The sequence below is a fragment of the Pseudonaja textilis genome, chromosome 3 (assembly GCF_049901715.1).
Source record: "Pseudonaja textilis isolate UNSWEBS1 chromosome 3, rPseTex1.2, whole genome shotgun sequence".
Taxonomy (NCBI): domain Eukaryota; kingdom Metazoa; phylum Chordata; class Lepidosauria; order Squamata; family Elapidae; genus Pseudonaja; species Pseudonaja textilis.
The window spans coordinates 117050698-117102389 of record NC_141992.1 but is presented as its reverse complement, the minus strand read 5'-3'; the positions used below and the strand labels follow the sequence as shown (position 1 = coordinate 117102389).

The window sequence follows — 51692 nt, the reverse complement described above, 5'->3', positions numbered from 1 at the left end:
ATGAATATTGCTATAAATTCTGATCAATAAAAGATTATTGTACCTGAAAAGATGAAGTCATTACAACTGTTAAAAAATTAAAAGGCGTGATTATAATTCTGATCAACTTGCATTTTAGAAAAATCTGAATAAAATATGTAGCCAAATTCCAGAAGAAAATTGTCAGAGCCAGACCAGTGACCTGTCTTCTCTTTTAATATCCTTCTTTTCTGGAAAGCTTCTCTGCAAGTTTTTTGGAAAGCTATTAAGATCTAGCTATAGCAGAAGGAATGATTTGTCTCTGATCTCTCTGCCATGAAGACTGTGATTAATGATCTGTGCTTTGATGCTGTCAGATTATGTCCTTGCCTTGTTTTGTTTTGTTTTTAATCTTGTTATTGAGTATGGAGGGTAAGCTGCTCAGGGTTGAATGGAATTGGAACACCCTATATGTGTTACTAAGAAAATGAAATTTGAACTGGTAGAATAATTCAAAAAGAGAGTGTATGCAGTCATCAGCCAAACAGGTGCTAATGTTTTGTACCAGAAGACTCAGGCTGCCGTATACTGCCTAATCAGAAATATTTTTAAAAAAATCCACATTCTTCAATGGGAGTCCCAAACAGCTGATATGGGTTCCTTCCATGTGTTCCAAGTCTTGAGCTGTTCTCAGCACTGACTGCCTTTTAGCGGCTCTGCTAAATCCAACAGATGTCTTGACACGGAAATTAGAACCGAGATTTGGACTAAACTGAAACTTTGAGAGATCAGGACAAAGTAACACAACAGCCCCAAACAAAACTCAAGAAATAATATACTCCATAATGAAAGCATAATTTATTGTTTTATCAATATATAATATGCTGACACAAATTATACCCTTCAACATTACTACTGAACTTCATCCCCGAGTGAATACAGTGGTACATTTCAGGCACATTTGTAATTTAATTTGCAATAATTAAATTGCAAATGCACGTACCTGCTTATTGGAGTAGATTGATTTGGAGGAAGATGACTTTGTGATTTTATATAGAAGTATGTTATATTGGCTCTGAAGAAAATACACCTTTTATGTCAGAGCTCATCTGAGAACCATTTTGCTACTGGCATCTAAAATCTCATCTACCAATTACAAAATAATCAGTTTTATAACTTTGTTCATCTCCTTATAGCATGCCCTTAAAAATTAATGTATCTTGCTTGCTTGTTATATGAGTCGTACTTTTAGCTGGCACAGAATTGACAAAGGAGTGCAAGCAGGCACTTTGTGATAGCCTTGCATACATGGAACAAGCATGTATTAACTATGGCTGTAATCCTGTCAGGAAATAATCCTCTCTGAACCCAGTGGATTTTATTGCTGAGCTGGGACTGATTGGATTGCACTGTAAAGTATTTTCAGTTCAATGTAGTGAAAACTTTTTTCTGACAGATATTGCCCTTATTTTTTTTGTTATTAACCCTAAGGGGTATTTACATTGAAAACTGAATTTTTTAACTGGGAAAAGGGATTGGTACAGGTTGTGCAGTTTGAGGAATGAGATATTTATCATTCTAGTTCTTAAAGCTGATTCTTTAACATGCCAGTAAATGTAAGTGCAGTGCAATTACCTTATAGCTTCCATGACTGCTAGGTGACAGCACCTGGCTGACTGTATGATTTAAAAGGGCTAAACAGGCCTGATAATATTAAGATGGGAGACTACCAAGAAATCCTTGGAAAGTAAAATCTTGCAGACAAAAACACATCTGTTTGCCAGAAAAGCACATAAAGTCATCCACAGTCAAATTGAAGAATAATCTGAGATTATTCTTAATAATGAGATTTTAAATGTTTTGCAATGTAACCAGAAGAGGTGATTATGTATTAAATATATCTTTTAAAAGTATAAAGAAAATACATGTTTTTATTCCGTCTCTTTAGTAATAAATGCAATTGTTACAATTATTTTGAGCTCAAGTCTATAATAGAAGTTGATCAAATTTTAAACTGAATATATATGAAAAGTAATTGAGGTGGTTTTTATAGAAATGGAGCAAGTTACTATAAAATAAACTGAATTTTTATTAACTTTTAAAAAGATATTTTTCAGATTAGCAACAAAGCAATAAAACACCTTTCACCAATAGGCAACAGAGGTGTCCTTTGCTTGCCTTATTTCTAGTTCTCAAAATTAAAACATAAATTCTGTGAGGTTTTTGTTTTACCAAATTCCCCTGAGATTTTATATTCATTAAAAATGTTTCGGACTGGCATATTTTCTACAGGCAAGCAACAAGCTGAACCTCTGTATGTAGGAGAAAAAAAAAACTTTAAATCTCTCATATATCCTGAATAAGAAACTTATGTTGTCGATTCCTTCTTTTCTAATTCTCTAGATACTCCCTTGAAAACCTACCCTTTTTCTTAATTATTGCTTTGTGGTTATTAAGGATATTTCTTAAACTTCCTGTGCCTTTCCCTACTATTAATTAAACATATTTCTAAGCATAAAACATGCTTGTTGTATTGCCGATCTTTCTACTGAATCTCCCACTGCTACCAAATAATGTTGTCCTGATCTGAAACTGCACCATTCATTATGGGCAAGATTTTTGATTCTCCTCTCCTGGCTGCTCCCACTTCAGTACTACACCCATCATGTAGGATTATATCCATCAATCAGAGCACAGCAGCATGAACACGGTGGATCTGTTTAAGCAATTCTGCTTGAGGTCCACAGACTGATATATCTGCTCTTTCTCTCACTTCCCATTTGGCCATGTTCCAACGTAAAACTGAAGGGAAGACACCAGGACAAAAATACCCCCGCCCCCCAAAGGAAGGAGGTAGATAAACCTTACCATGTGTGTACAACCAACCAGGTTGTGTGGAGAAGAATGGAAAGTGAGCAGCTGCTGGGCAACCACTTATTTGTGGTGTGAAAGTGAGGAGGGGCCTAACAATATGATATCCATGGCAAATAGGACAAAAGCTAATTTAGCACCACTCATTTTGTAAACTCTGCAGAGCTACATCTAAAAAATCAGATTCCCTTTGATGCTACTTCAGATTACAATCATATGAAATTGTGCAAAGCCTCTTCTTACTTTCCCCAGATAAAATAGTAGAGATCTGTTCTCTCTACCTCGTTGGAAGCATGGAAAGAAGTTGATTTTAAAAAACAGGGGAGGGCGAAAGCAAGAATACGAAAAGAATTCTGCTAAGAAATGCTAATAGGGAGTGCAAATCCTCAGAAAGCAATTGCTGCATTAAAAGCTGGCAAGTGACCAGAGAAGAGAGGCCCTGCTCCATGCTCTGAAACAACTCCGTGATTACTCCACAAGAGGTTATTTGACCTCACCTCTCAAATTATGAATAAGAAAGCAGCACAGATTGTATGTACCTTGAAACAAGGGGAGAGAGTATTGGCTTAGGGGGGGGGGGGAGTCTACTTTTGTATCAATACACCTTGTGAGAACTTAAGACCGGGGCAGGATGAGGATTTTATCCTGTATCCCAGGGAGAAGACTGATATTTGGGACATGGTACTTCAGTGCTACCATAAACTAAATTTGAGGACATGGCTTCTCTATTTGGGGTTTAATCCTATTGCCCTTTACTTTGGGGAAGATAATTGTTAAAATTGTAGAAAAAAATCTTTTCCATATGTTAACCTTGTTCATACAGTTGCCTTGGAGTTCTTAAGTCTCTTAAAACAGTGGTCCCCAACCTTTTTTGTACCAGGGACCAGTTTCACACAGAAACACTTTTTCAAGGATGAGGGGGGGGAGGGGGAGGAGTCCGAGTTTGGTGGTTTGCTTGCAGACGTTTCATTACCTGACTAGATAACATCTGATGTTGTTACCTAGTCAGGTAATAAAACGTCTGCCGGCAAACCACCAAGTTCAGGGAGGCTCAGGACAAGTCCCTGCAGGATGGCTGAGAAGCCCTGCCTTTCAGCCCTGCCTCCCTCAGCCTCATCCCTCAGGCGTCTGCCTCGTTCCTCTCTCAGTCGCTCTCTCGCTCCTCCACCAGCCCAGGAAGAAACTGCTTCAAAGAAGCCGGCAGGGTGGCTTTTCCTGTCGGCACAGCTCCTCTGAAGCGCCCGTTCACCCCCACCCCGCCGCCCGTGGTTCAATCCAGGGCTCCGTCCTGCCTGCCTGCCTGCCTTCGTTTCTGGTTGTTTGGGAGCAGCTTCGGCTGAGTAAAAGAGGCGAATAGTTATTATTCTCAGCCAAAGTTACCCCGAAACAACCAGAAACGAAGGCAGGCAGGCGGCAGGCAGAATGGAGCACTGGATTGAACTGCGGGCAGCGGGGTGGGGGTGAACGGGCACTTGGAGGAGCTGCGCCGACAGGAAAAGCCACCCTGCCGGCTTCTTTGAAGCAGTTTCTTCCTGGGCTGGTGGAGGAGCGAGAGAGTGACTGAGAGAGGAACGAGGCGGGAGGAAACCGAAGCCGCTGAGCCGGAGAGCAGGACAGGCTTTGGTTGCTTCCTCCCTCCCCTTCTTTCATTTGTGTCCTTGATCCCTGATCCCAGCAGCATTCACCGAAGGCGAAGAAAGCCGCCATTTTTATTTTATTTTTATTTTCTTTGCGGCCCGGTACCAAATGATCCACGGACCGGTACTGATCCACGGCCCGGTGGTTGGGGACCCCTGTCTTAAAACAAATGTGATCTTCAGTTTCACCTTCCTTTTATTAAATTTATATAATATGCCCTGTCAATTCATTTATTGGTACCAAAAGCAATTTGGCTTAAGTTCTTTTTTTCTGAAGAGATGGTAAGGTGGGTTTTTGTAAATCTTCGGCTTTTTTCTTTTCTTCTTCAGCCTTCTTCCTTTGTTCCTTCAGCTCCTTATATCTCCATTTGGGAATCTCCAAGTAGGTCCCATCACTGGCATTACTTTTCCGTCGCACTTCCTCTGGCTGGAAAGTAGGCCGAGGTGCCTTACTTATACGGACTCTGGGGATGAAAAGTCCAGGGCGAACACTGCTTCTTCTTAACAAATGCAGTGGTAACAGGCTGGCTTTCCTTTGAACCACAACGTTGACCTGGGGCACATTCAAATGGAAAGGCTGCAGGCTGGCCCTCCGTTCCTTCCTTTTGGAGACTAGTATAATTCTGGAATTCTGAAACAACTTCTTATAGCTGTTAAAATGTTCCCCACTCTCCAAAGTTTGAAGTTCTTTAGCTCTTTGTTTCCTAAGAATTTCTTGCACAGCTGGCCTACGTTTTCCTACAGCAGGAGGACTTTCAGGACATACAGTTCTGCAAGCTATGGCAACGAAGGAGCTTCTTAAACTTGTTGTTGTTCTAACCATGTGATCAAGGACCCCATCTTCTTCAGGACCATGGAAAGTTCTGAAATCTACAATGGATCTCAAAGTTGCTGAGATCTTCTGCAAGCAAGTTTTTGAATCTGCAGCCTTAGCAAGAAGTTCCTTCAACTTTGGCCATTCAAGCAAATATTGATCACAAAATTGCTCAGCACATGGCTTATCCATAAGTCTCTGTATAAGATATGCAGATTCTATTCTTCCCGTGAAACATGCCCATTCTAGAGGAGTAAATCCACGACCTGGATCTGTTGCATTAATATTTGCTCCTTCAAAGAAATAAGAGAGAGAGAGAAATTAACGTCATGCTGTATGTGTTTTGAACTGAGAGGTTGTAAAAGTTGTAGTTCGTGATTGCTATTGTTAGTTATCATGGTTGATAGTCTGATAATAAGGTTTGAGCTATGCTAAAGTTTGAAGTACAGTACTGATATAATGCTCTGCATAACATTGCATTAATATTGTAGTCTTATGAAGATTAGCATAATCAAAGTAGAATGAAACAATCACTGATTAAAATTAATTTTCTTAAGGAATTCAAATTACATTGACTGATTACCTCATCCGCATACACCAACCATTCTCTTACAACAAAAACATAGAAGTACACACATGCACTCCTACAGAAATATAAATTCTATGCATTAATTAGATAGATGATAGATAGATAGATAGATAGATAGATAGATAGATAGATAGATAGATAGATAGATAGATATCAATTTAGAAGTCTTAGAATTTTATGAAATGCACCCAAATAAAACAATAGCACTGATGTTCCTAGATGCACAGAAGGCCTTTGATAATTTGAATTGGAGATTTCTTATTAATCAACTGATCGGTATGAAATTTGGCGAAAACTTTCTGGGACTCATCAAGACAGTCTACAGGTGAAACTTGAAAAATTAGAATATCGTGCAAAAGTTCATTTATTTCAGTAAGACAGCTTAAAAGGTAAAACTAATATATGAGATAGACTCATTACATGCAAAGCAAGATAGTTCAAGCCGTGATTTGTCATAATTGTGATGATTATGGCTTACAGCTCATGAAAACTCCAAGTCCACAATCTCAGAAAATTAGAATATTACATGCAATCAATAAAACAAGGATTGTACATAGAACAATATCAGACCTCTGAAAAGTATAAACAGGCATATGTACTCAGTACCTGGTTTGGGCCCCTTTTGCAGCATTTACTGCCTCAATGGGGCGTGGCATGGAAGCTATCAGCCTGTGGCACTGCTGAGGTGTTATGGAAGACCAGGATACTTCAATAGCGGCCTTCAGCTCTTCTGCATTGTTCAGTCTCATGTCTCTCATCTTTCTCTTGGCAATGCCCCATAGATTCTCTATGGGGCTCAGGTCAGGCGAGTTGGCTGGCCAATCAAGCACTGTAATCCCATGGTCATTGAACCAAGTTTTGGCACTTTTGGCAGTGTGGGCAGGTGCCAAGTCCTGCTGGAAAATGAAGTCAGCATCCCAATAAAGCTCGTCTGCGGAAGGAAGCATGAAGTGCTCCAAAATCTGGTAGACGGCTGCATTGATCCTGGATTTAATGAAGCACAGTGGACCAACACCAGCAGATGACATGGCTCCCCAAATCAACACAGACTGTGGAAACTTCACACTGGACTTCAAGCATCTTGCAGTGTGTGCCCCTCCATTCTTCCTCCAGACTCTGGCTCCTTGGTTTCCAAATGAGATGCAAAAGTTCCTCTCATCAGAAAAGAGGACTTGGACCACTGAGCAACAGACCAATTCTGTTTTTCTTTAGCCCAGGTAAGACGCTTCTGACATTGTTTGTTGTTCAGGAGCAGCTTGACAAGAGGAATACGACATTTGAAGCCCATGTCCAGGATCTGTCTGTGTGTGGTGGCTCTTGGTGCACTGACTCCAGCCTCAGTCCACTCCTTGCGAAAGTCCCCAACACTTTTGAATGGCCTTTTTCTGACACTCCTCTCCAGGCTGCAGTCATTCCTGCTGCTTGTGCACCTTTTTCTTCCACACTTTTCCCTTCCACATAACTTTCTATTAATGTGCTTTGATACAGCACTTTGAGAACATCCAACTTCTTTTGCAATTACCTTTTGAGGTTTTCCCTCCTTACAGAGGGTGTCAATGATGGTTTTCTGCACAACTGTCAGGTCAGCAGTCTTTCCCATGATTGGGATTCCTACTGAACCAGACTGAGAGACCATTTAGAGGCTCAGGAACCCTTTGCAGGTGTTACGGATTAATTAGCTGATTAGAGTGGGACACTTTGAGCCTAGAATATTGAACCTTTTCACAATATTCTATATTTTCTGAGATTGTGGATTTGGGGTTTTCATGAGCTGTAAGCCATAATCATCACAATTATGCCAAATCACGGCTTGAACTATCTTGTTTTGAATGTAATGAGTCTATCTCATATATTAGTTTTACCTTTTAAGTTGCATTACCGAGATAAATGAACTTTTGCACGATATTCTAATTTTTTGAGTTTCACCTGTATAAGACACAAACAGCAAAAATAATAGTGAATGGAGAAATTATGGATAGTATAAAGATAAATAAGGGGGTGAGGCAAGGGTGTCCCCTGGCCCCATTGCTGTACATACTAGCAGAAGAGATATTATTAACAGAAATACGACAAACCGAGATATCAAAGGACTAAACATTTAAAAAGAAGAGAATAAACTCCAAGCCTTTGCCAATGATATGGCATTCATAATGGAGGACCCAAAAGAAGCAAGTACCCTGTTTCTCCAACAATACGGCCTCCCCCAATAGGAAGTCCCAGCATGTTTTATAGGCATGAAATGAAATTAAGCCCCTCCCCCCAAATGAAGGCCTATATTAAAACATGCGAAATGTGGGGGAATGGTGGGAGGGCTTGCCGTTAGGAAATACTTATCGCACACCCAGATATGGTGCTGCCTGCGTGCCCCACCAACGCCGAGGTCAACATCCAAGCCGTCGCCGCCCGCCCAAAGATGCAAGGGGGGGAATTAAGTCACCCCCAAAAAGACGGCCTAGCCATTTTTTCGGGGCTCAAAAAAAAATAAGACCCAGCCTTATTATATGAGAAACACGGTACCATACTAATGAATGAAATAGAAGAATTTGGAAAGGTGGCTGGGCTGAAAATTAATAGAGAAAAAACAAATAAATAATGAAAAACTGCAGAAAAAAAAACAAAAGGAAAAATTAGCAAGCAAATTAGGCATGCAGGTAGTAAACAAAACAAGATATCTCACGATCTGGTTGACAGCTAAGTGTTCCTCAATCAAAAGGGATGACTATGGTAAATTGACAACTCAAATATCAAAAGATTTAGACAATTGGGCCAGAGTTCACCTTTCCCTATTAGGGTGGATAGCAATAATTAAGATGAATGTCCTACCAAAGTTGCTATTCCTGTTCCAGATGGTGCCAGTCAAGTTGGGGGGAACATTTTTCAAAGATCTAAAACACATTTCTAAATTTATATGGCAGAAGAAAAAAGCCAGAATAAAATACAAACTATTACAAGATACTAGAAAGAAAGGAGGCTTTGGTCTCCCAGAGTTCAAATTGTACTACCAGGTGGCAGTAGCCACATGACTTAAAGATTGGATCAATTTGACAAACATAAGGATTCTAACATTAGAGAGTTTTGACCTACAACTTGGCTGGCATGCATTTATCTGGGACAGGAAGAGTAAACACCACTCATACTTTCAAAGACTCTGGGTGAGAGATGTTTTGCTTAATACATGGAGAAAAATAAAAAGGAATCATTATGTAAAGGTGCCACTAGGGTTATCAACAATAGAAGCAGTAATACATCCCAATGTTTTGGACTGTACTAAAATCATAAATTACAGAGATTTGTTAAATGAAAAAGGAGCATTAAAAACTAGGAATCAACTACAACTTCAGGGAATTGAGATAGGATAGTGGCCTCACCTACAGATACAAGCACACTACAACAAGGACAAAGAACAATTCAGCTTCTATACAACCCAACAAGAGCTAGATAAGATATGGCAAGGAGAAGAAAAAAAATGATTAGTAAAACCTACAAGTATCTATTACACTATAAAATGAAGGAGGAAACCATCAAAGAATGCATGATAACTTGGGCTAAAAATGTGGGCCACAATATCAACTTGGACCAGTGGGAACATCTTTGGCAGACAAGCTATAGGTTAACAATGTGGGTCTCTTATAGAGAGAATTTATATAAAATGTTTCATCGCTGGCACCACCGACGAAGTTAGCCAAAATGTTCTCTAATATGACACACCACATGCACGAAAATTTTGGCAAAAAATTAGAATTTGGATAGAGGATATAACAAAACAGAAAGTAAAATTCAAACCGGAAATTTTTTTACTAGGCATGTTAGAACCAAATATTGAAAAGAAGCACCAATACCTGATCTTGCATATTATAACTGCAGCTAGAATAAGTTTTGCTTAGAATTGGAAATTGACTACGACCCCTACAGAAAACATGATAATAAATAAAATGTGCCAAGATGGATAGACTAACTAAACTGCTAAAAGATAATAAGACAGTGAATATTACAAAACATGGGATATCTGGTATGACTGGCTGAAGAAAAGGTGATGTCTGATGACCCAGTAACATTTTGAATATGGGTGACGTGTAAACAAATGTAAATAAATTATATGTATGCATATGTAGAGTTTAAAAGTACGAAGTAATTATTATGACAACGTATAACACGTTATCAGAAGGAAAATACAAGTATATCTATTGCTCAAACAATGCTGTTAAATGTATATATATATTTTTAATTTTATAAATATTGAATAAAAAAGAAAGAAAGAAAGAAAGAAAGAAAGAAAGAAAGAAAGAAAGAAAGAAAGAAAGAAATCTCTCCTAATCAATGGATAATGTCCAGGCTGACCTGGAAAGGGATTCATGCTTTCCACTAGCAGTTTCTACAGTCATTGCTCATTCTTTTCACCAGCTTATTCCAGTCCTCTCAGTGAATGTAAAAAATACCTGCTCTCAATATAAGGTTGAAAGAGAAAGAAAGATTTACTGTCTTGCCTTTCTCATGGTTGTTACTCCAATATAAAATATAGAGATGTGCAAAATGTTTTTAGTATTCCAAGCATGAAAGAAAATGTGTTTTTCAGGAGGTTGATTCCAGATTGGAACAGAACTCTAGGAATGAGTAAATATTCCATACATAGACTGTCCTGCACAGATTACATCAGGGATGTCAAACTCGATTTCATTGAGGGCCATATCAGGGTTGGTTTGACCTCAGAGGGCAGGGGGGCATGGCCATGGTGGGCTTGACATGGGACTTATGTTGGGGGCACCTGTAGTGGCCAAGTGTTAATGCAGGACTTCCCTGAAACCCTCCCTCACTCTTATAATCTCCTTCTTTCCTTCCTTTTCTTTTTCCTTCCCTCTTCATTCTCCTTTCTTCTTCCTTCCCCTTGTTCCTTATTTGTTCTTCCTTGCTCTCTCCCTATCTTCTTTTTCTTTGTCTTTCCTCTTTCTGTTTCTCCTTTCCTGTCCTTTCTTGCATGCTCAAATGCAAAAGGGGAAACATTTCTCCTGTTGTTTTGTTTTTAGTTTGTTTTGCTAGCCCTCTGCCAGTGAAAACAGATCTCGGGGGGGCATGCACAGCCCCCGCGCTTCGTTTTTGCTGGCAGAGGGTTGCAGGAGGCCATTGTGGCTGAAAACAGAGCAGAGGGACGCGTGAGGGCTCCACAAGCCCTGTTTTCGCTGGCAAAGGCACTGCAGGCTGGTCCTTTGCTGTTTCCAGGCCGGCCCCATGGGCCGGATCTAAGCACCCTCAAGACTGAATCCAGCACCCAGGCCTTGAGTTTGACACCCCTCGGTTAGACAATATTGGAGTTCATCGTTGGAACAAAATGTACATGTCTTTTCTATGAATGGACCTGGAGCTTGCAGAGACGTTTTGGGATACCTCTCCTTCTATTCCCTTTACATATATTTTTTCTTGATAGCATTTTAGATGGCACTGCATGACGCCATGCTAATGGCCTTAGATGTATCCCGTTTTTCTTTCCTGAAGGAATTGTTTATAGTCTAGACTCCAGTATCACTTTCACAGGATTTTTCATCCTCCTTGGATACTTTTCTCCTTCACAGTAGTCAAGTAATTGTATCCTAGCTAATTCTTCGTTGACTTAATCAGAATTTGCTCTTTTGAAGTCTAATATAAGTAATCCTAAATTAATCACAGCAATGGAGATAGCCAATTTGGTCACTAAGCAACTTAGTCACAAAATGACTCAGTTATTAAGTGATGATTAAACACTCGTGATCATCACACATGATCACAACTTATATTACTTCTGGCTTCTCCAATGCCTTTGCTTGTTGGAAGCTAGCTATGAAGATCACAAATGACAATCACATGACCATGAGAAGCTGCAATTGTCATAAATGCATATCAGTTATGAATTTCCCAAATCATGATTACATGACCATAAGATGCTACAACCACCATAAATTTGAAAACTGAAAAAATATTTTTTTCAGTACCATCATATTTTGAATGGTCGCTAAACAGGACAATCATTGACTGAGGACTGCCTGTACATAGATCAGATTCTTTTCAGTTTTTTCACTTCTAGCTTTCATGAACTCAAGGCTAACAATTTCTTTTCTTTGTTTAGGAGGTGCTGTTGGCTTTTTTGATAACAGAGTCTAACCAAAATGGATTTTTCAGTGGCTGACAGTAAAATTGAGTTTTATTTTAAAGGAATTTAATGTTTTTAAAATCTCTCACCAAAATGTATTTTATTTCTTAAAATTGCTGCCATGAAACTAACAATTTATTTACAGTATAACACATTGCTTTTGAATTCATTGTAAAGTACAATAATATATTTGGTAAAAAATTGTCAGGAGGAAACACTTTTTGCAGTGAAGACAGCATTTAAAAAAACAGCATAGTATTTAAATGAATACCATCTGCGAGACCTGCTTGCACACATTTTCCTCCATTATAAACTCTGCATTGTTGTTAGAGACCAAAATAGAGAATGATCAAGAGAATGAAAATGTTAAAGCTACAATGAATCCCATTAAAAGGGGGAGAAAAAAAAAAGAATTTGTGATCTTTCTTCATTCAAAGCACAATGCAATGGGAAAGAAAACAAACTCAACAATCTCCAAAATTCACTTTGAAAAACCTAGATACATAACCAAAGGACAAACAGAAGGGATACTTGCTATAACAGATGGTAAGTCTATGAATTTAGGTTAATCTCATGAATGATTAAGAGATTCATTTAAGACAGTATCAGACTATAATAAGAACAAGTGAAAGATAGATCTAAAACTACACCAAAGCAGAGAAGCAACTGGCTTATGTAATGACTTTCCCATCACTGTTTCTTGCCTTTGTGAATGTCAGCAAATAATTATATAAAAATATAATTTCAAATATTGTGGCACTTCCAAATGTGATGAAAAGATTTCCTAATTTTTGTTTATTTTTTTTATTTTTTAAGGTCAATTTAGTAATAAAGTTGATTCCCTATAGAACTGCTTCAAGTTCTACAAGAACCTGTAAGCAAAATGCTCTCGCCATTTTATTATTCTGCAAATGCGTGAAACATTTTAGAAAGTGTAAAACAAGTTGGCATTCCTGCCCCTCCCTTTACCCACAGAGGACTAAGATAGATCATTACTTTCCTATACTGTTTTTCAACATTGTTGTGAATATTATAATTACAGGTAGTCCTTGACTTACAAACACAATTGGGACTGGAAATTCAGTCACTAAGCAATGCGGTTGATAAGCAATTCATCATGTAACTGGATTTTATAACCATTTTTACCGTGGTTGTGTTAAGCAAATTACCATGGTTATTAAGCGAATAATGTGGTCATTAAGTGAATCCAGTTTCCCCAACTGATTTTGCTTATCAGAATACTAGTGGGGAACCTTGCAAATCATGTTTATGTGAGTGCAAAATGTAAGCTGGTTGCAAAGCACCTGCATTGCAATCAAGTGACTGCAAGGGTGTTGCAAGAGTCAAAATGTTGAGGAGAGGATGTAGGTCACTTTTTTATGAGGCTGTCATAACTTTCAACGGTTGTTAAATGAATGATTGTAAGTTGAGGATTACTTATAGCTGGGCTAGTACAGTAATGATGGGAAAAGTGGATAGTTTGCATGATAACACAGATGACCAAAGGCATATAGTTATATGCAGGCAACTGCCCCGTGCTCTTCAGTGTCTATGAATTTAACAATTGAGTCGAATAGCAGAAAAACAGAAGTTCATGTTCCATGTGCATAAAAGGCAAAAGAAACAAAAAGAAAGAAAATCTAAGAAGTAACTAATATTACTAAATACTATTAAAAAGCCATGTAGTAGAGAACTGAACACTTGCAGAAAAGACACTCAGAGAAACTTATGTTTCTGATGCTAAGACAGGATAATTAGAAGACTGAGTTCCATCCTGTTTCTATGTATTGCTTAGCGTCTCAGTTTTAACAGCTTTCATTTTCCAGGCTAAATTTTCTTGTTGACGAGATTAAATATGCCATTTTTAATAGAAATTTAGTGCAGTGATCTTCCAGCTATTTTTTTTTAAAGCAAATTTTATTGATTTTACTTTACTCTTATTCAATCACATTTCTTTTCTAGTTTATCTGCTATTCACTCATCACATTTATATTTTCCTCTGGCTTGTTTACAGTTGTTCTCATGTGGCCTTCCTCCGAGATTTTATTAATTCTCAATTAACACACACACATAAAGCACAAAAAACATAAAACTTCCTTTTAGAAAGTAACTTGGCCCCAGATTACCTCTTTTTGTATGGACTTCAATTAAATTCATGCTCTTCTTATATACCATTACCTATCTTTTTTACCATTCTATATCTTCTATATAACTCCTCCCCATTTATATATTTCATCATACTTTAAGACAATATTTTTATATCTTTTGTCCATTTTTCCATTTACATCTATCTCATTCCCAATATAAAAAAAGAATAATTTCTCCTGAAATCACTAATCAGAGTATGATGCCTTTCTATCATACCCCTAAATTGAAATTTGAAATAACACCTAAGTCCCAATCTGATTCTGCTTAGTACATTCTACTATTTCAAAAACAAATACTACAATAATAAATCTATAATAATCAACACATTAGCCCATTAAACTCTATAATTAAAATAATATTTTAAACATTTCCTTTAATATTTTATTAAAACTTAAAATCATTCATTATTAAACATTTTAACATTGTACCTTAATATTTTGATCTTTTATTAAATCTTATAAAATTCTAATTTTCTGTTTTTAATACAAATACAACTGCTACAATACTATCATGTGTACTATGCAGAATCCCCCCCTTTTTTAAAAAAGAATCATACATTACCCTTTGTCCCTAAAAAAGATTTTCTTTTTCCCATCTTGTTTTATACCTTTATAACTTTTTTCCCCCTTTTCCCTTTCTTTCTTGGCCCACCTAGACTTTTTACCCACTCCTCTCCAAACCTCTACCTTCTTGGCTTCCCCTTTCTGTTGCATTCTTCTTTCCTTTTGCTTTCTGGCATTATATTGTTTTTGCATCTTATTTTTCTCTTCCATAGATATTTTTTTATGTCTTAAGCCCTTCCTTTTTCCTCCTCTCTTTCTCCTTTCTTTCTTAATCACACTATTTAATTCATTAAAAATGGCTTCTTCTTCCTCCGCTTCTTCCAGCTGTTGTTTAATTTGCTGACACATAGCAAGCGCCATATCTACAAAACAAAGGGCTTCTCCCATAGCGTCCTTGCCTTCTTTCCTTATTTTTAGATATTGTTTTTTTAGTTCATCAAGAGGTAGAGCCATTATAAACTTTTTCTTCTTCTTTTTCTGTATCCTCTTCTTGTTATTAAGCCAATCAAATATTTCCAAACTTAAAATCCCAAAGTCCCAAAGTCATCAAACAGTCCAGGCAAAGCACAAACTTCTTCCTTTTACAGTTTCTCTTCCTGGGGTAAAGTCAATTAGGGAAAAAAAACCAATCTATATTTTAAATCTTTTTTGCAGTTAGCTTCTAATCTCTTTATCTTCAAAGCATCTCCTCCAACAAAGTCTTGGAATAATTTTTTTTTTCCCAAGCCTCTCCCTTCCCACTTGTAACAAAGGGCTTCAAATTTTTATCTTCTGTTAGAGAGCAGATTTTCCATGTCCATTTGTTAGTTCCATAAGGGAGGGAGAGTAACTTTATCTTTCAACACTTTCCTTCGCCGCTGAGAACCTCCATTAGAAACATTGTAGCATCCAAAAAGAATAGTAATTTTCCAGGTATTAGATATGTCCTTAAAGTCCCGGTTCAGCCAAGAAAAACTTTCATTTTAAAACTTCCTTCTTCTTCCTCCTGCACATTCTTAATCCAGTTGCCGGCTTCTTCGTGGCAGCCATTGAGACCGCCGCTCCACCGCCTTGAGAAAAGGGGGTTATTGCCGGCTGGGGAGGGGGTCTGCAATACCCCTCAACCCCTGTCCGGATCCCCCCTATCTTCAGCTACCCCAACAGGGCAGCCTTATCCTCCAGATCTGTCAGGATCGGAGGCACCAAGACGGCTAGCACAGCAGGGATCGCGGAGAAAGCGAATCCCTGCTGTCACCGAAGCCTGGCAAACCGGAAGCCCTTCCAGCTATTCATGGTTAGAAATATATGCTTTTATTTTGCACAAAACTCTCTCCAAATTTAGCATCGGGATTTTTCACAGAAGCTACTCTCACTGCAAATTTCATGTACAGTTTGCAGAAAACTGTTAAATGCTTATTTTATTATTTTTACAATTTATGATATACAGCAAATATGTTACATAATTTAGCCTACTGATTTGAGATTTATCCTAAGAAATATTATGGTAGAAAACAGTAATATGAAAAAAATGGATTGATTTAATAGTAAAACCACTGAAATGATTGGGAAACTGTCATGATTAATTTAAATTCTATTGACGTTAATTTAAATAACTGCAAGTACTATATTCTACATGATGATCTATAACTGAATAAAGAGTTGTTGATGATGAACGGTTTCAAGAATATAACTATGGAACCAAATCCTATATTTACTGCGCACATTAAATAATAGACAATCAAACCTGCTCTGAAAGTAAATAAAGTTTTTCATTGAGGATAATGTACAACAATTCAATGGGAAAGAAAACAATGAAAGAAAGAATTCAGTATACCTGCTAATATTAAGGCTCTGGCACATTCACTTCGGCCTTGCATTGCAGATTTCATAAGTGCAGTAAATCCAAATGCATTCCTTTTCTCAATATCAAGACCGGAATAGTAGTTGAGTAAATATTGCGTAATGTTAATATGTCCTACAAAAAGAACAAAAAAAGAATATTGGTTTCAAATCAGTGTAAATATTACATAGTTAATTTTTGTAGGATTTTTAAAATTATAATATGCTAAGGCTCAGAGGAAAATTTTCATTCTTCTCTTTCTCTAATACACATAAACAAGTCTTATATTTAAATACCAACTGAAACATAAATGGCACAGACACTAAGATGTTCATGGAATGAATGTACCCCACTTGTTTCCCTTATCTGAAGCTACATTTTTCTTTCAGAGTAATTTTTTCTCTTCCAGAGCCATTAACCCTTGAACAATGCTGAAGGAAATACAAGGTCAGTTCAGAGACATTGAATTTCCCCAAACTTATGCTTCCTTCTCAGGTAAATGAAGTTTAAAGAAATGCACAACAAGGATACCTCCCATTGACTCTTACCAAACAAATCCCTGCCAGACTGCTTAGCACAGGATTCTCCAGCCCCTGGGTCAGGGACTGGTACTAGTTTGTGGCATATTAAGAACTAGGCTGCACAGCTGGAAGTGTGTGGTGTGCAAGTGAGCAAAATCAAAACCACCACCACACCAGTCTGTAAAATAATTGGATTCTGTGAAACTGTTTCCTTCTTAAGAGATGTGCCCAATCATTGGGCAAGGCTTTGGGGGACTTACGAATGGCTGCAAGAAGAAGCTTGCATCCCATGAACATTACATTATCTGTTCATAAGCTCTCTGGAACACAATAGTAAATATACAAGAACTAAATTATAAAAGGCTAAATGTTAACTAAAATTACTCATACAATCTTGTTCCTGGGTCAGAAATAATTTCTATGGCAGCCATCAAGAATTCCTCTGTAGGCACACTGTCTATATTCTTGAAAGTATCTCCAGTTATTTATTAGGAATAGGAATGCTTACATACTAAGCTGTTTTACATTAATAAAGCTGCAGAACAGACAACAAGGCAATTAGATAGCATATATTTTAACAGAAACACAATAATCCTTGCCAAATTTTATAAGCAAAATGTTGGGTTGTCTTAGAGAAATGGATATATTTCTGATGGAAAATAAATGATTTAAACAAAATCTGGAGGGCTTGAAGTTGTTATTCAAGAGTTATGAAGTGAAAGTTGATGTCCCTATATTAACAATACGAGACAATGAGGGACTATGTTTCAAAAAGCAAGCTGCTGTGTATAAGATTTTCTTAAAAGACCATAACTGCTACAAGAAATTCACTAAAATAAGCTGCTTCAGAATCTTGGAATAATGATTCGATAAAATATTAGCCCGGTCAACACAAACCGAACTCCTTTGGCAAAAATATCACCTTTACTATTAATATTAACCAGAAACACGTCTCCACTTTAGTTTTAGCTCCTTTGCATGTCAAGAACTTCATAAAGTTATCTTGCAGTTATTTTTAGGCACTTTCTCAGTGTGGTACTTCATTGAGGAAGGCCTTCCCTCCTGAAATCTGTGAATTGGCTGCAATTATTTTTGTTGCTAGAAGTACCTTTTAAAATTTATCCAGGCGTTCCTTGTTATCACCATGATACATATATGTCTTCCCCCCACTTTTGAATAACATATGCCATTTTTTATTCTCCTTTATATTTTGAGTGAGAGTCCCCTTTTGGTTATTCAGTTATGTGCTCGTTATTTTTTATTTGTTTATTTTTATATATTTTTTCTTTATTGTTTGTTGTCTGCTGCCTTGAATCACACTGAGTTGGATGGTCTTATAAATATTGCAAAAAAAAAATAAACATGATTGTAATCAATGGTTTCTATTAATAATGAGATGCTTTGGGATTTGCTATAATGGGAAGGATAGAGACATCAGTATTTATTTATGTGTTTACTTTTTATTTAATTGTTGTCTTACTGCCCATGCATTATAGTTCTCCACATAGATCTTGATTCCTGCAGTTTTCTTGGCAATATTTTAGGTGTGACTTGCCATTACTTCCTTTTCATTGTAGAGAAGGAATGGCACCCAGCTGACTTAGTGCCTAAGATGGGGCTAGAACTCCAGTTCTCAGACCAGTATCTTTAATTACCACACCAAACTGGCCAGAGTTCCAATTTTCAGCATGGGGAACAGAGGATATAAGTAAAATGATGAAATACATAAACTTGGAAATCAGAATATATTCATTCTTAGAAATAGTTTCAACAAATCTTAAGCTATAATCTTCATTTGAGGACTGGTTTTTGCTTGCCAATATGTAGGAAATCTATGAGAAGGGACAATCTATCACGGGGAAAATTATAGATGCAGGGGAACTTATAGGCTGAAGACCAATTAAACCATCAATTCCTTGTCTCCAATCTGATAGAACAAGATAAACCTTTAGTGCCATTATTCCTCATTCAAATCAGTTTTCTAACTTGCCATTTTTCTGGTTGATCATACTGTTTGTTATACAGTATGGGTAACATCACAAAAGTAGCTCAATTACTGTAAGTTATAAAAAATATTCCCTCATTTTACTTTGCAGTCCAGTGAGTCTCGTTTTATTTTGCAATCTACAGTGCATGTCAATCAAAAGTATCAAGAAAGTTTGAAAAGAATTTTCATTTAAACAGGTAACAACTGCATTATCTATTCAAATTTTTAAAATCAGAACCTATTGATCACAAAATGAATATAAAAATCATTTTAATGTTAATTTATAATTTATATGTCTTAATTACTTTGTCCCTGTTTAATTTTTTGTAGGTTTCTTCTTTTTTATTAACAGTATGGGAAATATTTGCAGCATCATTAGCTATATGATCAACAACAGAAGTTATTTCTTTTTTTAATAGATTTTTTAAAAATGTTCAACAATATCCATTCCTTTTCATTCACATATATGTACAGACCACATAAATAATAAAACATTACAGTACATTCAAACTTAGCAAATTGTAAGAAGCAAAATTTTCACTGCCATTCCACATGTATAAATAACAAAGATAGTTTAGCAAAAATAACCTAAAACCAAGCTGAATTATCAAAGCAATAATGGGTAGAAAATGGGAATTGAGATAAACTAAGTGCAACAGTAGCACATAGCATGAATGGTAACTGCTTGTCAGCTGCCTATGGGGGATGGAAATCCATTTCATTCAAATGCTTGAATATGTAAATGTGTCGCCTATAGTTAGCTTATTGCGCTTAGGAAGCACATGGGTATTGGCATGGGGATAAATATTTAACAACTGGATCTGCAGCTCCATTGCTGCTGCATGCTGCTAGGTGCTAAAGAGCAGACTGTGCAATAGGCGGGGGTCTCAGCTCTACTTTCAACAGGCTGGCTAAATTCTCAAAAATTTAACTATCAGCTCTCACAAGCTGGCAGAAGCCAGCTCTAGCACACCACTCCCTATGGGAAAATAATCTGGAGGATATGCTCCATCTTTTAATGTAAAAATGATGTATCTGATCATACCTAATCCTGGGTTACTGAGCTGATCTGTTTCAGTAAATAAAAAGTGAGGTCAAAATTTGCTTCTAGTGTCCAGTATTTGCTTTTTATCAGATACAATGAAACATTTGACTTTTACCAGCTTTTATCTGAAAGTCTCAGATAGTGGCTGCTGGATACTCATCCATGGGCTCATCTCCAGTGTTATAAAGGAATATATAGGAATCCCATGTGTTCTTCTTGTTTTTTTATTTATTAGGTTTATATGCTGTCTTTTTCTCATAAATCATGTAAAGTGATGGGAATCTGGCCAACCTGTGTCCAATGGCAATATGCCAGAATAGGCTTGACTCCTTTTCTAATGCTAAAATCCCCAATCAATGATACTATGATTCCTTAAAATGATAAAATAGATTTGCACAATATAACCTGCACTCAATTAGTAAAACTGATGATTTCATTGTTAATTAACATGGGCAAGAAATCAATATTCCATTTACTTCTAATAATGAAATGTTAAATGTAATATATCAACTAAAACAATGATACACATTACAGTATTATGTAATTATTATTTTATTGGAAATATAATTCCTCATCTATAACCATATTTTTAGATATTCTATTATATTTAACAATATATTATATCTTGAATGGGAATTAGCTAATTAGGCTAATTAGAGTCAATGTCAGATCAGATTATCAATACTTTGCTTATGCTCTTCAGGAAGGATTACTCCACCTTTGAAAAGCAAATGCAAAGAAATTAAAAAGAAAATGAACAAACAAACAAACAAACTCAATGGGCAGATTTGATGGACCACTATGTTTCTATGTAAGTGTTTAAAAAAAGACCAGGAACATTCAGGCTTCACACAGGGTTCTAGAACCATTGCCTGAGTTGGCATTCAGTATACTTTCGCATGAGATTGGTAATCCTGCTCAGAAAGCAGTAGAAGGAAAATACTTGAAGTTTGATCTGCTGCCTCAAATTCCCCTTGAGGGCCCACACTTGGACAATCCCTGACCCATATAAATTGCTAATAAATAACCTTGATGTCTCTCTCTTTTTAGATTTCAAAATGTATTAATTCTTTTTTTTTCTCAGTAGATCTTGGCACAGATATAGCTATACATGAACCATGAAGGATCTGTAAGATGCAACAAGAAGGCTTTCTCTCACTCTTCCCATCTCTTCACCGAATTTTAGTCAGTCACACCAGGTTTTAGAATTAAATCTATGCTGGAATAGCTTTCCTTTTTAATTATTATTACTCTGGCACTTTTGTATTCTCCATGAACTTATTATAAAGGCCAATAATTGAGCTTTTATTCAACCTGGAGAAATAATTGACAAACTTTCAGGAGGTCAGCTGAATTGAGCAAATAAGTAGTATCTTTGCAAATCTGATTTATTTAATCCCCCCAATATCAAACTGAAACATACTTAGCACATAAGGAATAAGTTTCTTAAGTTCTGGAATAAAAATGCACAGTACACTGAAGAAAAAAAGACAAGGTTCCTTACTTTTTGGATATGTATTTTATAACTCTAAAATGTTTCTGTTCATACTAAATGTTATGCATAGGAAAATCCTGCCCACAAAGGGTCTCTTTTCAAAGAGATATTTTGCTTCCATGAACATTCAACTGAAGCTCTTCCTTGAGACTACTTTACTTTTTTTTTTTTACTGTCATATTGCTTCTCAAGATTCCTCTGATGAAGAGTTAATAACTCTTGGACTCTGAGAAAACATGGCATCTTAAAGAGGAACAGCTTGAAGAGATAGCAACCTGTCTTAAGGAAAGATACAGCTGGAGATGATGGTCTACTAGAATCTACAAATCTTGTCCAAAAGAGGTTACAGACGCAAAGAACAGAGTGTATATGCCTGAATTCAAGAGCTGGCAGGATAAAAGCTTTTTCAGGAAAGTAATTAGGCCACACTGGGGGACTGTTGTGTTGATTTATACCTGCTTTTGACATTCCTTGGTGTTGTTTGCAAAAGAGATTCTTTTTGAGCTTCTTGTTAATCTCTCTCATGTACTCAGGTTATAAAACAGGAAATTAGGATTGACTTGTGATCTTCTCTTCTTGATTATCCTTAGGAAAACTCTACAGAGACCTAGTTATGGACAATAGACTATATTCTGGCAAATAGGCGGTCTTGGATCCTTTGGCCTGGTTCCTTGGCTTTCTTTCAGGAAAAGATTGCAGGATAGTTTTATCAATTATGCCTAAAAAACAGGACATCTTCAGCCCTTCCTCAACATTCTCAACCACTGCAAAAACTGGAAGAGGTTCAGCACATGAACCGCACCCACAGAAGCTTCCTCTGGCTTTGAGGAATGCAGCTGGAGAAGCTACTCAGCTGAGAGGTGCCTACTCCAGTAAGACTCGCCGAAGCTGAAAGGTGGTTCCGTGCAAGTGTTCTTCCTTCTCCTAGGTGTTCTATTTTTTGTAAGTGTCAAGTGGGAGACAAGGAACTTTTTGGTAGTGCAAATTACTTTATCAAGGCAAATACAGTCTTCAAGATACAACAGTTCATTTAGTCATTGTTCAAAATTACAATAGCACTGAAAAAAGTGACTGACCATTTTTCACACTTACAACCATTGCAACATCCCCATGGTCATAGGATCAAAATTTAAGATACTTGGAAATGGACTCATATTTATGACAGTTGCAGTGTCCCGGGGTCATTTGATCATCTTTTACGAAATTCTGACAAAGTCAATGGGGAAGCAAGATTCAATTAACAGCCATGTTACTAACTTAACAACTGCAGTGAATCACTTAACAACTGTGTCAAGAAAGGTCATAAAATGGGGCAAAATTCACTTAACGAAAGTTTTACTTTGCAACAGAAATTTTGGGCTCAGCTGTGCTCGTAAGTTGAGGACTACCTGTAGTGGTGTTGCCTCTAGGGCACAACAAATCTTTGTGCAAATATAAGTTGCTTTGCAGAGGATTATTTTATGTAGTTTACTAGAGATTTAGAATGAGGGAAAAGTCTATGAATAAATTAAATCCTGTATTATTTAGGATTATTTTTGTGGAGCTATAGGGAGATAACATTTTTATCGATAGCTTATTACAGTACAAATGGGGTATAACATAGCTACTTCTACTTTCTATAAACCTATAAAAGCAAATTATCTAAATGCTACTTGTTTAAACTTTCATTTGATTAGCCCAGAAATTATACCTCATGACAAGGTTTCAAATAACTGTTTAGGCTTACACACAAGTCTTTAAAATATGTTAATCAATCTGAATGAGCCAGTTGAAGATTTCATGACATCTGTTTATTTAAGAGAATGTTTTTCCTTGAAACAAGAGGTCAGCAACCTTTCTGCCCAAAGGCCAGATCTGGCCTACCACCTGAAATCATCTGGCCCATAGTCAAAAAGAAATATATCCCCCCAGCCTGTGTAAGAGAGGGAGAGAGCAATCACCCATTTCGCTATTCTTGTGAGCACTTTATGCCTCTTTCAGTGACACTTTTGGCAACAAGTTTTCTGCTGCTTGGCATGGGTGGAGTCACAAAGGAAATAATAATAATGACAGCATAACCTCTGCCCATTTCGCAAAAGACGAGCCTTGCTTTAAATGATAGTTATCCCATATCATATTAAGGTATTTAACTCCACTTTTATTAGCAGTAAAGGGGCATTCAAGGTCTAACTGGAAAAGTGCTTTTAAAGTGGAGTGAGCAACCCATGATAAAAGTTCTGGGGAATTTACACTGGGGGGTTTAAACTGGGAATCACCAGAATATGAGCAAAAACCTGGCACCAAACAACAATAGACTCAATAGCTCATTTTGAAAACATAGATGCTGCTGGGAGCAAATGATCCCCTTTGCAGCTGGTTTTGTTTGAGCTGTGACCTGACCCACTAAGTGGATATTTGGAAATTGAAGTCTAGGTATTTAAATACCTTAACTTGCTAGAGATGGTTATTAATTTCCCATATAAAGGTAAAGGTTTTCCCTGTCCAGTTTGGTCCAACTCTAGGGGGTGGTGCTCATCTCTGTTTCTTGGTCGAGGGAACCACTGTTGTCCGAAGATACTTCCATGGTCATGTGGCCAGACTATACGTCAATGCAAACAGAACACTGTTACCTTCCCACCAAAGTGCAACCTATTTATCTACTTGCATTCACAAGCTTTCAAATTGCTAGGTGGGCAGGAGCTGGGGCAAGTAACAGGAGCTCATCCTGTCCCGCAGCGCTCAGGTCTCAAACCGAGAGCTGACTTTAATCCCTGAGCCTTTGCCCCCCTTGATTTTCTATATATGCTTCATGAAAAGCAACACCTTTATTTTTGCATAGGTTATTTTCAATCCTATAATTAGGCAATGGTCAGCAAAAGCCCGAAAATTACAACGCAGGTATGGGAAACAATATCTATATCATCAATATAAGTGAGCATGGAAATTAATCCCTGATTTTTGAGGATGTGGGGTGAGATCCAAATTTAGAAAGGCACTGATTGGTTCCCTTAACACTTCAATGGAACTATTACCTGGGGAGTGGTGCTGTTGAATGTAATTGACCTCACATTTAATCTGCACAGAGTGTCTTGGGTAACACTGTAATTAGCTGCAGAAGCCAGCAATCGAGTTTTTACCATCACTCCTGGGGGGCTAGGGAGGATGCCAAATCAAAAAAACTGCCATCATATCAATAAAGGCAGCCTAGAAGTTCTCTCTGGGGAGAGGCTTCACTATTTTTTGGGCAGAGTGTCACAGAGTGGTATCTTGATTAAATATTGAAAAGCTGGGTTGTTCTATAGCTAAGAGCTTTCCTTTGGATCTGGCAACCCATCTGTTTTGTGCATTAATGTCTAGCATGTATTTTACTTGTTATGTTGAGCAATCTAAGTGGATGATAACTGCCTGGTCTACATTGTCTCTCTCTTTAAAAAGGAAAAAGCCTGATATTCATTGGCTCATCACAGGGACCACAATTACAAAGGGGCACTACTGAACATAAAAATTAAATGAGTAGCAAATATCCTTACCTGCCTGAGCAGCTGTAATTAGAGCTGTATTCCCTTCGTTGTCCTGCCAGTTTACATCAATATGAGGACACTGTGCTAAGGCTATTACAATATCCACATACCCTTGGTAACAGGCAACAATAAGGCCAGTCTATAAATAAATAATAAAAAAAGGTGCAGGTTAAAGTGTAGCGAGCGCAGTTCCTTTGCATTTACAAATGCTACTTATTTGAAGTTTCTTTGAAGACATGAATATTATAAATTACTTTTGTTTGGAAAATATTTTATTTCAAATCTATTTTTCTAGTTCATGGAAGCTAACAATAATAAACCAGCAAGTAAAAATGATTAATTAAAGTAATACAAAAAATATACCAGAAACAGAGCATGCAACAAAGGTAGTTGGTACCAGAAATACCAGAATGGAAATGTAAATGGGATGCCTATCTAAATAAAGTAACAAAATATTGCTTTAAAAAGTGTTTATGTCGTTATTTGTTGGGGGAAGCCATATAAATTGAAAACTCATAAAAATCAGGCATGCAACAGAAATGAGAAACATCAAATGCAACAAAAAGGAAACAGGTGAAAGCTGGCTTCCTCAAAGTCAAACCCCATTTATTTTCCTACTTATGAAACAGAGGTGGAAATAAACTGGTATGCTTACTTTCTCTCCAATGAGGGAAAAATTAAAATGTTAGTCAGAGGTTTTTTAAAAAGCCATTTCTACCTTCCACTATGATTGGAACTGCTTGGCTATGGACTTTCTCTCTCCATTCCCCCTCTTGGATTGCCTAGCCCAAGTACATTTTGTTTAGTTTTTAGGTTATAACATAGATTAGTACTTTCCCATATTTACTTGTAGGTTTATACCTGAGATTATGTATTATATTTTAACAAAAATAATAGCATCCTTTGTACATACCATACAAACGAAGCCAAGCTTTGGCTACATAAAAGTTTCTGTGGTGCCTCCTTTGGGCCTGGTGCCCTAAGCATGTGCTTAGTCTGTTTAATGGTTAATACACCACTGCACACTGCAAATGTAGACAAATACTTCTCTAAAGTAGCACTTTATCTCAAGATGTGTTTAAGGTAAATCTTAAGATAAAGTGCTAAATGATGAGAAATCTTCCTAGGCACTTTTTTTAAAGGAGTGGAAGCTGAATAAAATACATATTCCCCTAAAGAGTGCAATAATAATTCTTTACAGTGGTCCTGTTATTTCCTGAATAAATGTGGAGCCCCACATGGGAAAAGGTCTTGAAAAAAATCACTGCATTGTTCCAAAATTGAAATTGTTTATTGTTTATATAATATAAAATAACCTATTTTAAGATTACAAAAGCAAAAATATTATGCATAGTTTTATGACTAAGATAAACATACTTCAGACATATCCTTTAATTATCTAAAATTATCTTGACAAGTTTTCAAGAACTTTTTAAATAATTAATAGAATGCAATCCTCCCTCTTAAAGTTACACTGTATATTTTTTAAAAAAAGTTAAGAGAGTTGAAATCTTCAGTTTAAGATGAAACTTTAAGGACAGAGAAGAGTTTAATTTAAAGGAATACAGAAATCAATGTAAAGTGTCTTTAAAATAATGTTACAGGCTTAAATTATGGGTTTTTAAAAAAAAAATAGATAAACATATATAGAAGAATATTGTTCTTATGCCCTATAAAATTATTTTAAACTAATAATAGAAACTATAATTCCAAATATTGTGCTCAGTCTATGGCTTATCATATGAAATAAATTTACAAGAGCTTAATTTTTCTATCAATGTCTTCTTATTAACAAAAACAGTCATTTTTTGTAATTCCTTTATTCCTGTCTTTTAAAGAACAGGTTTTTTTCTGTTTCTTCCCAAAATTATTTAGATTTTTAAATACTTGCAGTTTTTGGACATGTATTGCAGACATTAACTTATTTCTAATGTATTTTTTAAAAATACTACATATCAGTCTGGTTACTGGAGTTCAAAAATACGTCATGGACCAATTCAACCTGGGAATAAAATTGCCAACTACAGTGCTCAGATCTCCCTTGATATCTGCTGCATAAAGAACTTGTTTTAATCAATACAATGTGCAGGTCCACATGCAGATTGCATGCAATCTAACCCACTCACACATGCATATGCACACACTTGGACAACCTCGCATCATTCCAAACAAACTTCCCCCTCAGTCATCTGTTTATTGATTGCTGGATTCCCAGTGTGGGAAATGAATCTGTGTTCTAGTGATTCTAATCAAGATTACTTCTTTCTTCTCATATAGCAGTCCCTTGCAGATTGCTGATTTGTAATGGCAGCAGGAACAAGCAATCTAGTACCTGCAGTCAACTGGATGGTAAAAATATCCTGGAAAACAAACTGGTTGATAGAAAAAATGGGCAAAACTTCCAAAAACTTCTCATTCCCTTTGTGGTTGAGGCTACCGGCAGTCCGTGGACTGTAGATCAACAACCTATTTTCTAATGCTCTGATCATTGACATGTTTCCTCTTGTTTTGTTTTACCAAACAGAGCCATAGTAACAACTATTATAACATTATGATCCAATGTACGCTTTGGAGTTATATATATACAGTCCCCAACATGATTTTTAGTTGACAAGAAACCTAGTTTTTGCCTACAATAAACATTATTTAGATTCCCTCACCTAACCCATTAGTGGTACAGAATGTATGGATTTCAGAGATATAATGACCACGCTGATAGGCCTCAACTCCAAAACTGACAACATTCTAGCATTTTCATATAATTGCTCAACATGGTGCTCAATGGCAGAAGCCACAAATTTTCCTCAGGCCCTGCTAAAGCACCAGGCTTAAAAGGTGATCCAAGCAGGGTCTTTCCAGTGGAAATGTTTCAATACCTATGAAAAGAAAGGGTACAGAAATGATAAATTAAAGAAACCCAGAGGAGGGTGCTGTAGAAAGATGGGGAAGATCATGAGATGATAGGAAAGATAAAGGAATGAAAGGAGAAAAAACAGAAATCAAAAAATTAGAAGGTAAGGAATACTGAAAATGAGAAACGAAAATGAAAGATCTGAAAAAGATCTCGGTTGGATGACACTAGGTAAATAAGGAAAGAAAAAAAGGGGGAGGAAAACTAGGGACAGAGCAAAGGAGCTAGGAAGGCACATCAACAAACACACCTTTTCTATGTAAGTATCTTTACACAAAAAAAGGGGGAGGGGGTTCACAATATTTTGTAAATGGCTATAATACCCAGGCCATTTGCTGTGGCAGTCAGGACAAGATTCAACAGTTGAAATGTGACCTGGATTTCAAAAAATGAGAGATCCTTTTATGGCCTACAGCAGGGATGTCAAATTGGCAAGCGGGGGGGGGATGTATCACACTCATGCGATGTCCACCCCGGCCTTGCAAAGGCAAAAAAAGCCACAATACATCATGTGACATCACGTGATGCAATCGAGTTTGACACCTGTGGCCTACAGAATAACAACAGTGAACAAGAATCCTCTAGCAACATCACCTTCTGAAATCCTCCATGCCCGCCTAAACCAATCAAACAACTTTTAAGGATATCCAATATATAATGATACTACTAGAATCAGCATTGTAGTCATCTTGTTTGTTTTGTGGGCATATTCATCCACTAATTTTCACAACCTAAATAGATTTCAAGAGAAAATTAAACAGGAAAGTTATAAATTAGGAAATCTACTTATGGGTTATAACTGTAAAGTCATAAACTAGGCTTAACCTTTAGTCTGGGTAGCAAGGGGCAGGCATAACAGTATCCAGTCCTAATGTTTAAACTCCAATAAGCAGTCCAAATACAATGTTTAAGTTCTAAGGGGGAGAGGAAGAAAGGAAAGGAGTCTCAATGAAAGAAAAAGAAAGATGAAGTATGTAGTAGAAGCAAATGAAGATGTGAATGAAGATCCTGACCTTGCAATATGGAGTTGATGAAAAGTATATATTGGTGTCAACTAAACTCTTGTAGGTAATGTATTTGTAAGAGTAGGAATCAATTGCTTGGTGACAATTGAATATTATACTCCAGGAAATGGTGATGGAAGAACCACAGCTTGTTGAATATGATGGGGGGGGGGGAATATTGTTTAGGTGAGATGGATGGACGGACAGATGGGAATGAAATAATTATCAAAAAGTTGTAGTTGTAGTTGAGCCATTCAAGGACTCAAAAATTAATGAGAATTGTGAACCATTTGGTGAAAAACTGGTTTCAGGTAAATACTTCAAGCATAAATCTACTTATAAGTACATCTGGCAAACAATGAATGTACATTTGAAAACCACAATTGATGTGATTATTTAAGATGAAAGACTGAGAGAATTTTGAAGGATGCGAAATAGAAAGACGTTTTGAATGTGGCAATTATGCCAAACTACAATGACTCTAAAAATCACAGAATCTGTATCATATTATTAGGATACAGCCCTCATCTTTTCAGGCTCATCACAATATAACATGTAAGTATATGGGGGGGGCGGCACTGGGCTTGGATTGTGATGTCACAAAACACATTTTACATACATTAAAAACACTCATAGTAGCCTAACACCCTCTCAGCTCAAAGACCTAATTGCCTTTTCAGCAGTTGATTTCAGTCAGGCTCTGTGAAAGATCACTGTTTAATTCCTCTGAAATGAAAATAGAGAGAGGGACAACACAAACTCAACATAATGGTATGGATTATGGAATTATAAAATATTTTGCAAGGATCAGTTGCTGAATGTGATAAGAATGATAAACGGTAAAAATTGTGGCATATTTATAATAAAAGTATATGAAATTGTTTATGAATATTATATATCAATCAACAAGGGTACAACAAGGAGAAAGTCAGAAAGAAAATAGTCAGGCACAATGTTCTTAGTCTTTTTCTTTCTTTTTTCTTTGGTAAATGATTTATCTTTAGATAATAACATTTGGCTGCGAGATTTAAAATGCCTTTCTTTTTCATTAAAAATGATGTATTTTATTCTTTATTATCAATTCTTCATTGGTAATATACTGAACACTAATTGTATAACTTTTGCACTTCTCTGTCCACTTACTGGTATTATACCTTTAGATCCATTTTTTAAATTTTTGTTTTGTTTAAAAAAAACAAAAAGAACAATATATGATAGAAGTAAGCATGTGTGAAAATGTAGTATATGGTTTAAACAGAGTAAGACAATACTTGGTTGTTTAATGTATTTGTGGCTAAATACATTTTTAAAAAGATCACAGTTGCAACTGACAGAAAAAATGGAGTGAATAACTGATTATAAGTAAATAGAAAAAATAGAGCAAGAAGATGAATATTTATGTCTTATTAAAAATAAGAAAATGAATGGAAATGATAAGAATGAACATAAATGCTAGTAAAAAAATACTAGGTTTTATGCAAAGTATGTTTGTCAAAAGAAGGTGTGTAGAAGAGCATGCTTTTGCCCACTTTGTTCTTGGAAATGCGAATTGAAAATGAAAGAATAATATGAAGACTAAATGCAGTGTGGATAGGGTACTTTAAAAAGATGGGAAAACAAGTAAACAAGTAAACAGACAAGAGTAAATGGCTGCTAAGTGAACATGAATACAAAAGTGAACAACCAATAAAAGTGTATATACAGTTAAGATACAAAACAAAATGTATGAAGCAAGAGTGATTGAGTTGAAAGGAAGGAAAACACCAGAACAGTTAGGTAGAGTTCAATACATCTTCAAAAATAAATATATAACAAATTTAAACAATCAAAGGCAATATGAAGCAATATAAAGACATGTTATAAAGGATTTTTTAACAAATAAAATAGTATGGAGACAGATAGGTTTTGATATTAACAAGATATAACTATTTCTTTTTTGAACTTTTGTCTTTACTTTTTTTTACTTTTTTCTTATTCAATTTTCCTTTAAGGTAAAAAATAAAACATAAAATCTTCAAGTTGAATTTTATCCCTAGAGAGTTCAGAGACAGAGATATATAATTTTTTCTGCAACAATATAAAAGTCATTTTCAATTGTCTTCTTCAATAATATTTTTCTTCAACTTCTCATCCTGGTATTTACTCTATACAGGTATTAACTAGACAGTATATATTGGCACAGCATTGTATTCCATAGATCATGGTAGATTAGATTTAAATGGAGTAAGTATGAGTTTTTAATAGAAACAGGGTTTATTTATTTATTTAACCATTTATTTATTAAACCCACTCCAAAATACTCTAAATAGATGAGATTTTAACAGGAACATAATTTTATTTTATTTATTATAGTTGCCTACTCGAGACTCTGGGTGGTTATATAGACCAAAATGAAACTGAGTTACCAGTAGTGTGCCCAGTGACTTGGGAGTTGGTGGATACTAGGATACTGAGAACAAGCATCGTTTCAAAGCCAGAGATACTGATTTTTTTCCCCTGGTTTGTTAACTGGCTTAATGCCATTTTTGCCAATTTAAATACAAAAAATCTTTATCTTTCTAAAGCCAAGATCTTTGTAACAGGGGAGAGAAAAGAGAAATCCAATTGCCTAAGGTCTGGAAAAAAAATATATTTTTGAGAATATTATGGATTTAATTTGTACTGCAGAAGTATTTCTTGACATTCATCTTTATTCATCTTAATTAAATTACATCTCTTTAACTAACTTGTGATTAATCTTTATTTTCTTTCTACTTTCCTAAGATGCATAAGGCACTTTTTTCAATTTGTTTCAGTTTTAACAACAATTAAGCATAATTATAAATGGCCACGGTGTGACTTTCCAAAGTATTTGAACTGAAATATTCGTCTGATGTCCTAAAATAAAAAACACAGCATATTTCTTTGGCTTACATTTAATCAGCAAATCTAAGGGCTAATCTGCAAGACTTGATTGTACCTAACTATTTCTCAAAAACAATATCCAACATTATCTTGTAGGCACCTTGGCCACCAAGATGAGTCTCTGCCTTTCTTTTCCTGATCCATGTCAAACATGTTTTCTAACTTGTGCTGGCATAATCTGCCCTCTCTACCTTCCCTGCTACAATTCACTTCCCGAGTACAAAAATGCCTCTGCTTCAATTGGCTGTGTCCTATATGGCAGGTGCATAGTCCTCCCTTCCAATTATTGCTTACTCCACCTTCATTCTGTTCTGGGCTATTGGACTGTCTCCTTCTTTTGAAGAAATATTGACCAGTGACATATTCCTTGATTGAAATGTGAAACCTAATGATTTGGACAAGAGTTCTACCAGCTGCCTATTTTCTTTCCTGACCCAATAGTTATGGATTTTGTATGTGTTTAACTGGTCCACAAGTAAATGCACCGGAATAGAACATGTCAATAGGACTGAGAATGGGGTAGGGTTTCATATACAAATACAGATTAAGAGAGTTGGAAGGGACCTTGTAGGTCATGTAGTCCAACCCTGCCCAAGCAGACCTTACACCATTTTTGACAGATGGCAGTCCAGACTCTTCTTGAAAGCTTCCAGTGATGAAGCTCTCACAACTTCTGAATATAAAATATAAAATATTTGTCAATGAAAATCACATATCTTCAAAGACCTGCCTACAGAAAGGAAATCACCTGGTAGTTGCTTTCTTGCAGGCATGAGAGAGATAAAATAGCCAAGGAAACTATAAGCAATTGCTCTAGTTTGAAATAGATATTTTTATTTTAGCTATGTCAGAGGTAGTCAGATACGGTATATCAGAATTCTTGAATTTCATGGTTTTAAATGTCTTTAAGGCTTGTTGGGATATCTGGGACAGTATTTTGTCTTTAAAGATTCGTTTAGAAACTTATTTTATTCACAAAATGAAATCTTTAGTACAATTCTAGCTAAAGGCTTAGAAATTTTATTTTCCCAACTTCTCAAAAGACACAGTGGATATTTATGTGGAAAAGTTAGATTTCCTCTCAAAGAACTCAGATAATATATTTGCTTTCAAAAGATAAAATATATCAAACATCTTTACAAATATTTACTTATTTGAAATAGATTCATGAAAGGAAAGTAATCATTCCAACATCCACTGTGTAGTTGCTTTTAATATTGTTCCTCCTGTAAGTTTCCAAATCTAATAAAAAAGAAATTTATAACTTGACTTTCTATATTTACAGCCTCTCCTGAAGCTGTTGTTCCCAGATGCCAAAGAACATAAATTATATTCTGCCAAATTAGCTGGCAGCTCCTTCCAAAAAATTATTTATGTTTCATTTTCTCTGTACAATCAATTGCTTTTACTTATATATTTGATTCAGTCATATTGAAACCTAAATTAAGTTTGCAGATAGTGCTGTTTCTGATATATAAAATAAATAATTTGCCTCAATTTATCATTAATAATCAACCTGTGGAATTAGTCTATTGTACTTAATTCACTCAAGAGATAGCACTGCCATCAATTACTTGTTTTACTGGAGTATAAATTCAAATCCAGCCTTCTCTCCAAATGTTTAGCAAGTTGTTGAGCATAAGAAAACTTGTAATTGCAATTGCAGCAGTACTTGAACAGTATAATGTCATTCATCTTATAATATCAATGTAATGTAGATTTCCCCTCTGGTGCTTAAGTTTTTGTTTGCCATTAATACAGTAATAGCTGTGAAAAGATACATTGCCTATCAGTGAGCTATCTGTCTTATAATGTAATAATAAGTTGACATATAAGAATATACAATATTAAATAAGGCCTTTTTTACTTTAGAATGGCATCGTGTCTCTTGATGCTCTCCCCCAATATATTCCCACAGTACAATTTACTGAGAGAAACCAGCGTAAGAAAACAACTTAGTTGAAACTATCTCTGGTCTATCAAGATCAGAAATGGGCAGTGTTTGGAGAGTTCAAAGTTGTATAGTATGTTGAATTATCAGCCTTTGAGGGTGCTACAAAATCCACTGCATTATTATTACTGGCTTGGATGTCTTACCCTTTCAATCTTCCCTCTAACCTGGAGTTTCTCAACCCCTGAAGTGTTCCTCCCTTGGAAAGATGCAGGCAGGAGTGCAAGGGGAAGCATGAAGAACTTTTAAATTGTGTATAGTGTTAAAATCAATTCACTTTCCCTAATGTTTCACTGTTTTCATTGTTCATTTGTGTTCATTTTAACATTTGCATTTTTAGGGGAAGTGTATTTTTAAGATTACACTAGAGGGCATAATGGCAAAAAGTTTGCTCTACTTGCTCTAAACAGAAATAAAAGAAGTATAGATAAGTAAATTTGATGGCACCACTTCCTGACCCTTTAGCACTGATGTGTTCAGCTAGGAAAAGCAATCTTCTCCTTTCCTGTGCCTCATCTGACAAGAAATAAATACGATAAATCACTACTTTAAAAAACAAATGTAAAAATTCCTTTCTAACTTTACACACACATCAAACATCCAGTTGCAAATGAAAGATAAAGAGATTTTCATAACACAGACCACATCTGAAAAGATTATCTGAAGAATATATAGGCCAGTACAAGACTCCGGGCAGTTCACAAGATCTGCTACCAATATAGAAGCAACCCTGATATACAGAGGTGCCACTTCTCATAAAACATACAATTTTGTGCTGCTATGTGAGTGCCCTTATTGCTGAACCAGATCCTCCCATTAAGCCAGTCAATGCTCCCTCTAGTTAACTAACAGAAAGGTAGATAAAATACTATTTGAGGAAGTACAAATTGTTCTTCATAGCAACAGAGAAGTATGGGAGAGACGTTGGCAAATTATCATGGCTGTTTGACTACAAAAAAGTTGGAAATTGCAAAAGTGGTAGGACAAGGCAGGAATTCTTGCTCCTGCAGTTCCAAAGTACTACTACAATACAGTTTTTCAGGGCAGAACCCAAATTAATATTATATTGGTTAAGATTCCAAATAGGGTCCACTGTCCAGTCAAATATAACAGAACTACAAGAACACTAACATTGGTTTCCTAAAGCACTCCCATGTGGAAGGTATCAGAATATCAGGAACCCAACAATTAGAACTTACCTCTACACTGTCTTTATAGAAACCAGAACAGATCACTAACTAATAGGAACATACTGTCCTGCAAAGTACTTAAGAACATAAGTGCTTGGATAAGTCAGAGCAGAGGTGGTATTCAGCAGGTTCTGACCAGTTCTGGAGAACCAGTAGCAGAAATTTTGAGTAGTTTGGAGAACCAGCAAATACCACCTCTGACTGGCCCCGCCCCCATCTATTCTCTGCCTCCCGAGTCCCAGCTGATTGGCTGGGTCTTCTTTGGTTGCCCTGCACAGGAGAACGGAACTGGAATGCAGGTTAATGGGGTGGGGAAGGAATGGGGATTTTGCAGTAACCTTCCCCTGCCACACCCACCAAGCCATCCCTACCAAGCCATGCCACGCCCACCAAGCCACACCCACAGAACCAGTAGTAAAAAAAGTTGAATCCCACCACTGCTCCATTGTAAGTACTTTAGAATTTTTCCATCTTTGTGCATATAATAAACTTGGAGTTACCATCTATAAAAACTTCCATAGTTTTTTCCTACTTCTATCCATTAGTCCCAACAAAAAAAGTTCTGATTTCAGTTGGATAGTAATCTTTAAAAGTATTTGTATCAGGAGATATAATATTCATATATATATTGATTGGCTATCTTCCACAAAATTTTATGATTCTACTGAAATAACAAATCATATGTAGAAAAATGGTATTTATCTGAATTTCCCAGAACTTTTCGTAAGTTCTTCCCCATGACAACAAACAAAACAAACATTGCAATGAGCAACCTTTCCCATGTCTTTTTTTTAAAACAAACAAACTTTATTGATTATAGAACTAAAATATCAAACAAACACATACACAACACACAGAAAAAAAAGAAAAAGGAAAGAAGAAAATGATTAAAAACTACTGAAAATGATTAAATTCTACTATCGACAGTCTATGGTTCCTTGTTTGTTATCAACATTGGTGATATATTTACGAATACATCTTATTGCAAATATATAATTACTACCTCTTTTACATTTTACGTTGTTTACTAATATATTTTCTATTTTTGTTCTATCCAGTCATATCAGCATTCCCAGCTTCTATAATATTCAGATGTTTCTTTTTCCTTAAGTGCTAAGGTTAGCTTATCCATCTCTGCACAGGCTATTATCTTCTGAATAACCATTTCCTCTGTTGGAATATCTGCTTGTTTCCAGCACTGTGCAAAGGTTATTCTGGCTGCAGTAAGAATGTGCAGTATTATATATTTGACTTTTTTAGAAATTTGTCTATTAAATATCCCCAATAAGAATTCTGGTTTTAATTTAATTTGCTCCGCCGTTACTTCCTCTAACCATTTTTTTATTCTATGCCAGTATCTTTGGGCTTCAGTGCAGGACCACCACATGTGAAACAATGTTCCCTGTTTCTTTTTACATTTCCAGAAGTTCGGATTCATGTTAGGAGACATTTCCCTATTCTCGAGGGTGAAAGATTCCATCTATAAAACATTTTACAGGCATTTTCTTTATATGTTGCTGATTTTGTAATTTTATTATTCCTTTTCCCATTCTAATAATGTAATGCTACGTCCTATGTTTCTGCTCCAAGCTATCATGTTGCCTTTGACTACTTCCTCTTCTAATTCCATCTCTAATAGGTAATTATAAAATTTAGTTATATTTTTTTTATCTGGACCTAATAGGATTTTATCTAATTGTTGTGCCTTAGTATAAATTCCAAATTTTTTCTTGTCCTGGCTATATCTATTTTGAATTTGCAAATAAGCCCACCGGTCTACTTGTAGCCCTTGTTCTTGGAGATCTTGCCATGATTTTAAAGTTCCTTGCGCATCAAGGTTTTTGTATTTTATCATTTTATTAAGATCTAGATTATTTGGATGTATCATCGCCTCCATCGTTAAGATCCAGATTGGGATTTTTAAATAATGTTTTTTTTACTTCGTTCCAATTAGCCAATAAGGAATCTCTAATTATATGTCTGTGGAAATACTTCTGCTTAATTTTTCCAGTGTCCCATAAAAATGTGTGCCATCCCCTCTGTAAATCATGGCCTTCTAAAAATAAGATATTTTTATTTGACAGATTTACCCACTTTTTCAACCAAAGTGAGGAGGCTGCACTATAGTATAATTCCCAATTTGGGAGTGCCATACCTCCCCTACTCTTCATATCTTGCATTGCCTTTAGGTTTATCCTGTTTTTTCCCTTGCCAAATAAATTTGGTAATTATCTTGTTAAGTTCCACGAAGTAATTTTTATGTATTTTTGTTGGTATTGTTTGGAATAAGTAAATAAATTTGGGCAGAATGTTCATTTTTATAGTGGCAATCCTCCCTAATAAGATTTGCAATTTAACCCATATCTTTAAATCTTTTTTGACTTGCTGTAATAATTTATTATAATTATTTTCCATTAGAGTTTTGCATTGAGCTGTCAACCAAATTCCTAAGTATTTAACTTTTTTTACTATTTGTAATCCCATTATCCTTTCCAATTTTTGTTTTTGTTTTTCTGTTAAGTTTTTGGTTATTAATTTCATTTTTTCCTTATTAATTTTAAGTCCTGCAACTTCCCCAAATTGATCTAACTCTTTCAATAGTTCTTGACCTGTTTCAATTGGTTCCTCTATGAAAAATACCATATCATCCGCAAATGACTGGAGTTTATATTCTTCTTTTTTAATTTTTAGTCCTTTTATTCCTGGGTTCTGTCTAATTCGTTTAAACAATGTTTCCAAATATGAAGAGCAGGGGAGATAATGGACATCCCTGCCTGACTCCTTTCTCTATTTTTATTGAGTGCGTGTACTCTCCATTAATTATAATATTCGCCTTTTGTGAATCATAAATTGTAGTCACAATGTTTTCAAATTTGGTGCCTAAATTCATATTGTACATTTGTTGGATTAGGAATTGCCAATTTAAATTGTCAAAGGCCTTCTGTGCATCCAAGAATACAAGGGCTATTTGTTTTTCTGGATGGGCTTCGTAGTATTCCAAAACATTTAATACTATTCTTAAATTATTCCTAATCTGTCGATTGGAAAGAAATCCGTTTTGATCTTTATGTATATATTCATTCAATATTTTTTTAAATCTATTTGCTATAATTGTTCTAAATATTTTATAATCAGTATTTAACAGGGAAATTGATCAATAATTTTGTATAAGTCGTAAATCTGAATCTTCTTTCGGAATCAGTGATATCAGTGTCTCCTTCCATAATCCAGCATTCTTGCTGCTAGTAGGACCTCATTATATACTTCCACCATGAGAGGTCCTATTTGTTTTCCTGTTTTCTTATAAAGTTCCCCTGGTATCCCATCAGGACCTGGGGTTTTATTGTTCTTTTGGTTTTCTATTGCTGCTTTTAACTCGGGCCACGTAATGTCTCTAGTTAACATTTCCTTCATCTCCTCAATTATTTTATCTTTAGTAATACCCAAATAGTTTCTTATCATGTCCTCACTTACCTCCTACTTTTTATAAAGATCTTCAAAAAATTTACATGCAAGTTCTTTTTTCTGTTCTATCCCTTGTTGGGCATCCCCATTCTCATCTATTAATTGGTAGATGAATCTTTTTTGTTTTTCTTTTTTAAGTTTATAGGCCAACCACCTTCCTGGTTTATTGGCCTGTTCAAAAAATATCTGTCTGGCTGTATTCAACTTTGAAACCATTCCTTCTTGTTTGATTAAATTTATGTTTAGTTATCATCTGTTTTTTCAATTTACAATCTTTTGGGGTGTTTTACAGCTGAATTTCTAATTCTTTGATTCTTTGTTCTAATTTATTTTGTTGGGTATATTTTCTTTTAGCAGTGCATGATATCATTGTGCCTCTTATTATTGCCTTCTTTGTATCCCAAATATTCTGTTTTGTAGTTGCCTCATTATTATTTTCTTTTAAAAAATAGTCTAATCCCTCGACAAGTTTATTCATAAATTCTTTCTCTTTAATTAGCTGTGTATTTAGGGTCCACCTTTTCCTTGGTTTCTTCCTGCCTTTCCACACTATCTGAATCGGGTTGTGATCTGCCCATTTGTTTGGTAAAATTTCAATCTCTTTTAATTCATTTACTAACTCACCATTCATCCATACCATATCGATTCGTGTCCATGATTGGTGAGGATTGGAGTAAAATGTAAATTGCTTTTTCTTGGGGATTAATTTCCTTCACATGTCTATCAAATTTAGTTCAATCATCATTTCCTCACATGTTTTTGGTAGTTCTCTTTTCCCCCCCACTACTGTGATCTTTCTGGTGGTCCACAATAGCATTGAAATCCCCCAAGATGCAAATATACCTTTTATCTAATTCCACTAATTTCCCATGTAATTGTTTAAAAAATTCCTTTTGGTTATCGTTAGGGGCATAAATTACCACTAGTAAAATTGAAATTGATTTAATCCAAATTTGTAACACCAGAAATCTTCCATTGGGGTCTATCCAAATTGGTTCTGCTTTCATATCATCTTTCACATATACTGCTATCCCTTTCTTTTTCCTAAAATCTGCTGGCGATGTATACAAATTCCCTAGCTTGGGGCATTCTAGATATTTTTCTTCTTCCTTCCTTATATGAGTTTCCTGTAAATATATTATGTCTGCATTTTGTTTAATTAATTTGGTTAATATTCTTTTCCTTTTTATCCTAGAGTTTAGGCCATTTATGTTAATTGATAGTATTTTCTTTTCTTCATCCATCACCAAATTGACCCTTGCTCTTTGTCTTGTAGTTACTCCTGTCTTTGTGGCTGATTGTGCATCTTTGGTTCTTCTCTCTCTTGATTTTATTTTTCAAATTCCTATGATTCCCATCTCTATTTTTTTGATGGTCGTCTTGTGAATTCATTTCTGATTCATCTCTACTACTCGATTCTTTGTGGCCTATCAATCATTCATAGAATTCTTGGGCTTTTTCCACGGAGTCTACTTTTTCTTTCTTCCCAAGTGATTAGCATTCCCTCTGGGATTAGCCATCTGAATATGATACCTTTTTGGTTTAAATGGTTCGCCAAGAATTTATAATCTCGCCTCTGCTCTCTCACTCTTCTTGGGATTTGTTTAAGCACCAAGATTTCTTTTCCTTTGTATGTAATTGTTTCTTCTCTAGAAATTTTGTATATAATGTCTCGAACTTTCCTTCTGGCAAATATCACATGGACCTCTTTTGGATGTTTATGTCATCTTGAGTAATTTGTGCTCACTCTATATACTTCGTCTAACTCTTTCAGAATATCGTCATTATCTTTTTCCAATAAGTCTGCTAATATTCCTGCCATCACTTGTTCTAAGTCCTCTTTTTTAGATTCCATTATATTTTGGAATCTCAGATATGCTGCAGCCTTATCCATTTCCAGATATACCAAGGAGTCGTCCATTTCTTTACTCACATTTCTTAATTGCTCACCAACCATTTCCAGCTTCTTTTCCATTTGTTCCGTTCTTTTCTCAATCTCCTTTATTGTTGATTCATTCCTTTCTAATGCTTGCTGTATTATTTCAATTTTTTGATCCAGCTTTAAGATGTCTAATTTCATTTCTGCCTTTAAGTTTCCCATCTCTTCTTTTAGTTCATTTGTGTCAGCTCTTGTTTCGGTGTGATTTTTCACCATTATGTCCTGAAGCTTCAGCATGGACTCTTGTAAAGTAAGAAGGGTCGATTGAATATTGGCATTCGTGATGGTAGGTTGTTTTTCTCCAGGTAGAGTTTCTTCAATTGTCTTTTGTGAGGTTGATGGCATTGGAGTTGTTTGTATTGAAGAAGTCTTCTTTCCAGTTTTAAGCATTGTGTTAGTGACAGAGGTCATTTCTTGTAAAATTTGTTTTTGTTTTTGTATTATATTAAATATGTTGTCCCAAATTAACATTCACTGTTGAGAAGTATCAACTATAAATGGCCACTATGCTAATTAATATGGTATGTTACAGGATTAACCTCTCTTATCAATATATATATTCTCCAGAACACTTTTACAGCTAATTTCTAAATCAGTTATTTGTAGATCTTAATAATGTATCAAATTCCTCTATTTAAATTTAAATACTATTGTCCCGTATATCTATAAGTGCTATAGAATCCCAAATCTCAAAATAGTGTTATGAAATAATATTTCAAATACTTGCAAATCTAAATAAAGATATATCAACCTTGCTATACAATAATTAATTCATCTGCAGTAATCACAATTAATCACAATTATTTAATTCAATCTAATCTATGCCTATAATCAAATATCTATACCTAAATAATTATCACCTCCCTTTTTTGTGTATTATAACCAAATATAAACTTCAATATTTACTAATGTATCAATTAAATAATATATAAATTACGTTTACCACATTCAAAAATCAGTTGAGTTGGTGTCAAGAAATAATTATCGCAATCCGTAAAATTTAAAAGCTTAAAGTGTCTTAATATGATTGTTCAATTCTTCGAGATTCCTACACCGAGCACACCAGAAGCACAGAATTGCTGAGTAATGTCTCTGATTTCACTGTCTCACCACACTTTCTGCTGTAGCTGTTTCTCCCTTCATTTAAAAGTTTTACAAGTCAATGTTTAGATTCAAATAGTCTCTTTCTTTAATAAATCTTCTCCACTTACTACAGCTCCAGTCCAATAATCCAAAAAGAGACCAGTAAATTAGTCAATTTTGTTCGTGGAATATTTAAAGTTGTAATTTAATTCCTCACTTCAAGTCTCCCCCCGTCTCAAGTTCATCCTTCCAATTTTCCCCAAAGCCCACAATTCAAATCCTTCAAAGTTCCCTTAGGTTAAATTGTTCTTTCTTTCTTCTTTTTTTTCTCTCCCCCAATTATTATCAGTCTCTCAGATCCCTCCGATTCTCTTATCTTCTCTGTCCGATCGCTCGCGTCCTTACCCTCTTCTGTCTTATGAGCCCTTTCGCTTTCACCACTACTCATATCTGCTTTGGCTGCTGTTTTTGGGCTTTGCTCCAACTAAGATTCTCCAATATTCAACACTGAATCAGGATCGCAAATTCTTTCACTCGCGCTCTTCATTCACCACAGTCTGTCACTCACTCGCTTCCTCTTGTATGTAACGATCAAGGCTTTAGGACCACCATTACTGACAGTCTCTTGTTGTCGGTCTCCACAGGGTTTCTCTATGTCACGATGAGAATTGCCTTTTCCACACCGCAACTTGAGTCTCCCCACATTGGCACGCTTCTCTACAAGATGTGTGCACCCCTAAGGGTCACTCCAACAGCAAGAGGAGATAGCATGAAATCCAGGGCAAGCTTCAGCACCTCCATTCGCCCATATCTCATCACCGGAAGTCCCCATATGTCTTTAATAAGCATAATTATATTGTGCAGATGCAGACTTTTAAATATGAATAAATTTCATGTTTTAACTATATGGTTCTCTATGCCTTGGAAGATCAATATCTTCTATGTCAAGAAATGCACATCTATTCATTTAAAAAACAAAGTAAAAACAGAAACACTATAACAGCAGAAGCTGGCCATGAATTGTTAAGATGAACAACAGATGATCTGTGAAGTATCTGAAGTGTTGATATTACAAGATACCAAGAAGCAAAGGAGAAAGACATTACAGAAGTTTGTTGATGTGCTTAGATAATGTATAATAGTATTGGTTCTTTTTTGCTGGTTCTGAATAAAAACATCAAAAGGAATTCAATGAAAAAAAAATCTACAGTTTACAATTGTCACTTTGTTTTAATCTGTAAACATCTTTGCCACCTATCATCAAACAATGTTATAGAACAATGCCTAAATTAAGCCTTGAAGAATTCCAGTTCAAGTACACACTTGGCTATGTAAACCTGGATTACTCTGATTCAGTCACTATCTCAGTCTAACTTATTTTACAGATCATCAATGTAGGAGATAAATATGTATACCGCCTTGAATTCCTTAGACGAATGGGCAAAAATTGCTACACAAGAGACTCACCAATTATAAGAAGTTTTTGATTGCTCTAAATGATGCCTTCGATACTGAATTTAATGCTTTTTTATATACACCAAAATTACATATTAAAATGGCCTGGTTGATGTTATTTATTCTTTCAGAATCTCACAGGTGTTATTAGGGCTTCTGATATTCAGTAGCTGAGACAACTAAATCTTCAAAAGAGGTGAGATAGTTCTAGGTAGAAATTTAAATTGGTCAGGATTGTGTATAATACACCCAATTAAGAATTTTAATTCCATTTTAATATCTTACCCTATTTTGTTAACAATATGATTCAAAGACTGAGTTTTCAACCACTGATAAAAATGTCAGGTTATAATTATATTTCTTGTTTACTTAACTAATGTGCAAAACACTCTTGCCTCTGAGATTTCATTATGTTTCCCTCTCTAGTGTATTCTTCACAGGATTACATTTAGCTTCGGGTTATTAAAGAGAAAATGAAAATGTATTTCATGGTGAGAAGCAGTTTTACCACACTTTCTTTTTCTTTAAGAAACTTTCTACATTAAGAAAAACGAAAACAGAACATTATAGTGATGAGCTCTTAAAAGACTATTCCCATTGAATAGACTATCTATTCCCACTGATATAACTATAGTAAAATGCTGCAATCAAAGACAGGTGTTTACAAAAACTATATAAAGTGTTACACCTGTAACTAACACTAAGTTTCCTTTGAACTAAATACAAACAGCTTTAAAATATTTACATATTGACTTCAGACAATCTAGATTTGTTGTGATTTTAGCTAGCTATGTTGATTGGAAATGACCCAATTCAAATATTATTAAGTGCAGTGTGCAGAGTTGAAATTATTTATTTCTTATTAGGTTCATCTTAGCATTTTTAAATATTATTTGGCACTAAAACTTTTGTGGAAGAATGGACACAGGCAAAAGTACCCCTAGACGCATACTTCCACAATACGCATCTGTTGTCTCTCTGTGCGTACATATCCAGGTACAATTTTTTTTCTCTGGATGAAGGGTGACATTTGGCATTTTTGCCAAGATCACTCTCCAGGATCACCACTCATGAGGTGTTCTACTACTAACGAGGAAATTAATATTAACTGCTATGATTCAGTATGGAGAAATTACCCTGGAGAAAATTAACCAGGGTATCCAGAATAAACTGCAATGATGCAAAAAAATGTAATACGCTCCATGAAGTCACAATGCAACCCCCTTTTTATATTTACATCGTGATGTAAAATGCAAATCACATCTATCTTATATATTCATCATTTACCCCTTGAGTTTTCCTACAGATATCCATGCATCAAATACAGACGATATACTTGGTAGAAAATAGAGATAGATTTAGAACATTGTAACATATAGATTTGAACATTGTACAAATCTGCAATGTACAGCTACATCTCTAAAAAAAAATAATACAAGAAATTAACATAGAAGAACACAAATAAAATGCAGAATAATGAAAAGGGAGTTGCTTGAGGAGTCAAGAGAATAATTTGTCTGAATGATACAGGAAATTAAAGAGATTAACTGTTAACCAGAAAGATGTCAGCAGGTCCTCTGAGAAAGATTCTTAATAAATAGATAAAATTTCTTGGCATCCTTTTATAACTGCAACATAAAAGAACATTGGCAGGAACAGACTTATTTCCTTGATTCCTCAAAGACAAAATTATTCATTGAATGAAATGTTGTTAAATCAGCTTGTTACAAAATCATACATTAAGATATTAAAGCAAACAAGTACCAATGTATTTGCGTTTGTAAACCGCTAATGTGTGCAAATTTGGGGGACTCTTAATAATCTGAAAGGTGACAAAGATAGAAGAGAGCAAGACTTATCAAATGTAGTTCTCAGATGCTGTAATCAAGCTACAATAGCTAAATTGATGGCTCTTATTAGAGGAAAGAAACCTATCAATTTTAATGATTGGAAACCCCCTTTGGACATTTTGCAGGAAACAGCAAAAAATACAATTATACTATGGGTCAGGGATGAAATTCAAAGTTTTTCCCTACCGGCTCTGTGAGCATGGCTTGGTATAATAGTAAAAGCAACCGGGGTGATGTTTTACTAATTCAAATCATCCCTACCACCTCTCTTGAGCCGAGCCGAGGAGGGTTGAATTTCTCCCCTGCTATGAATTTGATGATTAGACAAAATAAATAAGAGAAAAATTGAAAAGTTATGTTGTAGCCTTAGAGTAAGAGGTTAATTTAAATTTATGCTTATAACTGTTGTAAAGGAAAATCAGAAGCCATTTCTTTGTTTTTTTTTTCTTTCTTTTCTTTCTGCACTTTTGTCTTTGTTCTCTTTCTTTCTTTACTAATTTTTTCTCCATTATTAGTTTCTGTTAGTTTTTTTATCTTTCCGCTTTAAAAATTTAACAAAAGTACCAGATACTGTAATAGCTAGGGTATGGTTATACTAACTCTCCAGAGAGAAACTCAGTATAAGAATCTTTTTTTCATATCCAGCTGACAAAGGAATGAGAAGGGAATACTTGAATGTAACTACAAGAAGATCTCACAGATGTCAGGGTATTTCTACAATACATTCATTCAACTGATCATGCATTATTTCAACTATATGGACTTACACAAAATGGAAAATTCAGCATCTCTATAAAGCATCTAGATTGAAACTTTTATAGAAAGTGGAAGCTAGAAATCAATGTTAGAATAGTCAAAACTTTATTAGGTAAGTTTGGATGTATAAGTTTTAAAACAGTCACGTTGTAACACAGAAAGAACTTGTCAAATGCCTGCTTTCACCATTCAGAGTTTAGAAAGATATTCCATAATCTTTAAGGTTTATTCACTTCTGTGAATTTTTGTAAATTTATGCATCATAAGTCCTAAAAATCATTATGTAGTTTAAAATAAACTAAGCAATAACACTTTATCACAGGCAAGAGCTAACAAATTCTTACAAAAGACATCTTAGTAAAAATGCAACTCACAAATCAAAGATTTGCAATCCTCTCTACTGGCAAAAATAGGGTTTGAGATCTTCAGGTACTCCTTCTGCCCACATGGCTTGATGTTCGATTACAGAAAAACAATTATTTGTGGAGGTTAATTGTATTATGGAGAAAATGAGACCCATTTCTCTGCTGGCTATTTAAATAACAATAATGATCCAGAGCACAGTGATCTGGTTTGATAGCAATGCATTATAGGCACATTTACAAGATGGGAGGCTATATTATATGTAGAATGAAGTAACCATTTATATATTTATAATAGTTATAGTTACACAATCATAGTTATATAAGAAAGACATATAAACAATGACTGGAATTATACATCTCTACCAATTCATTCATCCCCTCACCCACCTACCAACCTATACAACTTCCTTTGTAATTATGGTTGTATAAAAAGAATTTTAACAATGTGAAGAATGGCAATGATTGGGTAGCTATTATAGTGGCCTTCTTTGTGACTGAATCCTTGCTGAAAAAAGTAGAATATAACAGCATGTTTCCTATATTTCTTTATAAATGTTTTTCTCTATTACCAATCAGTCAGGAAACCTAAAGTCCAGTTTAAAAACAATAACATTTTAGATGAATGGCTTAACAATTTAATATATGAGCCCAAAGTTAACAATCTGATATATGATCCCACACATACATGAAGTACCTCATCTATTTGTTTATAGCCCAAATTGTTTTTATTTGGGGGGGGGGGGGTTACTAAAATCATTACAGAATTGTATATTGTCAAATATGAATGGAAATATTGATCCTAGTGTGATAAAATATTTATTTCCAATGTACCCTAGAAGCAATGGTTGCTACTTGGAAGTTAATCTGCATCAGCATTTCTCCACTTAAAACTTAATGGAGCAGCTTGTCCCAGGATTGCACAATGGCGACTCAGAAGCAGCTGCCATTTCACCCCTACCCACTTGTGGGCAGGGCAAAATGGTGGCTGCGAGACAAATTGCTCTATTTTGCTGCCTTAATGAGATCAGTGAGGAGGAGTGTGTGGGGCCTGGTGGAATGGGAATCAGGACTAAGGCCAGCAGGGAGGGAATTTTGGGACCTGGGGACAAACAGAAGCAGGGGGCGCTGCAGTATATCTGTGGTCGGCGGTAAGGGCGAATGATCATGGGGGCACTGTAGCAGCTGTTACTTTGGGACTGGGCTTAACTTGCTTTTGGTGTCTGCTGTAATTTCGAACATTTAAGAAATGTGGGAAATAGCCTCTTTGTCATATCTTAGTCCTGCTAGACAGCTATGTTTCACATAATGGAGACAGCATTGCCAAACTGCAAGGATGTTAACATTAGCATTAAAAACATATTTGTATTTTAGAATCTACAAAGAGTTCGCTGTAAGGAAAAAAGATTGAGTAATTGTGAAGGGAATACATGGTTTCAAAATACAAGAAAAAGAAAGGCAAGAAAAAGTTCAGGACCTTTCCATCGAAAACATACCTCAAAATGAACAAGATGTCTTCTCACTTATTCGAAGCCTTGACTCCCAAAATACAACCCTTCAGAAGATGAGAAGGCAGCGTTTGTTCGAAATGTTAGCAAAAAATGACTTTAAAGAAACCAATTTTATTGATGGCTTCTGTGCTTTGAATGTACACATCGGAAAACATCTCAATATATTACTGTCATAGCAGAAGCTGTTTCAGCATCATTGGATGATAACTGGTAATTTACCAGCATGAGCAGAATACATGAAAATTATGAGAGTAAAAATCACTATGCAGGGCTTCCTGCTGCATTTATATTGTACTGCTGTTATAATAAAGCCTCTTAAATTGATTAGCTTAGTTGATGTGTTGTGGTAGAATGGAATTCACTTGCTCAGGAAGCTGAATGGTTTTCAACAAACTGGCAAAAAGTGTAACCAATCAGATCAGAAGCAGAGCCACATGGAAGGGAGCTAAAGATTGGGAAGATACAGAAAAGACAGAGAATCCTAAGGCAAAGAAGAAAAATAGAGTGTAAACAGGGGGACAAAGAGAAATCTGAACTGAAGGGCAGATTAAATACATGGTTCTTCTATAGAAAGGTTTAATGGTAGGGTTCCAAATCTAAAGTCCCTCCCCAAAAATAGAAAGCTAGACTGTATCAATGCTTGTTTTTGTCTAACTTGAAATATGGAGAACACTAACAATCAACTTGTGCTACTTCTGACTGACAAGCACTAGAGCAGTGGCTCCCAACCTTCTGGGCATCAGAGACCAGTTTCATGGAGAGAAATTTTTCCATGGACTGGGGTGGTGGTGGTGGTGGTTTTGTGTGCTGCCTGCATCCCATGGATGGGGCTTCGTTTGTTTATGTGGACCGATTCCTGGCAAAGAATATTATTCTGTCAACATGTTGAGAATGAGTGGGCGCGCTAAAAAGGTTGTCAATGGATAGAACAGAGTGGAATGGAGAAACAGGTGTTTTCATTAAAAGGAGATGGATCACATCTTCCTGTCTTGGATTTCTGTATCTTGAGCAAAGCAGATGAATATCTTCACTTCTATTTTTGTAAAACTTCTATCGGGAGGCTGGACTGGAATCATTGAGATGAACTCGTAAGAAAATCCGAAAACTGAGAATAGTAAAGATAATCATCAACTTACAGCACTTTGTTTAGTGACCAAAGTTACAACTGCATTAAAATTTTGACTGATGACAGTTTTTCAGTTATCTTTGCAGTATCCCCATGATCATTTGATAAAAATTCAGATGCTTGGCAACTAGTTCATATTTATATGACCGTTGCTATGTCCCAAAGGTCATGTGATCCCTTTTGTGACCTTCTGACAAGCAAAGTCAGTTGGGAAGCCAGATTCACTTAACAACATAAATTTTGGGCTCAATTGTGTTCGTAAGTTGAGGATTACCCGTATTGAAGGAAGTTGAAACACAGCACCAAAATAATTTCAGCAACTATTGTACGATGAATCATAGACTATTCTTATCTATGCTATAATGTTCAAATATGCTTACTTTTAATTTTTTGTGTTGTCCGACCTAATGGAGGATTTGGCCTCCTTCCTTTTGGATGGATTAATTTCTTTTCATCTGTTCTGTTTTCACAAGACTCAGAATTATTTCTGGGCGACTGTATTAATTCACTCACAATTCTATGTATTATATATTATATTAATCTGCAAATATGAAGAGGCAGTTGTCTGCATGCAAAATAGGAAAGGGGGAGCTGAAGGGGCCATTGGTTATGATTTCATCTATTTCAGTTCTTGTAATACATGAAAGAGGCTTTTGAGGAGTGGACCAATAAAATAAATGGCCAGGAAAAAGCAGTCTAGGGATTGTACTGGTAGTGCTTGACTTACGACCACATCTGAGGCCAACATTTCCATTGCTAACCAAGTTAAGTGAGTTTTGTCCCATTTTATGACCTTTCTTGCCACAGTTGCTAAATGAATCATTGCAGTTAAGTGAATCTGGCTTCCCCACTGACTTTGCTTGTCAGAAGATTGCAAAAGGTGACCACATGACTCCAGGACACTGCAACTTTCATAAATATGAACCAGCTGCCAAGTGTCCAAATTTTAATCGTGTGTTCACAGGGATGCTGCAACAGTCATTAAGAGTGAAAACTGGTCATAAATCATTTTTTTTCAGTACTGTAACTTTAAATGGTCACTAAACTAATTGTTACAAGTCGAGGGCTACTTATATACTACAAGGAAGGATCAGGGAGTTAAGGATTTGTAGAAAAAAAAAGTTGTTAATATGTGATGTTTTTTAATTGCAGCCACATTATTAGCTTCGGAGCAAAAAAGAAGGGGGGAGGAAAAGAGGGAAGAAAGGAATCACTAATTCTTCTGGGGTGGCTCACACGCTGGAGGCTTATATTACAATAAGAGTGTGGGGCAGCAAGGGGATCAATGGAGGGGAATGAACCTGCTCTCCTGAGCACCGCACCCGTTTGTTTTCTCCCCCCCCCCTCGCCCAGGCCCGGCACTGCTAGGCGCTGCGCCCTCACCCGCTTGTTGCGGTCCGTCTCCCTCACGTCCTCCTCTTGGAGCCCCTGCCGGATGAGCGCCCACACGACGGCGGCGTTGTTGGCACAGCAAGCGCGGAAGAGACTGAGCTGCTGCTTGCTGTCGGAAAGTTCCAATTCGTCCACGTCGTCGGTCTCTTGGGGCGGGTAGAAGGAGTCGTCTGAAGCGATGCTTCGCGTGTCCGGGAGATCCGAGAAGTCTTCATACTCCTCGTCCTCCTCCTTATCGTCCCCCTCCTCCTCCTCCTCCTCTTCGCCTTGGCTCTCCCTGCGCGCTCGCTCTGCGGGGATGGTTGGCTCAATCCTGCCGCTACCGTCGGGACTCCTTCCACTCTCGGCTCCCGGAACTCCGAGCGACCCTGCTTGCAGTTGCTTCTCCGCGGTGAGGCTCCGGCTTTCTCGGTCCTCTTTCCTAACCCCGGACAGAAGCACCATCGTCGCTTCCCGCCAAAGGGGAGCGCGAGGTCCTGAGCTCTCGCCTCCTTGTAGCGCTTATCTCCCGAAGCCAAAGGGCGCCGGGTAATCCAGCGCCTCCCGCCCAGTTGCATAAATCTCGAGGGATAAACGCGGGGATCCAGGGGGGAAGAATGAGGATTGGGTGGCAACATACAGTCATCCTTGCACCTCAGCTAAATAGCTCTGACCATTCACAACGAAGTCACACTTATCTGGGGGGGGAACACACACTCCTGCACAGTAGTGCGTAAAGAAGGCGGGGTGGGGAGACGCAGATCAGTGTTAAGTTCACAGCACAGTAAAAGATTTGATTTGGGGGGGGAGCAAGTCCTTCCGTGTATGGGACCCTTTCCTCCAACACACAGAACAGAAAACGCAGCTCAAGGGAGAAAAGAATCTACCGCAGGTATGAACCAGCACAGCCATCTTCCGATGGGGACGGGGGGAGGTGGGGGGGACGGGGGGAAGGAATCGGTCCTGCAGCAATGACTTTCCGAAAACTTTTCCCCATACATTTAACTGGAATCCTGATACCAACAAATTCTGGCTGAATCTACCGGTCCGCCCCCTCCCCGCCCCCCATAGATCGCGGAAATGCCTTCACCCCATGCAAAAAGTCCTTTAAAAGCAAGCTTTTTCCTGACCCCGCAGTTAAACATCTGTAAAAGTTTAAAAAAAAAAAAGGCGGGAATGGGAATTTCTTCTCACAATTATTGGAACTGGCGGCAAGGCACATTAAGACTCAGTCTAAGACTTTCCAGAATTTGAGAGAGAAGACGACTCTTGTCCGAGTCATCGGATAGCGTTCAAGCATTATGCTTGCTGCATCTGCTTCCTGTTTGCTAACGCTTTCGGTAATATTAATAAGATATCACGAGGTGCTTGCCAAGAATTTTTCCAACAGGGGAAACTCCAGAGTCGGGGCTTTTTTTGAGAAGAGCACCCACGCAAGTGGTTTGTTGGCAAACAACGGCAGCAATTATTTGCTTGCTTACTTGCTCGTTCCCGTCCTTATTCGCTTGGGGTGGAGAATTGGCACAAACTGACAGATGCTATCTATAATAAAATAAGAACGATACACTTTTCAAACTATCCGCACTCCAGGGCTGTCTTGCATAAAGTTTAAACCCTCTTGGCACCCTCGACTTAAAAAAAAAAAAACCATTTCGCAAGCAGAAGTGTAACTCAAATGTTTTTCCCACCGGGAAAAAAAAAAATCGCAAATTGTTCGAATTTCTTCCACAACACCGGCTTGCGGCACTG

The 51692-nt window shown here is 36.3% G+C and overlaps 1 protein-coding gene across 2 annotated transcripts; it reads right to left on the bottom strand.

Annotated features, from left to right (window-relative positions):
• Positions 1–4378: 4378 nt before the first annotated feature.
• Positions 4379–50621, bottom strand: ANKRD33B (ankyrin repeat domain 33B). Of its 2 annotated transcripts, XM_026700910.2 has the most exons (4): positions 49956–50619; positions 25075–25204; positions 16512–16652; positions 4380–5573 (listed from the first exon to the last, which is right to left on the bottom strand). In XM_026700910.2, exons 1-4 carry the CDS (start codon positions 50406–50408, stop codon positions 4723–4725), a joined length of 1575 nt encoding a protein of 524 aa, XP_026556695.2. In that variant the 5' UTR covers positions 50409–50619; the 3' UTR covers positions 4380–4722. The 2 variants fall into 2 exon arrangements, with proteins under 2 accessions (XP_087786815.1, XP_026556695.2); XM_087930689.1 differs by lacking the exon at positions 16512–16652 and having other exon boundaries at positions 4379–5573; positions 49956–50621.
• Between the last annotated feature and the right edge of the window lie 1071 nt (positions 50622–51692).

Bases quoted from the DNA above. Each gene is read 5' to 3' on its own strand.
- ANKRD33B (XM_026700910.2), bottom strand. From the start codon at position 50,408: ATGGTGCTTCTGTCCGGGGTTAGGAAAGAGGACCGAGAAAGCCGGAGC. The intron at 25,205-49,955 runs GTGAGGGCGCAG...ATTTATTTATAG, and splicing joins AGACGGACCGCAACAAGCGG to ACTGGCCTTATTGTTGCCTG. The intron at 16,653-25,074 runs GTAAGGATATTT...TTCTTTTTGTAG, and splicing joins AATTACAGCTGCTCAGGCAG to GACATATTAACATTACGCAA.